Below are 72,089 nucleotides of genomic sequence, written 5' to 3' on the forward strand. Positions count from 1 at the left end.
ATTGTTTAAGCAAACACACTGACCTCTATTCTGTGTTGAATAGCTCACTTATGCCAGGTCACATCACTCCATAAGAGCTGAAATGGCTGGAATCTGGATACTCTGAAAAGTAACAGGATGGATATTAGCAGGGAAAAAAAGATTTTCCACTGCTATCAGTGCACCTACTGCTGGTTTTGTTTGCATTTGGGTTTTTAATTCATAGCTCAGCATATTCAAAATGCAGGTCTGAATGGAAACCAGAGGAGCCAGAGTCTAAAAATCTCATAGAAATATAATTGAGTCTGTTCATGCATAATGCAGAATTACAGGAAACTGTGATGGGATTCAGAAAAATATACTCCACTATGTTTTTTTCATGTTACATAACCTATTTTTAATAAAATATAGAATCAGTGAGTTTAAGAGCACTGCTGACACAAAACAGAACCCCACCATTATGGAGCAGGGAATTGCATTTTTTTCCACTCACTTTTCCCTGCCTTACAGGTTGCATTAATTAAAAACTCTGTCAGAAGTTCCTGCAGTGTGAATCCTTTGGATGCACCTGTGAAAAACAGACCTGATTAAAAATTCACACCATATCCTAACTGTCCAAATAACTTAAAATTGGCATTAATTTTGAGAGTTCAATAAATTACTCACTTGGCCAAGAATTCATAAAGTCCTCTTTCAGCTTCTGCTCTTCCACTTGAATATTTGCATACTTTTTAGATTCATGGTTTTAATAGAATTTTCCTTTTTTTTTTTTTTTTTTTTACTGTCATGGAAAATAATTTAATTGTACATGGTGTGAGACTCTCCCTGTGTGTGCACAAAAACAAACTCCATGCCTTTTAAACTGGGATCTAAATGAATCCAGAGGGGAAAAAACCTTTAGCTTGAGCCATTGCCCATTATTATTCTGCTTACAGTACACACTTGGGAAGTTTTCCTGTTCATAACTCACTGTCTGCAGAGCACTGCACCTCTCAAAGATATGCAAGTTCATTCCAGCATTTATCTGCTCTTTTCTCCTCAGGAGTTCAACTGTTTTTCCGCCTGATGGTTAGAATGAATTGGAGATTTTGAACTCATCCATCAGATTTGGAAATGATCCCTGAATTGATGAGAGTGTTTAACAGTTAATTGAACATTTCTGTTGGGAACTTTCCTCATTTCAAAGTGCAGAAATGCCTCACCCAGAGATGTGGGCAAAGAAAAGGGGATCCAAGGCATGTCTTTGCCCCACAAATATTTTCATCCTCTAGAGTGCAGCAGACTTTAAATAACAGGGGCACCACAAGTAAACAGGGATCTGAAAAGGTCTTGCACAGAACCTGAGACCTGCCATGTTCTGCTGCAGGAAATAACTCATCATTTCTCCAAAAAGATACACATAAAACATCCATTGGTGAGCCAACAAGGCTTTCCAAAGGGATCTGATGATGCCTGTAAGAATTCAGCTGGTTTTTAATCTTACTGTAATCTTTGTGCCCCACTGTCTCAGCTGACTTTGAAAATTCCCACCTGCAATCAAGGGGACAAAAATGAACCTGGAGTTTTTCTCATGCCTTGACAGTCATGACAAAAAATACTTCCAGATTTTCTGCTCCATTGTAGCACCTCAGCTAAAGAGAAATTACTGATCTCCATTCTCAAACTCCACCAGATCGCTTACTTGTAGTTCACTTTTCTCCTTTCCACTGAGCTTTGTACAATTCCTTTAGAACATGACTTGAATTTCTTCACTGTAGCCTTGGGGAAGGTGTCCCTGCCCATGGCAGGGGGCTGGAATGAGATGATCTTTAAGGTCCCTTCCCACCCAAACCATCCTGTGAGTGATCTGAGTTAAGGCAAGGCCTAAACTTGGTGTCACTGCTCTCTGTCACCCCCAGCAGAACCTTGGTGACACATCCCAAACACTGGAACACCTCCACCAAACCCCTCACAAGGACCTTGGGGAAACCAAGGCATGAGGAATGGAAATTATTTGCTCAGGTACTCAGGGAGTCAATACCATACTGAAAATTAATCCAGTTTTCCAAGTTTCTATTTCCAGGGACCTGTCAACTGGGACCTATTTCCTCCTTGCTCCTTGTGACTTTATTAAGAATGACCTTTAGAGATGATGGAGATTTTTACTGAAAGTGCTTAATCCTTTCAGGAAAATCAGAGAAGCTCACTTTTCTATAGCAAAACTCATCCAAAACTTCCTTAGGAGAAATTGTGAAGATAGGGATTTGTATAAATAATCTCATTTCAGGAAGCATTTCCATTCCTCATCCTTGGTGACACATCCCAAACGCTGGAACACCTCCACCAAACCCTTCACAAGGACTTTGAGGAAACCAAGGCATGAGGAATGGAAATTATTTGCTCAGGCACTCAGGGAGTCATACTGAGAATTGAATACCATACTGAAAATTGAATCCAGTTTTCCAGGTTTCTATTTCCAGGGACCTGTTAACTGGGACCTATTTCCTCCTTGCTCCTTGTGACTTTATTAAGAATGACCTTTAGAGATGATGGAGATTTTTACTGAAAGTGCTTAATCCTTTCAGGAAAATCAGAGAAGCTCACTTTTCTATAGCAAAACTCATCCAAAATTTCCTGAGGAGAAATTGTGAAGATAGGGATTTGTATAAATAATCTCATTTCAGGAAGCATTTCCATTCCTCATCCTTGGTGACACATCCCAAACGCTGGAACACCTCCACCAAACCCTTCACAAGGACCTTGGGGAAACTCCTCCTGCCCCTTGCAGCTCCTGGTGCTTTTCCTCTTCAGAGCTGCCTGCTCTGCTCCACTGACCAGCCTAATTCCCTCATTCCTCTGCACCAGCTCCCTTTATTTAGCAGCTTTCTTTTCCCAGCACCGAGATCATTCCTCTGTGCTGGATGGTTAATTAACTCTCCTCCCAGCTTCTCCAGGCTCCTGTGGTGTGAGAGGGCTTGGCCCTGCAGCTCTGGCTAAGTAATCACATCCCCCCAGCCCTGTCAGTGGAGGTCTGGGCTCAATTCTCCTTGGAAGATTCCAAAACAAAAACTGTTCTTTCTGAAATTCATTTCTCCCCCATTGTGGGAAACTGCTGAACATGGATTTTATACTTCCAGGGATGACAACCAATTTTTTTTTTTCTTTTTGGCATAAATTCTAATTCAGAACAAGCTTTGCTCAGCACCAGGGCTAAGAATCCATCCTGTTCCTCCTGTGCCACAACAGCACAGGCAACTGTGCAGCTCTGTGATGAGCCAAGCTGGGAAACTGCTCCAGCTGAAAAAGGATCATTTCCTTATCTTTGCTGGGTTACTTTTCAGCCAGTTGAGGTTGATGATGTGTTTTGGAAGCTGGAAATCAACAGCAGGGACAAGGGGCTGCTTTTCTACAAGGATCACCCCTGAGTCACAGAATCACAGAATCTGCTGCAGGAAATAACTTGTCATTTTCCCAAAAAGATGCACATAAAACATACATTGTTTTATGGAAGAGACAAGGTTGGAAGAGACCTTCAAGATCATTGAATCCAACCCGTTCCCTGACACCTCAACTAAACCCTGGTGCCCAGTGCCACATCCAGGCTTTGTTAAACACATGTCCTGGTAAAGGAGACATTCCTGAAGGATCAGGGCCAGCCAGGCATCCTCAGAGGGAGCCACACTCCTCACAGCCTTCATCTGCTCCCAGAGCTCAGCAACACCAATTACAGCACAACAGATCTGGTGTTTGTGAGGGTCCCCAGGACGAGGTGAGAGATGAGAATCTGACTCCATGTTCTCAGAAGGCTGATATATTATATTATATTATATTATATTATATTATATTATATTATATTATATTATATTATATTATATTATATTATATTATATTATATTATATTAATTATTATACCATACTAAAACTATACTAAAGGAAGAGAAAGGATACATCAGAAGCCTTAACAAGAATGAATAATAAAAACTCCTGACTCAGAGAGTCCAACACAGCTGGGTGTGATTGGCCATTAAGTTAAAACAATTAAAACAATTCACATTAAACCAATCAAACATTCACCTGTTGGTAAACCATCTCCAGACCACCTTCCAAAGCAGCAAACACAGGAGCAGCAATCAGATAATTATTGTTTTCATTCCTCTCTGAGGCTTCTCAGCTCCCCAGGAGAAAATCCTGGGCAGAGAGGATTTTTCAGAAAATATCATGGTGACACAGATCCACCACAGGAGAAATCTGAACCCATCCACACCCAAATCAGAGCGTGCCCATCCTCTGGAGTCCCTGCCCTGTGCAGCCATGGAGAAATGGGAATTCACATCCCAGCGCAGGGCACACACAGGGGCACCACCCTCACCGGGGGAGAAACACAGCCCCAGGGAAAGCCAGACCCGCTCCCTGTGACATGTCCCTGCTTCTGCTGAGGATGGTGTCCGAATAATTCCCATTCATTCCCAGTGACAGTGGCCCCAAAGAGGCAGGGATAGAGTGGAAGGGATTATGTTGTGGGGTACAGCGATTTTCTGTGAGTTTGAAACACAGCCGCTCTTTTGATCGTAGTGCAGCCAGCTCTGTGTGGTTACTGCGTTCTCCTTATGTGTCAGGCACTGTATAAAGCAGATAAAAGCGTTAATTTCCGCATTTTCCCCGTTTTCCATCATTTTTCCTCGCCTCGAGCCTCCGACGGGCCGGGCCCTGCTGCGCCCTCTGCTGTTCGAGGGGAGGAATTGCACGGCCTGGCCCCGCTCCTGTCCCCTGTCCCTGCCCCGTCCCCTGTCCCTGCCCCTGTCCCCTGTCCCCGCCCCTGTCCCCTGTCCCCGCTCCTGTCCCCTGTCCCTGCCCCATCCCCTGTCCCCTGCCCCATCCCCTGTCCCTGCCCCATCCCCTGTCCCCTATCCCCTGTCCCTATCCCCTGTTCCTCCCCCGTCCCCTGTCCCTATCCCCTGTCCCTGCTCCTGTCCACCCTCCTGTCACTTCTCCTATCCCCACTCCTGTCCCCTCTCCTGCCAGTGCTCCCGTCCCTGCTCCCTGCCCCTGTCCTCCCCACTCCTGTCTCCTCTCTTCCTCCTGCTCCTGTCTCTGCTCCTGTCCCCTGGCTCCCCCCTGCTCCTGTCCCCAGCCCTGTCCCTTCCATTCCCTGCTTTCTGTGCCTGTGCTCCTCCACAGAAACATTCGAGGGGCTGCTCCTCCAGGGCTTTATAAAATCACTACAAATTTCATCTCACATCAGGCATAGACGAGTCCAGAGGAGGTCACCAAGATGGTCAGAGGGAAGGAGCAGCTCTTGAGCAGGGAAAGGCTGAGAGAGCTGAGATTGCTCAGCCTGGAAAAGAGAAGGGTTTGGGGTGACCTCATTGTGGCCTTCCAGGGCCTGAATGGAGCCTGCAGGAAAGATGGAGAGAGACTTTCTAGAAGAGCATGGAGTAACAAATGGGAATGGATTTAAAGTAAAGGAAGAAAGGTTTAGAGAAGATGTTAGGAGCAAGGTCTCCCCTGTGAGGATGTGAGGCCCTGGCACAGGGTGCCCAGAGCAGCTGTGGCTGCCCCTGGATCCCTGGAAATGCCCAAGACCAGGCTGGATGGGGCTTGGAGCAACCTGGGACAGTGGAAGGTGTCCCTGCCATGGCAGGGATGGAATGAGACGACTTTTAAGGTCCCTTCCAACCCAAACCATTCTGTGATTCTCTAAGTCCCAGGTTTGACACAAGCAGCACAGAGAGCTTTACCCCAATCCAGACTCTTGGCTAAACATAAGTCATTCATAGGGAAAGGAGCTTTTTAACTCCATTGTTGTGGAAACCTCTGGGAATCCCAGCTCCAGCAGGATGAAGAGGAGCACTTTGGGAAACCTGTGCCCAGTTCAGTGTCACTGACCAATGTCCCCAGCCAGACCCTTGCTGCTCCGTGCCCACCTGGCTCCTGTCTGCCCCTGGGAACTCCTCAGGGCTGAGCTCCTCTGGCTCTCATCATTTAAATCAGAGCTGGGTCTCCTGTAGCACCAACAGCAAACACAGGGAGTGAGCCCCAAGAAGCAAGGAGCAAAGGCAGTGATACCTTGGAGTTTAGCTTTTTTTTTTTTTTTCTTTTTTTCTTTATTTTTTGCTGCTTTGGTGTGTGGGTCTGGGTTTCATGTAAGGGACAGTAAGATGTGGGTATGGGTTTCATATGAGGGGATGGTGAGGTCTCTGCACAGAGCAGGGAGACAAAACAATTCCTGCTCCAGCTGGGCACCAAGGACAAATGATCCAAATCTCAGCCCAAGAGCACAAACACCGTGGGCTGGAGAGAGAAAAACAACAAGGATGGGGCTTCATAACCTAAAGCTGTAATTGGACAATGAACTCCAATATGCAAATGGAGCAGAACTGATCAAAGTGTGGGATCTGGTGACCAAGGCCTCTTCTGCTTCCATCTTGGAGCCATCCAGACACAGCCACAGCTCTGTTACTGCCAGGGTGTGGCCTTTTGAAGGTTCTTCAGTAAATATCCTCTTTATATCTTCAATAAATCTCCTCTTTATTCCCCTAAACTCCATTTAGCCTCTGCTCCAGCTCCTTAAGGCATCAGTAGAGAGAGCAAGATGCTCAGCTGGAAGAGAAGGAAAGACAAGGAAGGAGTTTTTAATCAAGGACAGGTCAACGAGTTTCATCCCAGCTTGGAAGGAAACAGAAGCAAAAAGCCACAATTCCTCTCCATTTACAGTTTCACAAATAATGATAAATTGGTAAAGTCTAAGATGATGTTTCACTTGTGGCACTGGAATGATTGACATTCAAATATAACTAATCCCAGCCTAAAATTAATCATTTCAAGGACTATTTGCAGAAATCATAATGTTTGTATTCTTTTTTTTTTTTTGCATCTTCTTATTTAAAATACCAGTGTGTATTTTGGTCACAGGACCCTGCTTCTCTTTGAAGCTGTGAATTAATTTTCTTTAAATCTCCATAGTACAGAAACACAAGAGTCTTGTGATTCCATAAACCAGTGAACTCCTTCAAATTAACAGTATTTTTCCCCAAATTAAAATCCAGTCTTTTATATTGTATTTGATCTGGATACAATTTGTCAGTTAGTGATACCAAAATGCACATAACAAGAAAACCAGTGCCATCATTAAAATTATACTGTCATATTCAGATTGAGTGAGGTTAGATGATCTTAACCCCAACAGGATTCCTGCCAGCAGGTCTGGAGCTGTGCAGGGAGAGGACAGGAGGCAATTTCACAAAGAATGACAACCAGGTAAAATCCAAGATGATGTTTCATTTATGGCATTGGCAGACATTCAAATATATCAATCAAATATATCAAATTCAAATATAATTCAAATATATCAAATATATCAAATTCAAATATATCAATCCCAGCTTGAGGCCAGCCTAAAATTAACCCTTTCAAGGTCTGTTTATAGATATCATAAAGTTTTGGGGGGGTTCTTGGGTGTTTTATTTTTCTTTTATTTTGGAGGTTTTTTTGTTTGGTTGGGGTTTTTTTTTGGTGGGTTTTTTGGGTGTTTTTTTTTTGTTTGTTGGTTTGGTTTTTTGGGGGAGGTGGGGTTTTGCGTTTTTTTGGGGTTTTGGGGGGGGGGGTTTTGGCTTTTTTGGGGTTTTGTTGTTTGTTGGTTTTTGTGGGGTTTTTTGTTGTTGTTGTTTGGATTTTCTGGTTTGGTTGGGTTTTTTAAATTTTTTAGCTGCTGCTGGCTGGTTATGAGGCAGTGGCTGTGGGAATAAAGGACTCCTGCACACATCCAGCAGCTCCAGGCTGCAGATATTGGTCCAGCCCCTGGGGTTTCACCAGGCTGCTGAGGGTGCTGGTTACAGCACAGAACTCTTCAGACACGCTTGAAATTCATTTCCTGGCAAGACAGGAGGTGCTGAGGAGGAGGAGGAGGAGGAAGGGGCAGATTTTGGGGTGAAGCTCTGCCCTGTGGGGGCTTGGGATGATGCCAAAGCTGTGAGTGGCTTTCCAGGTGAGCCCCGCCGGGCATCCTGCACTGCCGAACATTTCCAGCTGTGGCTGTTCTGGGTTTGTGGGGCAGATCTGGGCATTGCCCGGCTGACCCCGGGGGAGGCAGCCCCGAGGCCATGGGATGTTCAGCTCTGCTGGATCTCCATAGAGGGGGCCAGGAATGCACGGGGAACAAAGCCCAGGGCTGCACAGAGCAAAGGATGAAGGGCAGCGGAGTTTGATAACCACATTAAAGCACTACCAACATCTGTTCAAGGCAAAGACAACACTATCTGCAGGAATTAACCTCCTGAACCACTTAATCATTAACCTCAGCAGAGGGAAAGTTGGACAACAAGAGCCCTATTTGTCAGGAGAGATGCAGTGAGCAATATTTTACTGGGAACAGCGTGAGAAGGGCTTGCCCAGCTTTATACATTTTAAACACAGAATATATTTGTGTGGGAAACAAGGAGACAATGGGTGTAAATAAACAGATGATCCTACCTTGAAGCCTTCATCCATTTATCCTGTTCAAAGTGGCTTGAAATGGTTTGTCCTGTGTTTCCTCCAAACAAGCAGAGATGCTTCAGTTCTCACTCAGGAATATTCCTGGCCATGGAAAGAATTACAAATGAATAGGATGTCACAATTTTAAACTTGCACCCATATCCCAAAGTTTCCTACTGCAAAACAAATCAGGGATTGTTGCTGTGCAAGAAGCAGCAGGGCTAGAGAAGTAAAGTGGTTTTGTTTAATGATTATTTGTTTCTGTAGACTGTCACCCATTCAGCTATCCTGCTGTAAACCAGCCAAATGCCTTTCCTCCACATGGGGACAGCATGTAGGGATTTTTTATTTCTTTGGGGTCTGATTTTGTTTTCCAAAGGAGGAAAGGATTCGATTCCTTCAAACTTCACGGCTCCAGATTTGTGGCAGAACTGCACTGAGGCTGGCAGTTTATTTCTCTGGAGCTCAGGTAATCATTTACCCAGGGTGTAAAGCTCTGCCACATAAGAATGCTGCTGTTTAACACCCACTTTGCAGCAGCCCCAGTGGCCACACAAGGTGTGCATAATCAGGGCCCAGATGTCTGCTTGGATATTGCCACAGTTGGAGGGGAAAGAAGGAAGAAAGAAAACCAAAAGGAGTTTGGGAAGAGGAAGGACTGAAAGGCTGCAAACAGAACCTGCTCCAGTCCAAGAGCTGTGTAATAAAAAAACTGGGTTGTGCCAGAAATGGCCCAAGGTCTCCACCCAAAAGACTACACTCCATTAAAATATATTTTCCAGCTTATTCCCTACTGTCCACATGGGGGGTTCCTGTCTGCTACTACTTAAACTTCCCTAATTAAAATAGAATTATGATGTCTGTGGTGGGGGAAAAGGGAGGGTTTCACACCAAGGGAGGAAGAAGGAAGATCTCAGCCACTTTTTTCTGGGTTATTTTTCTATTAGTCAGCAAGCTGAAGGGTTTTGGTACAAAGCCTCACATGTGTCAAAGCCAGGACCAGGGCAGCATCACACAACCAGGCCCTGAGATTCTCTCTCTCACACAGCAGCATGACCTTAAATCAGCTGAAACCACAGTGTCTACCTTGGCTTTTATTCATTTCATTACAAAACAGATTGGTAACTTGAACAAAAAGGAAAAGTAATGGTTAATTTTTCAATAAATGGTACAATATTTACACCCTTCTACAAAAATCATCATTGAATGGACATAGAAATTGGATTTTCCATTCAGATGAGGGTTCAGACTGGACAAAATGTGGATTTTACCTGGTCTGGAGGCACCATCCCTGTGTGCCCTCCTTTACCTGTGCCTGTCAGACTTGAGGCAGAGCCACAGCAGCCCAACACTAATTACACATTATTTTAGCCATGAAGTATACCCCCAACTTGCCTGACCTTAATGCTTGCAGTGTGATTAGTGGTGTGCTGACAAAAATTCGAAAAGAATCACCATAATTACCCATTTTTAAATCAGTAAAAGGTAAACAGAGTTATCTCCCCAAAGATTTAGATTTACCAACACACTGGCAAGATGCTCCTCTGGTCAAGGCATCCTGAAGAAATGTTCCTCAGACAATTCATTTCTCCAGCAGGATGATCCATCACAGTCTGCACTGCCACAAATTGATTTCTTGTGGTTCATCGTGGTAATTTCATCCTTGCTGCTGTCCCTTGCTGCTCTTCAGAGGCTGAGCTGCATCACTGCTTTTTAAACTGCTGTTTGTGGAGGAAACCAAGCTGGAGCAGCAGACAAGGCCTTCATTAAGGTGGATAATTAATTAGAACTTTGCAGCCCTCCCTTTGTACAGGGCAGGGAGCTGGGTGCCCCCTCACCTGAGCTCTCTTGCACAGACACCTGCTGCTCATAATTAAGATCCAAGGCCCAAATTTGCATATCCTGGTTTCTCTCACAGCTCCAGAGACAAAGGGCAGCCTTTGCTGCAGGGAGCAGCAGCTCCAGGGAAATGCTGCTCCTGGCCAGCTGCTCCTGCTGAAGGCACCAAGCACCAGAGTGTTTCTATTTAAAAACGATGTGTTTGGGCTGGACTTGAAGAAAAGCACGTGGTGATTTCCCCCTCGGGGGGATAATAGGCTTTTCATGAGATGACAAGTGGCAGAAGATGCCATAAACTCCAGGGCAGGCTTTGTTTGAGGCTGGCAGAGCTCAGCAGTGAACTTGAGGTGTCCCTTCCCTCCCTTCCTGCATGGGCTGGAGAGAAGGATCACATCCACTTCATTTTCTTATGAAATTGCACTGTGGAGCCTGATCCTCCTTGCCTTTACTGAGGAAAATGCTTCTTGCTGTGCCTGGAAACAGAGCCAAGGGTGTGCCCCTGGTGTGGGGAGAGCAGACACCTCCCAAACCATCAGGGACACCTCACCCTCCATCCACAATTCATGTCCTGGTCCTGGCTTTGACACATGTGAGGCTTTGTACCAAAACCCTTCAGCTTGCTGACTAATAGAAAAATAATTAATAGAAAAAAGTGGCTGAGATCTCCCTTCTTCTTCCCTTGGTGTGAAACCCACCCTTTTCCCTCCACCACAGACATTATAATTCTTTTTTAAGACCTGGAATCCACAATTCAGAGAGGTGAATATGGCACAGGAGAAAAGCACTGGGAGCCAGCTGAGAATCTCTGAAAACCCAGCCCCAAATGCCACATATTCCTCTGTGGGGCAAATGAAACAGGCAGCTCCCTCTGGTCCTTCAGAGAGAGGGTTTTCCACGTTCACACCTTTACTGCAGAGCTGGCACCAGCTGAGAGCTGCTCCTCAGCTTTTGGGGGATGCTGAGAGCCAGCCTGGATCTCCTGGTAACTGCTCAACGTGTTCCTCTCTGCATTTTTCCTCCAGGTTGCCCCAGGGCAGGACACAGCTTTTGCTGGAAGCCTTTTAGAGCCCTCACTGGGTTTAAACCAGTCCTCCAGATGATCAAATTGATTCTAAGCCTGGTTTAGTCACCTACCAAATGGAGGCTAAGCCAAAACAGCTGCCACAGGGCAGGATCTCAGTGGTGGTGGGATTTGGATCTACAGCTTGTTTCAGCTCTTTTCCAAACCCAAAATTGACATTCAAATGCTTTCACCTTGAATTCAAGAAAAGGAATAAAAACAAAGCCATGAAAGGAAACACAGTAGGGAGAATACAGGGTGGCCTCAGTACAAATATCAATTTATAATGTAAATCCACAGGGATCTGCAGGAAGGCCCAGGAGTGGTGGTGCACAGCCAGATCAACAGAGACCATGACTGGGATGCAGGTCATGATGCCCCTGCTTTGCTCCTTAGCTGAAGAGAAGAAAAATTGACTTTCATTCACATTTTACTGCTTGCTCTGTGCTTTACTCCCATTTTTAGATGAGCTGATCTAAAAGGTGAGGGCTGCTCTCTCCAAAGCCTCCTGGTTTTGCCCAGCAAACTGAGGTGGCATTCAAGACAGAGAATCTTGGGGCTGCCTCTGAGCTCCTTTCCACATGTCCCCTTTGGAAGCATCCTTCCTTTTTCCTTAACAAAAAAACCATCAGCTATATATAAAATGCATTTTTCTACTTCTTAAACTTCAAACCAGAGAACAGATCTTATATTGGATCTGGAGTGATAAGGCAGATACACCTGAGGGCTGATCCAGCTTGGAAGTTCCTCTTTTGAAGGGTGAAAGCAAATTTACAGTTTGTGTAGAGCGAAGTTACTCAGTGAGTAACAATTATCTAACAGTAAAGTTACCTAAACTCATGATTGTACCTGGAAATAATAAGCTGATGGGTAATTAACTGCTTACATTTAAGAGAAAACAGAAAACAAGCTAATTTCTGATGGAATTAACTGCTACTGAACTTCATTTAAAAAAAATTAAGACACTTCAGAACCAGACATGGAAATGGTACATAATTCATTATCTGAGACACAACTTCAGAACCCATCCCTGGGAGTACCTGTTCAGCAGCCTGTGGCAAATGAAGAAGACAAAGAAAAACATTGCACTGGGAGTCATTAATTGAATTAATTAACCTAGTGACATTGTCATAGGAAGAATTTATCTGGCAACCAGCAGGAGCAGATCTCCAATCATTTCACCATGGCTAACAGATTAACACTCACAGGAGCCCCTGGCAGCTGGCTGTGAACACTGCAAATTATCAGAAATTAATTAGCCAAATGCTGTGCACCCATGTGGATATTTTTGGGTTTAAGTAAAGATTATGAAGCCAATAGCTCATCTGATGATTTATTGAGAGGAAACATCTTTGTTTGAACAAATAGGTTGCAGCATGGCTTTCTAATGAGAAAAATAGGGGGGAAAAGGGGGGGAAACTTAGAGCAAAACCATAGTTACAAAAGCCAAACACTTGTAAACAGGAATTAAACAATCCCCTCTGAAAAAAGGTTTATACACAAATTGTTTCAGAAAGATCTATTTTTTTTGAGAACAGAAATAATTATTTTTGCATACTTACAGCATAATTAAGTTTCCTCCTTCAATATATTAAGCTGGGATTTAAATATTCAGAAGCACTTCTGCAAGATGGATTTGTTCATCCAGATGTTAATGGCTGTATCACACATGAAAAACAGAATTTTAAGGAAACTGGGAGAGCAACATAAAATTTAACCTAAATTTTTTCTTGTCAGAGTAACAAGCAACATAACCAAAGCACTTTGGAAAGACTTCTTTTGATACTACAGTGCTTCTTAGGAGTAGCCAAGGACTTGCCTAAAATAAAACCTTAATTTCCATGTGATTTAACCAAAAGTAAAACAGATTCATTCTCACAGATGGGTTTCAACTGTCACCTTCAAAAACTTGATTACTTCCACCTTACAGTGTTTTGTTTGATTTTTGTTTAGGTGGACTTGGAAAAGGATGACGTTTTTAAACATGCAAAATGTTTAAAAACTTTTAACTTTTTAAAACCTTAACCATCAGTTGGGAAGTGCAATGTACCTATATTTAAGAACCTCAATAATCCATGTTTTTTGGAAGAGTGGGGTTTACAGAATACAAACAGTAACCAATTTAGCCCAAGAATATCCAGATATTCACCCAGACACAGAGCTGCTGAGAAGGGAAAAGGAGAGCAGGGAGGAAAGAACAGGAGAACAGAAGGATTAGAGTGGAAGAGGTGTGCAAACACAGAGGGGATGTTGCTGACACTGAGTCCTGAGGCTCTGGGAAGGTGATCCCAGGTTTGAAATAATATCTTGTGAGAGACCCCAGGGGAAACAGTGCTGGCCAGGTCATCATTCCAGGCTAATGTGGTGCTCTTCCCCGGGGAGCTGCAGGCTCACAGGCTCAGGTTTCCAGTCCCCTGGGGGAGAGGAGGCTCAGAGGGCCTTGCTGAGGACAAGGCAGCCCTGGGAGCTGGGAAGGGGCAGCAGAGGTGGGTGTGGAGCTGCCCAAACTCATCCGGGGCAGGCAAGGGGAAGGGTGAGTGATGCTCTCCCTGCTCTCAGTGAGAGCAAAATCAGCCCAAAATGAAGGAGCACTGGGCCAAGGTGCCCCCACGGAGCTCCTAAATCACAGGTGTGGAAACCTGGAATTGCTCAGGCTGGGAATGAGCTCTGAAATGACCAAGTCCAACCACCAGCCCAGCAGCAGCACTGTCCTCAGGTGCCACCTCCACACGTTCTTTGGACACTTCCAGGGATGGTGACTCCACTGAACTCCCTGTTCAACCCTTTGCACAATGAAATTTTTCCTAATTTTCGACTGAAACCTCCCCTGGCACAACCTGGGGCTGTTTCCTCCTGCGTTGTCACTCACTACCAGTGAGAAGAACCTGACACTCACAGGCACCAGCTCAGCACCCTCATTTGTGCTTGGTTGAATATAAAAACTCCTCTGTGTAGAAAATTGGAGGTTCCCAATGTTACATTCATGGGAACAACACTTCCATCACAGAAACTCCTCTAAAGCAGAATCCTACCCAAAAAATTGGGATATTCTGCCAATTTTGCCTATTCCCTGGCAGGTTTACAGAAAATGTGCAGGCAGCTGAGGAGCCCTGCCTGGAAAACAGGGCACACCTAGAAACCTGGAGCTCTCAGACACCACCAGCTCTCAGTGCAGTAAAGCAGCTTTAAAAGCCTGCTATTTTCCAGTGTATTCCATGCACCAGCTCAGCACCCTCATTTGTGCTTGGTTGAATAGAAAAACTCCTCTGTGTAGGAAATTGGAGGTTCCCAATGTTACATTCATGGGAGCAACACTTCCATCACAGAAACTCCTCTAAAGCAGAATCCTACCCAAAAAATTGGGATATTCTGCCAATTTTGCCTATTCCCTGTAACCTGCCCAGCTCCCTGGCAGGTTACAGAAAATGTGCAGGCAGCTGAGGAGCCCTGCCTGGAAAACAGGGCACACCTAGAAACCTGGAGCTCTCAGTGCAGTAAAGCAGCTTTAAAAGCCTGCTATTTTCCAGTGTATTCCCATGCCTCTGCCAGGGGATGTACAGGCACTTGTTAACATGTGTACTGCTCTAATTTTAAACAGCTGCTTCTCCTCCTGTGCTTGGCAAGAGGCTTAGGGGATAAATACTGCAGAAGTAAGAGAAAAGGCAGCTTCTTGAAAGCTGATAACCTCAGTTTCTTGCTTCTTGAGAAGCCACTTTATCACAGCATGGATCTGGTTGTTGCATGGCACAAAACACCAACTCAGGGACTTGCAATTAAACTCCTAAATCCATATTCATGCAACAACAAAAAAAAAGGCAAATGCCTTCATTTTTTTTAAATGTTGATTTCTCATTGCCTGGCTGTAAAATCCTGAACTTTATACCATTATATGTACATATACATTACTCTTCTTTATTTTCCTGCATATAAGTTATTGCCTGCTTAACTGCACTGAGAAAGAATGAGAAAAGGCTCCAAGAATAAGATGGCTAAACAGAAAAACATAGAGAACTTAATTATGGGATAATTTGCTTAAGACTGGAATATTCTTCAGCTATTTTTTACTATTATATCTTGCCTTGTTTGAATTCTCAAAGACCTCTTTCAATCATTTTTCCTACAGGACTGTCATAATGTCCAAACTACATATATAAATATATTTTTAAATAAAGCCATCAATTATTTTAAAAGAAAAAAAAGAGAAAATAGCCTTGCAAAAGCAGCTGCAGCTGAACTCTTCTCTGCATAAACTTGTTGGACATTTCTAATTATCCAGCACTCCAAGGAAAGTGAAACACATCCCTACTCCAAGCAGGTGTATCAAGATTTACAAGGAGTTTTTGCTGCAATCCTTGTGTGTGGATGCTCAGGCATGGAAGAAGGCTGGGGTTCAGCCTGAGAACAACTTTGGAATCCCTGTGGAAATGTTGTGTCTCATGTCCTGAGCGTGGCACTGAGCCAGAAGTAGAGGGAACAACTCTGCTGTGAGAGGAGCCTTTCTCCTCAGGTGTGTGAAACCCAGGGGTTTGCATTTTTCAGGGGTTTTTTGGCCAGAACTGTACTTTCAAACAGATACAGAGATACACAAGTGTGTGATTTCTTTTGTGGCTCCTATCTGAAGCCTTCCTGTGTGCAATGTGTGTTTGTTCTTACATCACAAAAGCATCCTTGATGTGCCTTCAGCTCCTCACACCCAACAGAAATCATCTTCCCAAGGGCTTCCAGAGTGAAAAGGCTGCAAAACCCACTCTCTGCCCGAGTTTTACTGTGCCCACATGGGTTCTGCCTCCCCCTGCCCATTATCAAGCACAGGATGTAAAACCAAACTGGGGAAATGCAGCCACTTTAACCAGAGATTTTCAGAAAAATATGGTTTTTGTCCTGCTGCACTTTGCTGGGTGACTACAGGGTCACCACCCACCCCAAGGGCAGAAAAATCAGCACTGGCTTTACAGAAGTGAGTTTTTAACTTGGTATTAACACAGAAAACAGTGGCTCAACACCCATTATAAAAACCCGTTAAAGTCTTCATTTTTCTATAAATTACATATATATATATATAAAAAATATTTATATAAATCTATATAATACAGATATAAATATATATAATATTTTAAATAATACATTAAAATTATATAACTAATAATTTAATTTTAATTATATATAACAAATTATTAATATAATAATTTGTTATTATATTAATATAATATCATTATATTAATATATTGTATAATATAAATTATATTATATTACATTATATACAATATATTATTAATATACTGCATATAATATAAATTATAATATATTATTAATATATTAATGTGTTAATACTTTGTTATATAATAATTTAATAATTAAAATTATTATATAACAAATTAATTTAAAGTAATAATTTAAAAATTATATAAATATATAAATATACATTATATTTTTATATAATGTTTATATATAAATATTTTATTTATTTATTTAAATATAATTTTTATATTAAAATATTAAAATTATATTTCAACTATATATATTATATAGATATTATAATTGTACGATCATGTTTTATAATATATCTATATTATATAGTATTATAATTATAATATAATAATAATATAATATATTATAATTATATAATATAAAAATATATAATTATAATATAATAATAATATAATAATATAAATTAATATATAATTATAAAAACTATATTTAATTCATATTTTAAATTATTTAAAATTATATATAAGTTACATATATTATCTATGAATTTTTAAATATAAATTTTAAATATAAATAGTTTGATCTAAATTCCCATGGAACAGATAGGATTATTTGTATCATTTATCCAATTTTCCATTGAGTATCCAGGTCATACATTGCATTTTCTGTTGAGGAGTTACTGGCAATGCTCATTTGCATCTGCAGCTACTGAGGATCTATAACTGAAACAGCAGCAGGCAGTTCATGGAAAAACAACTTACTAGGGTTTTACCAAAGCATTTTTTCTGCCTAAATATGATGGTTTAGTAAAATATTAACTGGATGATGAAAAACTTGGGAGCAGGCCATATTAGGGTTATTTCCCGCTTTTATTTAAGCACATTGATGAGACAGAGCTGCTCTGAGATGTGCTTTTTGAGGAGAAACTTCTCCCAGCAGATTTTTAGGATAATTTACTGCTTATTATATTCAGGCAATATACACATGGTATTATTCCTCACAGATTTCTGCTTTCTTGAACAAAGGCTGCTCCAGATACCTACTTAGATACAACCTAACAACACAGAAATAATTGTGCTGCATTACTCTAATGCAATGTTTTACCCATAGTCATTAACACATTTCAACATTACCTGTGACCATATCATAAAGTAATATTATCTTCTTGCTTTGCATGATGATTAGATCTCAAAAAAAACCCCAAACCACACACTGTTTATCTGGACAATCTTCATTTCAGCTGTTTTACCTATTTGAAAGTAATCCATCAGTACAGAGAATGGCTATTTTCTTGGTTGTAATGATATTATTTTTAGAGTTTCATTAGCTATGTCTGGATATGTGAAATCAGGAGGTGTCTAAAAAATGAGTAGGAAATAATCCCAGGAGAATGAAACAACACATCCCCAACTAAAGACAGACAGGAGAACAAGGAAGGCATCAGCCCAAAGCTGATCAGCAAAGGTTCTCTACAACTTGCACAGTCAGACCAACCCAAAACCAACAGTGTTATGGCCAGATGTTGATGAAAAGTGTTTGTATGTCTGTGATGTTTATAGGAGACATCTTGATTAATAAACCAGACCAACAAACCCTGAAATTGTGTCACTGGGTGGATTAAATTCTGGTTAAATAATGCATTTCTACATGCTGCTAAATAGAAATTATGTTTAGCATCTGGTTCAAGTGCAGTCCCTAAGGGTCTGTTCTCTGCTGCTTCATATTTCTATCAATGACTCAGGGAAAAAGCAAACATAAAAACATCACTGATAAAGAACAGAGAGTGGGGAAATGTTAACTAAAAAAGGCTGGACCAGCAATGCAGGGTGAGTTGGATGGCTTGGTAAATTTTGCACAGATATGAGCAAATCCACGTGTCAGGAGGGCCAAAGGTAAAAATCACAAACCTGGAAATGAAGTGTGCAGGCCACAAGAGCAGGCTGAGGAAGCTGCCTGGGGGACTGGAAGCTTTGGAAAAAAATCTGTGGGGTTGTGGATGAAAATCAGTGTCCTGCACAATAAAGGAGCAAGGGGCCATGAGAGCTTGGGGCACACAAGCAGCAGAAGCTACAGGAACAGCAGGAGTTTCACCCTTACCCCCAGAACTGCTGCTACTGTTCCTAAAATCTGACATTTACAGAAAAAAATGATACCAGAGAATCCAAGGGTCGAGAGAAAAGGCACATGAATGAGTAAAAAGCATTTTTAATGATATTCTACTGATATACTGACCTTGCAGCAGCAGTTCACAGGGGAGTGCACTGCTTAGGCCATTCAGGAAATGAAGTTTGATGCCCACAATTGTCCCCAGTGCTTTTCAAATCCATGGCATCCACTGAAGAGTGGGCCCCAAGTCTGGAAGAACAAAAAATGCTCATACTCAAGATAACTGCACAAAAACCCCACTATTAGAACAATCTGTGTGCAATCTATTGATCATGAACTTCAGTTTGTCCCTTACAGCCACAAGCTGGCAAAAAATCCCAAAATAACAGAATAATTTGGGTTGGCAAAGACCTTCAAGATCATCAAGCCCAACCTGTGACCAGCCACCACCTTTGTCACCCAGCCCAGGGCACTGAGTGCCACATCCAGGGGTTCCTTGGACACCTCCAGGGATTCATGGACACCTTGGACACATCCAGGGGTTCCTTGGACACCTCCAGGGATTCATGGACACATTCAGGGGTTCCTTGGACACCTCCAGGGATGGGGACCCCAAACTTCCATGGGCAGCCTGTCCCAAAGTTTAACAGCACTTTCTGTGAGGAAATTCCTCCTGGTGCCCAAGAAATGCTACAAAAATCCTAAGGAAAAGACTGAGAGAACATCTTCACCTCTACAAGAGCTGCACAAAAGGCTCAGAGCAGTTGTTCCCAGTGGGAAGGGGGATCCTGGAGCCAGGGAATCTGCCAGCCTTGTGCCATTGATCAGCTGCACTCAGCAAGGACAGCAGCAAACACTGCACTGCCATCACTGCCCATCGAGGCTGCACTGGTGTAGAAGAGAGCAGAAAACTCTTTACAGAGAAAAGGAGAAGATTTAGAAATCTCTTTGCTGAAAAGAAGTTGCATTCCGTTGATAAAGTCCAATCCAGTTTTTTATAGCTGTGGAATTTATTGGGTTCTGCTGGGAGGACAGGATTGAAAACCACCCACTAAAAGGCTTTACTTGCATGTATTTTGCTATTCTGGCATGAGAGAACAGCAGAAGTTATCCCATCTCAGGTAAAACCTGCTGCAGCCTTATGAGATTTGAAAGGAGACACTGAGAGTGACCAACAGTTCATCCCTCCACTGGATCATTCCTTTATTTGCTTGCATTCCTCAGGCAGGACTGAGGTGCTGTTGCCTCCTCTGCAAGTGCAACCTGAGAGGAAAAAGACCCTGCATGATAAATTCCCACCTGCATCAAACACTCTTATCTGCTTCCCATTCCTTGTGCCCTCTCCCACTCACCTGGAACTGAACACTTCCCTTCTGCTTTATCTTATCTTGGAAACAAGGAAATGCCACGAGTTACATGTCAATATGACCTCTGTGAACTAGGAAAAAGCTGTCTAATGTGATGCCTTGTGGCTCCATTAAACCAGCTAAAGATGCAGCTTGAATTCTAGCAGTGCTGGGAAAAGAAAATATGCTTTAGGCTGTGAGTTTAAAAAATGTAAGGGAGATTTAGGATAAAGAGATCCTTCAGAAGATGAGCTTACATAGAAGTTGCCCACAATTTGCTTTAAACTCTTTTTTTTCCCATTAATTGAATATTTTCACTCTGTATTTATTTCAGGGATTAAATTGAAAACGTTAGCATTTTAGGCAATCTAAAGCTTAACTGGGGAAACTGGAGTGACCTCTAAGAAAATGGTCAGGAATTTTCTTTCCATAGTTTAGCAATCAGTGAAGCAATAAACAAGATGAAACATTTGTGTTCTTGAGATTTTCTTTGCTTTGTCAATGTAAAAATTCTTTCCCTCATGGGGACTGAGTTTTCCTTTCACCTCTCCTCTTCTAGTGCCATATCAGACTATGCTTTTTGACCAGGAGAAGTTGAGATGCATTACTATTTTAATGCACATTAATGCATTAATAAATACTCTTTTAGGCCAGAGCACACAGTCCCATTCTGGGCTCCCCACACTGAGCACATTCAGGTCTGTGCTGCAGCAGCAGAGCAGGAGCTCACTCTCCCCAGGGACAGCAGAAATGGTTCTGCAGCCCCTGGATTGTGCAGAATAAAATTATGAAAGGGTTACCTGGAGACTTCTGCTCTCCTGCAGATGGTTCTTACCTGGGAGTGGCACCAGCACCAGAACAGGGCTGAGCCTCCAGATGAACTTTCTGATTTAGACCCCTGTCCACCACAAGGGACAGGCATTTCCTGAGCTGTGGAGGTAGAAAAAGTCGCTTCTCATTAGAACCTTAAACTAAGCAAAGTCAAACAGGCCTTCAAAACCTCTGAAGATCTTTGGAGAATGGAGGAAGACAATGTTCCTGCCTGAATCTTCTCTTACTGATGTTCAGATTTATCTGAAGACAGATGACATTAAATATCTGCCAAGCACATAAATACATTTTCACTGGCCAAATGACCACAGACACCTTTTGCACACCCACAGCCTCTGCAGCATTATTTTGGGGGGGGATGTCATCTCACTAAATAGATCAGCTGCTGTGAAATTTTGGATTGTAAAGCAGGGCACCCGGTGTGCAGGAAAAAATGATGAGGAAGACTCCACTGATATAGGAAGGTTCATTAATTACTTTATTACACTATATTATTCTATACTATATTACACTACATCTAAACTGAAACTGCACAAGCACTCAACTCACTGAACAAATCTTGTGTCTGTCTGCTGACCCACAGTCTGCACACACACTTGGCCCTGCCAGGCCAAGGAAACAAAACCCCATCACTGGGGGTAAACAATCTCCATGTTGCATTCTGCTTTGGCACAACACAGCAGCAGCAAATGAGATAAGAATTGTTCTGATCATTCTTTTCTCTGCTTCTCTCAGGTTCAGAGAATTTGAATCCCACACTTTTGTATGGGCACCTGTATAAAGGTCTCACCCATCAGAGAGGTTGTTTGCCTTCCCTATGAAGGAAAAGCTGCAGTGAGTGCTTCCAGGGATGTGTTTGTCCCTGACAGTGTGGCAGGGCTGGGGTTGAGGAGAACAGGCTGATTTCTGGCTGTACATCCTGCAGCAAGGTTTGACAGAAAGTTACCCCTGATTACCTTCAACTGCAGCTGCCTTTGATTTCATCCTGGCTCATACAGGAAAATAACTAGCAAAAAGTGCAGAATGTAACAGAGGAATTTCCAGATTACGTGGAAATGGTTTGTATTTCTTAACTCCCACCCCGCAGGTGAGGTCAAGGAGCCTCTTCCCTGTGGGCCTGTCTGAGTGCAGAGAGGACCTGCAGCCACATCTGGAGATACTTGATCCTGCATGAAAAGAATTGGTGAATTTGATGAATGCCTTGTTGAGATGAAGCCCTCAGGTGTGGCAACAAGATGCATTGGCAGATATCCCAGAGAAATGCAGATCCTGCTCCATCAGATGACATTAAACTGGATTTCTATTTCACCAGCTCCATTTTCAGTCCGAGGGAAAAGTGACACATTTACAGCTCTGAATGCAGAGGGACAGCACTCACAAATGCCCCTCCTCACCCTCCCAGTGTGAGGTGACCTTTCCAGGAGTGGAAGACAGTCCTGTTTCCACAGCCAGCATCCTGCAGCTGCCAGCAAGGGAAAGAAACTTCTCCAGGGAAGAGAGGTGGAGTGGAAATCACCAGCTGGCAAATGAACTCACGGTGGAACAGTAAGAAAATGCAATGGACTGAAAAGAGCCAACCAAGAAAATGCAGTGGACTAAAAAGAACCAGCCAAGAGACACTCTGGGAGCAAAGGCTGCTCTGTGACATTGCACCCACTTGGGACAATTCTCTGAACAATAAAAGGGGATAAACCACAGTGAGCCAGTTGGAAGAGAAAAGTTGAACTTCTGACCAAGCCTTATCTGTGAGCAGACAAAGGGAGCCAGGTGAAGGAGATCCCTGGTTTAGAGCCAGGACCAGGGAGAGGAGGAGCACAAGGCCCCAGGGTTCCTCTACCTGCAGGTGAACACAGCAGGAAGGGCACAGAAGCAACGAATTTGACACAAATCAAAGAAAAGGATGCTCAACTCAGATTCTCAATCAAATGTTTCACTCCCTGCACTTTCACCAACAGTTTCAAAGACAGGATGTCTTGAGCCAGTTTTATTAAAAAATTTGATGTGAAAGACTGCATCCAGTGCAAAACACTGTGGGCAAGAAGGAATGAGCACATTAAAAGTCTTTCTGTACTTCCTCACTGTTTAAAATTAAATTTAACTACTTTAACACTACAGATAGCTCTGATTAATCTTATTTTTGTCCTCTGAAACAAAACACATGGATTACATTTTTTAAAACTTTATTCTGTAAAGCATCCTTGTTCTGGGAAAATAGCTAAATGTTTTTGTAACATCAGTGTAAACAAAGCAAGACTAATTATTCTCTAACAAAACTTTTCATATATTTCAAAAATCTTTTGAAATGGAAGAATACCCATCAGCCTCTATTTTAACAGGAAATTTTAGGGGAATATGAAAGGCATTTAGCTGCTGTGCAGAATAAGTAATTTGAAAAGCATTTACTCTGGAAGAAAATGCAGGTATTCCTTCTTGCTTCTCCCCCACACCACACAGGCACAGAAGAAAATGTTTTGGGAAAATTACTTTAATATTGCTATTCTTCTTGTAATAGAGGCCTTGTTAGCAAGGCAGGACTCAGAGCAGGGTGGCACTTTTCTGGGGCTGGGAGCTGAGGGCAGATTGATGTTTAACTTTGCAGAGTGCTTTGTAAACTGGGAGAGGGGAAAATGGGAACCAAAACAAGGAAAGGACATTGCTGGGCATCACAGGGAAAGGTGCTGGGCTCTGATGGGAGCAGCCAGGAGCAAGGGGTGCTGCAGGAGCTTGGCAATCCAGGGCCAGGCTGGCGGAAAATGAGGCACAAAATTCCCTGAGCTGCAGTGGGAAGAGGGAAAGGAGATTGTGGGGTAGCACAGCCAGCACAGCAGGGTTTGGCATGGCCAGGGAGGGAGGGCAGGAGAGGAACCAAGGGCTTGTCCAGCTGGGAGAGGAGTAAAGTGGCATCTACAAGGAATTCTGCAAGGGTTTTTTATTTGAGGGTGTTGTAACTCGTCATTTCCACTGGGATTTTTTAGGTTTGTCTGGGATCTACAACCCCACTTGCCTATATTTGTATATTCCCTCATTATACTCACTTCTAGGGTAGTTCTTGCTTTGAATTTAAGGCATTCAAATATATATAACCTGGGACATGTTGCTGAGATTATCCCATGGATAAGTGGCATGATTGTGCCACCAGAATGGAAACTGAGCCGAGCTGACAGGCACATCACTCTATAAGTCATGAATTTTAATGGATTTTAATGAATCTAGAGTCTGTGGCTGGTCTTAAAAGTGCTCAGTAAAACTCCACCAATGCTTTCTTGACTTATAAATTATTGGCATTTGTTTCACCAAGGAAGGACACTGAAACTGCAGCTTTTTGATCAAGATTTCATCTTGTTCTGTTACTGCTTTCTGCCTGTGCAATTAATTCAAGTAAATTTTGTAGGATTATATTAATGTATAGGAGAAACAACCCTTCCTCTGTTTCAGTTTAAGAAGATCCTTTCTGGCTCACCCAGTGCAAAATTAAAGTCACAGGGAAAGGGATGAAAGATCAGGCACTTTGAGCTTGTTATTGTTCAAAAGAAGATCTCTGAAGCAAATAGAATGTGAAGTTCCAGTAAATGATAAATTTGGTCTTTGGCTGATGTCATTCAGCCTTTTCTCCTTGCTGCTTAGTCAGGAGATTCTCACCACAGAATTTAAGTGTCTCCCCTCACATTTTCTGGATGTGGTTATTGCTGGGAGGGTATTCACAGGGACCAGCTCCAACCAGAGCCCAGAGATGTCAGGAAACCACACAGCACAATCTGTGAATTCCTAATAGGTTAAGCTTGATCACATCTGAGAGCAAAATCTGCCTTGATTCCCTACTCAGAAATAATGAATTAAGACAATACTTGCCTATACCCAGAGTGCTGAGTCCAGATCTGAATGAAATTAACTGTTTTTAAAATCACTGAGTTCTCATTACAATCAGCAGGAGGATCTGGCTTCTCTGAGCACCAGGAAGACTGAGCATTTATTCCTTTATCAGATGCAGACTTAGAACCCTGATTTGAAGTGATCATATTTTGTGATACAGCTCACTGATAGAGGAATCCAACCACACTAAAGGTGTTAAACACTCCTTGACTTTAAAAAGGTGCAGAAAAACCTTTTTATCCTGTTCTAGTTCTTCTGTTGCTCTCATCACAATATCAGACAGGAAGGCAATGAGGATCCTGATTTCCTGTACCTGTGCAGATGGAAAACCTTGTAACAATCTGGAAATTCCCTGCACAAATTCATGCCTTCATTTTGTCCTGCTTTTGGGACTCCTTTTGCCTATGGACGATGATATCCCATATCAAAATATTCATTTCTTTTACAACATTTGCTAAAATGCAATGTTTACACCAGCTGAGTGATGAGGCAGCTGCTTTTTGACACACAGAATCATAAGAGCAGCTCATAAACCCCAGAGTTTTTCACATTTGCTGTGTCCTTCAAGCTGCAGAGATGAGGACAAACCAGCTCATTGCCCCTGTGGTGAATCTGGATCCACAATTAGACCTACACAGACAAAAAATGTGTCCCCTCTGACAGGCCACTTATTTTCACTGGAAACTTCTTAACCTGTTGTGATTCACACGGTGAGCATATTCTTGTGTGCACCCAGCAGAGAAAATCCTGAGTCATAAACAGGATTTCTGAGAGCTAAAGTAATCATCATCAACATGTGGCAATAAAGCCACATAAAAGCATCCTGATAACTGGGCCTAGAGCAAGACATCAGCATCTTACTGAATATTAATCACCAGGAAATGTGTGCTCATCTCTGCCTTAAACCTTTCCTCGTTTAAAGCAATTAATCATCCCACTCTGCCCGTGTCAAGCATTGCTTCACTTTCTTATTTTTGTCACTTCTGAAAGAAACTCTTGTGCCTGAGGATGTGTCCTAAACCCAAACTGGTGTTCAGAAGTGAATCCCACTTCCACTAGAAAGGGCAGAGCTGTGATATCAGGCATATCACACAAAGGCATCTTCCAGATCAATCAAATGCTTCCACAAAAGGGAATATGTAACTTTAAAAATAAAAAAAAAAAAAGAGAAATCCACGAATCGAGGGAAAATATTTTTGTGAACATTCACAAAGCTCGCTTGCATTTACATTTTACTTGTACTGAATCACTAAAAGGATTAGGAGGGCAGTCAATCACCGAGGAGGAAAAGCAAAGTTTATGCAGAGACTATTTTTAGATTTGCAAGCCCCATCACGAGGAAGCTCCCAGCCCTGGGCACAGCCAGGAAAGCACCAGGGCTTTGCAAACGAGCCACGATCCAGATATATATATTTTTTTTTTTTTTTCCAGGATGGCTATTTCTGCCCAGCTTTGTGGGGAAAATCAATATCTTGTTTTCAGATGTGTAAATGCAGTGGTCTCTCCAAAGTGCCCCGGTCAGTTTACCACACGTTCAGCAGCTGCTTCTTTCCAGGCTATCCCACGATTCCCAGCCTATGAGGATTGACAAGGCAATGATAAACTAATGTGCCCCCTCAGCTCTGTGCTCAGCCCATTGTTCCAGCAGCTGAGACCCTCTGCTTCTATTTGCTTTCTCCCACATACATTATTCAACAGCCCAGGAAAAGGCCAAGAACCTCTTTCATTCAGGAATTCTGTATTAAAATAATCAATTTTGAACTGAAGCGGGGAAGGGAGGCTTGCTACAGGCCAGGCCTGTTAAATAAGCCACCAGCCCCTGCCATTTGCATGGGAATCATGCTATCATCAGGCAATATATTATTATATTTCTTATCCATAGAAAGAAGAAGAAACCTCAGAATACTTTTCTCTCTTTCTCTGCAAGAGCACTAATTATAGCAGCACCTTCCTCATGGCCTATTTTGGCTCTATTTCCATTTATGAGGTCTGTATAATAGGCTACAAAGGTCATAATTTGATTTAGAAATTCTTAAGGAGGGAAGGAGATTCATAGTTCCACAACAGACAGAGAAGCTGAATATTAAAATGAACTTATAACACTTTCTTTTAATGTTCTAACAGAGGGTTGAAGGCCCATTGTTCTATGAAATGTTTTCCTGGCATTAAAATATATTTAGCTGTGCCAGAAGATGCCAAACTCTGTAAAGTCATCAACCACAAGACTTTCAAGTGCAGCATTTCTCCTAGCAGAAAGGAAACACAGGGATAAAGGCAGGACAAGTCATCATTGTTCCATGTCATGTTGTTTGTTTGTTTTTTTTTTCCTATGGCACATTTAGGGAAAATAAGAGCAGCACCTTCAGAGAAAGGCAAACACACACGTTTGAGTTACAGCCACAGAGACAAACCAGACTCATGATGGCAACAACCATGATTGTATAGGCCCTCATATTAACTATAACAAGAACCTCATGCAAGAAAGATTGGGAGTGGGAGCCACACACCTGTTTCAAAGACCACATGATTTGAAAATATATAAATTTTGCTTCAAGATAGACCTCCATTAGGGGAAACAGCCAAGAAACAATATATGTGCCTAATACACTATAAAAGGAACAAGTTCTGGGGCAGAAAAATATTGACCTTGGAAACAGAGGAAAAAGTCTTCCAATTTATATGCAAGAATTAGACAAGCACTTATCATTCTACCCAAAGAACATCAAGAAATATTACTTTTGCAGTTTGCAACAACAGTAAAAGGACTTCTACAGCCAAAGAGCAGCAACCTCCTGCAAAAACCCCTCAAGAGAGGCCCTGCTTCCTATGGCACTGCTTTGCTCTGCTTGTCAGGGCAGCTCTGCTCACTCACCTCTTCCTCCTGCACTGCTGAGATCCCAGTTTCATGTCTCCTCTCACCTTTCTGGAGCTGTGCACTTTATTGCCAGCTCCAGAATTTCCTCTCAGCGCCATCCTGCAGGTCAATAACGTGAGAGAAACATTGATGTCAACAGATAAGAAAGCATGAAAAGCCCAGGCCCATGGCTGGGGGAGTCAATGGGGGGCCTCTTTCTGCCTGCAATGGTATTGATCATTGATCACTGATCCCTGCTGTGATCATGTTTTCCCTCCCATTCCATCCCAGCTATCATGATAGCTCCTCGTTCTGAATGTTCCACCCACTCTTTGACATTTCTGCTAACCAAGGATTGTCACTGCTGCTTAAAAATGATTGATGCTTAGACTTTAGTGAGTAAAAAACTTTGGTGAGTAAATTTTATATCTACTTTACCAGTGGCATCATCAGCTTGGTAAGCACAGGGGTGGTGAGGAACTAATTGGAGCTGGTGGTGAACAAGCTGGGCTCAACTTCATTAAAGGAGAAAAGCTGCACTAAAAGCCCCCAAAAGTTTCTGACTCGTGTCTTGGCTATGAAATCAAACAATATATAAAAGTTTAAATGCTGTTTTCAAAAGTCTCAACTTGCATCTCATTGGGGGATAGAAAATAAAGGTATTTGGTATTTTCCCCATTCTGATATCAGACAGGATTTTCTACCAGTCTGTTCTGATGCTGGCACCAAGTTTACACATTTGGAGGGTGCTATTCTGACAGGAAAATCCAACTAATGATTGATTCTGGAAACACACATCCTAAAGTGAAAAAGGCTAAATGTACTGGGATTTGTGCTCATGAGTCACTTCCACGGCTCAAAATGCTCAGTGAGTGAATAAAACATTCCAGAAAGTGCCATGTACAGCATGAGGCATCCAGCCCCAGTGAGCTGATGATTTTTGGCCAGCTGATGAGCAGGGCCACAGAACTATTCAGAGTTTGGTTTCATAACCCTGCAAGAGATGTGCATGAGACTCACCTAGAGATGAGCCAGTAAAGCATTTCATTGTGTCCACATTTTCCATGGGCTGAGCATACCAAGCCCTGCCATTTCCACTGTGCAAAACAAATCAATCCCTGGTGTTGGCACCAGCAGTTCTGAGGGTGGGAAATCATCGATGTGACAGTGGGAATAAGAGAGGAGAATTTAAATCTCACACCTTTGCACAAACCATTCACTTGGTAGAGCTGAGAGCAGCTGGGAAAGACAGAGAAGAACTAATTTATGACAAGATAAAGAATATTTCAGCCCCTTCTCCTGTCTGGCCATGGTTTCAATGAGAAGGAAATTTGGAAGCAGCAGCAGCAGCAAGACTTGTGGAAAACTGACCCAAACTGTGCAGGTCAAGAGCTTCAATTCTGGGAATTTCACACTTTTGTTACAAAGCTCTGCTTCTGGATATAGTGACCCATTACCATGACATCTCTAAAATTAATTCAGATTATCTAAAATATAGAAACAAAACCCATAACATTTCTAATTTAAACAGCAAAGCTGGTCCCAAGATGCACAAGCAGTTTCTAATAAAAGCAAGCAAGCAATTCTTCCATATGGAGGCTAGAAAGCCTCCAAATTAAAACCAACCAGGGCAATAATACAATTGGGGTAGAAAAAATGAGATTTTCTTGTACAACTCAGTGTTTAAAAGAGTGAGATATCTCACGATGTGCCAAAATCTTGTGGCCACTGTAAACCAACCTCTATCTTGCATTCTCTTCTAATGAACTGATTCAAAATGCACATTGATACAAAAAAGAATGGAGTTCAAGAATCTATACAGGCAAACTACAGAGCTCTTTTCTGTGCTTATGTTTACCTTTTATAAGTGTCTCACTAAGCTAAATGCTTTAGCAACTGTGGGCAGCTTCAGTTGCCCATTATTAGATCTTTGAAGTAATTCTTCTCCAGCATTCAGCACGTGAATTTATCCTGCAATTTGCACTCAATGCCTGCAGTAAGCCCAACTTGTACAAAGACAAAATGCTGTCAACATTTATCTGCTGCTTTACACATGCCTGGAGCAGAGCAAAGGGAAAGTGGCAAGCATTTCTATTCCTGGACTCAAAACAAGCTGCATTCACTTAGGCAGGATAAAAGGCAGAGTACAGAGATGAAAAAGTAAAGGGGCAGGGAAAGAGTAAGGAAAAAATAAGAGACCAAAAAAAGAAAACAAACTTAGAGGGGATAAAAACACTATTCAAAAGAGAAAGAAGGAGAAAATCAAATACGTGATCAAAGAGAGAAAGAAACTGAATTTGTAAAAATAAACTCAGACTTGTGACAGGCTGCCAGGAGCAAGCAGAGCTCCCATGACTGCTCAGAGGGACCAGGAGCTGATCTCTGGCAGCCTGGGTGACAACCACCAGCAGTGACACCAGTGCTCAGGCAGGAACTCAGCACACCCACACCAGTCTGGGCTCCATCCTCAGCATCCAGGCAGGGTAAGGAAGGGTTGGCTGCAAATGGGCAGGAACAACCTTACACAGAGAAAGGAATGCCATAGTCCAACCTCTGACAACTCACCAAAGTGCAGAGAAAATGTCCTGGTATCTCTACAGGATCATGAAAAATGTTATTCTGGTACAGTTAGGAGGGAGAAGCTCACTGAATGAGTCATTCAAAGATAAGCCATATGCATCCTGTGCAATTATGGCTGCTTCAAAGCACTTTTTTCCTTAGAAATTGATGTCTATACTAAATATCCTAATGGGGACATACAGGTTCCTTTTGTTTTTCTGAAAAAAATTGTCAAAACATGCTATTTCTCTAAAGTAAAAGCAAATGGCTATTTTTAGAAAATCTCATCATTTCAAATTCCAAGATTATAACTTTTTGTTATGTGCAGTGCCAAAGGATTTGGACTCTCAGTATTTTTGCACTGGCAGGAAATCCATTTTTATTGCTATCCTATTCCCTCCTTCCTTCCACAGATTTTGAAGAAAGAGAGGAAGAGCAGTAAGAGAGTGCTGTGAGTGCTGTGCACTGTGCTTGCAGATGAGCTGAATGGTGAATTACACCTCCCAGGCCAGTCCTGGGCAGTGCCAGACCCCACTGGAGCCATCCAGCAGCACCAGGAGTGGATGGTGCCCAGCACTTTGGTGGGCAGACCCTTGGCAGGAGCCTTGAGCTGTGCTGTGACAGCCAGAGCTGCTCCAGGGAAGGGCTGAGCATCCTCAGTGCTGGTTCCTCCTGCTGGGGAATGGAGAGCACTTGGCAGGATGCAGCCTCAGAGCTGCCTGGCACATTATCCCCTTTTGTGGGGTGAGTTATTGGGGAAGAGCAATTTCTTTTTTAATTGCAATTACAGCAATTTCTGTCAGCCAGAGAGAAGTTCGATAAAAGGATCCGTGTTTGATAAGAGGATCCATGTTTACCCCTGAAAGAATTTTCTACCAAGGTCATGAAGAAGAATGAAGAAGAAGGTAAAGAAGAATAACCTGCCTCTGCTCTAAAACTTCCATCTTGTTGCATATGTATTACTATATTCTAAAAGCCCAAACTCTATGTTTTCTACTTTGTGATATTGCACACTTCTAACCAACTACACACTTGTAATCTTAGTGCTATCAATCAATTGTGGAAGCCTTTTCCACAGCCTCAGGTCAAATGCAGTGCTCTCCTGGGAGTCAGAGGCTGTCTGTAGAGAAAGTCTGAAATTCTCAGCATCCAGAACTCCAACAGTTGACAAAGAAACCAAGAAAAAAGGAAGGATAAATAAGAGAAACCTGCAACTGCCTGTTCCAATGAGCACTTTGTTTGTTTCTAGTCACCAATAAGTGTAAACTGATGAGTTTTGTTAAAATGTATAAAAAGCATGCATGCTGTACAAAAACCAGTTTGAAACCTGCAAATGGAGATTTGCTTTGCATTGTCTCTGTCTCAACTAGCACCAGTTATTTCAAAGCAGATCCTGTGGGCAGCACCCCCAGAGCACAGAGGGAAAGCAGGGCAGTGCTGCTGTCCCTGAGATCCCCCCATGGGCACAGTTTGAGCCCCCATTAGCATCAGGGGGAGGAGGGGATGGAGCCTGGACGTGTTTTCTGTGCTAATCTGGGAGCTGGCCCAAATCCCAGCACTTGGGTCACTTGTACACAGGGTTCTCATTGTGAGCTGGGGGAAAATGGCAGCCTCGCAGTTGGGCTTTGAAACTATGCATTTTTTAAAACTTGTGTATGCATAAGCCTCTTATTTAATGAATGACTCCCTTTGTATTTACATGTTCCACCATCCACAGGACAAATAGGGTTTAGTGGTTTGAGAATGAAAACTTCTCGTCCTCAAGGGAGGGGGGGGGGAATAAAATAGCTGCAGCTATTTTATGGAAGTGGTAAAAAATCAATTAGCCTCTGAGTTGTAGATCATACCTGATCTCCAAGGCCTTCTGTGGACATAAACATATTCTTTCTTAAGTAACATATTCTTCCTTAAGGTACATATTCTATATACAATACATAATATTGAAAATATTACATATTTTCAATCAGAAAAAAAAAAATTCTGCTATAAATCTAACGGAAACACATTGGTTTTAATGCAGCTGAATTCAGATCAAAAAGTGGCCAGAAAAGTTATTTTAGGCTGCTCCAGATTACTATCCTAAATTAGAAGGGTCTTACCAGACCTGAAGGCTTCTTAATCTTACACTTTTTTTTTTCAGTCTTCCCTTTAAATTCAGCTGATAAATGGAATATGTGAAATTATAAATAAATATAAGATATATGGCAGAAATAATTTCAAAGGATTTAGCAGCTAAGATAGGAATGCACAGAAAGCAGCATTTTAAGTTGTCTTGATTTCCAAAAGGAAATAGTTATAAATTAGTTCTAGGGCACTCTGATTCATTTATAAGAGTGGTTCAAGAAACTCTTCAATATTAATTAGTAGCCTGTGAATTCAGCCTATGCAATTATGATGAGACAGTTCTTTGGGTATGAAAGAGCCAACTTATCATATTTTTGAATTCACCATCTCTAAGCTTGAATATTTTTGTATTTCCATATTTCTCAAGTAGCACTTAATTTAATCTTATCCCCATTTCTTTCAATAAACCATTGTTGCCTCTCTTAAGCAGCACAGCTTCCTCCTCTAACTCATCTCCCCGTGAAATTGGTTTAATGAAGCAGAAAGGTATGAAGCATTAACAACACTGGAATTCATGTGGTAGCACTTCATTTTTCAGAGGCACTCACATTTCCTACCTAATTTATAAAATCAGCACACAAATGATTTTTATCACAGCCATTACATCAGTATAAATTACTGCCTTTTCTATAACACGGCAGTTAGTCAAACTGTTGAAATTATATCTATTAGTCATAGAGAGGAGGAGGGAGAAAGAAAAACTTGTAGGAAAGATTTAGTGTAAAATAAGGACTGATAGCAGCCTTATTGAAGCACTAATATTAATTTACCAAATGAGCCCAAAGTGTGGCTATTTTGCAAAGGAAAATTAAAAATACACAAAGTGAAGCAAATGGGTCAATTTGTAAAAGGAGCCAAAAAGGAAGCTGGGCAAACAAGCCAGGCTGTGTCAGAGGCACTCGGAGATGCAATTAGGGAGAAGTTCCTCACATCCAGGAAGGCAGCACATGCCTCACCTTCCTTGCCCCACATTCCTCCCAAGCTTTCCCACCCACCCCCTTGCTCTGGCACTGGTGCTGTGCTTTTGGGCATGGCAGTTCCTCCAAAATCATCCTCATCCTCCTCGCTTCTTCCACTCTCACCTACTCCTGTCCTGGCTCTTCCTTTCCAGACCAGTGGCAATCAGCCCCTACCACCCAATTTTTGCTCCCAGCAGAACTGTAATAATTCCTGTTGGGAAAATCTTTGTGTCCTCTCCTTCCCCAGGGAGTATAACCTGCTTTTCCAGGACCTCCATCCCAATTTCCAAAATTCAGCCTGTCAGAAAACAACTGTACAATCTGCAGAGGCTTCACACACTTGAAAAGACTTCAATTTGCCCTGCTCTGTAAACAACACCTGTCTCCACCAGAGCTGATGCTGGGATCTCAGGTGGGTCCTGGGTTTCCCTTCCTGTTTGCTGTTCCTTCCAGAGCTGCTCTGTAAATTCACTGTCACCTGCCCTGCCAGACCTCTGCCTGTGTGGAGCTGACACCTGAGAGGGGCACTGCAAAATCTCACCAGGAAATTCTCTTTTCTCTCTCACATTCAGGAAGATGCTCTTCAGGATTGCACCAAAATGTCACATTTTTGCACAAGGCGTGATTTGCAGTGACATTTGTAAATTTGTCTTTATTTTGTTTTGACCCAGGGGAAATCAAATATTATGCAAAAATCTATTTTCACTGAGCCAAGGATTTCCAATTCCTGAAGTTCATAGGGTGCTTCAGGGAGAAATTTGGTCCAGACACCACATTCCTCAATGGGATTGATACCAAATCATGAAAGATCTGGAGAGACATTTTGTGGTATTGGCCAATTGTCTATAAACAAACCGACCAAGCAGGTTGGGAATGGCTTTTCTGGATTTGAAGAAGTCAAACAAATGGTATCCAAGCCTATTCTTGCTCTCCCTTTTCCAATTATTTCCCCTTGATGTGCTCATTGCCTTGGATCAGATGGTCAGCCTGGGAGGCAGGGGCCACACCCTGTGGTTTGTGCTCTGCCAGCAGCCAGCACCGGGGCCACAGGGCTGCAGGGACCCTGCTTGGTGCCACTGCCATTAGGGGCAAGAAGGATTAAACCCAGTTTAACAAAAAATCCCAAATCTGACCTGAGATTGGTAGTGCAGCAGCAAAAAACCTGCAAGGGGCACAGGGGTGCAGCTGCCTGTCCTTGGTGTGTTTTCCTTTGTGTTTTGATCTCCTTCTGCTTATGGTTTTTATTAATTAGCTTTTCCCTCTCTGTAGTATCAGGGTGCTCTTGCCTGGCTCTCTGTCTGTCTCCAGCCCCTGAGTACTGGTGTAGCAGTGTCTGCTGATGGCACCTTGTGGCTAAGCCAGAGAAGTGCTTGGGAATAGCAACCAGCATGAAGGAAGCCAGGAAAATATCAAGGAAAGGAGAGGAAATCCCTCCTGCCACAGTGAGGGCTGCAAAAAATGGTGCAGCTCTGCAGACCCTTCCTTGCCAAGGAGGGCACAACCTCTGCCTGCTGCCCCCAGCCCCTCAGAGAGCCCTGGGATGCAAACAGGAGTCCTGGCCCTAAACCTCCTCCCAGCAGCAGGCAGGAGAAGGGGACAGGGTGGAAAATCCATCTAAAAGGCAAATCCCTGTGTGAGGGGCAGGAAGGAGCCAGGTTTGACCTGCTACCAGAGTCCCTGAGAGCATGGCCAGCTTTGCTGGGCTATCCAGAACCCTGAGAGCATGGCCAGCTTTGCTGGGTACCCAGAGTCCCTGAGAGCATGGCCAGCTTTGCTGGGTACCCAGAGAGCCCTGAGAGCATGGCCAGCTTTGCTGGGTACCCACAGAGCCCCTGAGAGCATGGCCAGCTTTGCTGGGTTACCACAGCCCCTGAGAGCATGGCCAGCTTTGCTGGGCTACCCAGAGAGTCCCTGAGAGCATGGCCAGCTTTGCTGGGTACCCAGAGCCCCTGAGAGCATGGCCAGCTTTGCTGGGCTACCCAGAGAGTCCCTGAGAGCATGGCCAGCTTTGCTGGGTTACCACAGCCCCTGAGAGCATGGCCAGCTTTGCTGGGTTACCACCCAGAGCCCCTGAGAGCATGGCCAGCTTTGCTGGGCTGGTACCCAGAGTCCCTGAGAGCATGGCCAGCTTTGCTGGGCTGGTACCCAGAGTCCCTGAGAGCATGGCCAGCTTTGCTGGGTACCCACAGAGTTCCTGAGAGCATGGCCAGCTTTGCTGGGTTACCACCCAGAGTCCCTGAGAGCATGGCCAGCTTTGCTGGGTGCCCACAGAGCCCTGAGAGCATGGCCAGCTTTGCTGGGTACCCAGAGTCCCTGAGAGCATGGCCAGCTTTGCTGGGTACCCAGAGTCCCTGAGAGCATGGCCAGCTTTGCTGGGTCACCCAGAGAGTCCCTGAGAGCATGGCCAGCTTTGCTGGGTACCCACAGAGTCCCTGAGAGCTTTGCTGGGCTACCCACAGAGTCCCTGAGAGCATGGCCAGCTTTGCTGGGCTATCCAGAGTCCCTAAGAGCATGGCCAGCTTTGCTGGGTACCCACAGAGCCCTGAGAGCATGGCCAGCTTTGCTGGGTTACCACAGCCCCTGAGAGCATGGCCAGCTTTGCTGGGCTATCCAGAACCCCTGAGAGCATGGCCAGCTTTGCTGGGTACCCAGAGTCCCTGAGAGCATGGCCAGCTTTGCTGGGTACCCACAGAGTCCCTGAGAGCATGGCCAGCTTTGCAGGGTGCTGTCCTTGCCCTCAGAGCAGAAGGTCAGCCTGAGCCCAGGGGTCAGTTTGTGGTCAGGAAAAGCTCTGACCTGCAGAGCAGCTCCCTCTCTGCAGCCCTTCCCAGAGGCACTCCAGGCCCTGCAGTGCTGATGGTGCTGGGGACACCCCAATGGCTGCTGCCCCTGGCCCTGGAGATGGGCTGGAGTCTCTCTCTCTCTGGGGCTCAGCCTCCCCTACCAGCCCAGGTGGGGGTGGCTGTTGTATTTGTGTGGTGCCCCAATGAAGGGAGGAATGATGCATCTGACTCCATGCTCTCAGAAGGCTAATTTATTATTTTATGATACTATATTGTATTAAAGAATACTATACTAAACTGTACTAAAGAATACAGAAAGGATACTTACAGAAGGCTAAAAAATAATGAAAACTCGTGACTCTTTCCAGAGCCCCAACACAGCTTGGCCCTGATTGCCCAAAGAATCAAAACAACTCCCAGCAGAATGCAATGGAACAATCACCTGTGGGTAAACAACCTCCAAACACATTCCACATGTGAGCACAACACAGGAGAAGCAAATGAGATAAGAATTGTTTCCCTTTTCTCTGAGGTTTCTCAGCTTCCCAGGAGAAAAATCCTGGACAAAGGGATTTTTCAGAGAATGTGAATGCCACAGGTGGCAGGTCCTGAGCAGCCCCAGCTTTGCCAGGCACCTGCTGGTTTGCAGCTGTGGCCAGGCCCTGGTGTGGTGACACCACGGGGAGGTGGCTGGGTCACCTCCTTGCCCAGGGCAGCCACCAGGGAGGCACAGCCAGAGCTCAGCATGGAGCTCTGTGGGCACTGATGGAATCGTGTCCCACAGCCAGAATTCCCTGACAGGGTTCCCACAGTGCTGGGATTAAGAGGCAGCAAAGGGCACAGACCCAAACTGCAGATAAAGGACATTTGGCACCCAGCAGCATCACGTGGGATGGGTCCTGGGCAGGGAGCAACAAACACACACAGGGGGGCCTAAGCCAGCCAAAGTCTCCTGAGAAATTCTGGGATCACATGAAGAAGGCAGGATTTTGTCCCAAACATAAAGCAGTTTTAAAAGAGGGCTGCCTCTCATTTAATTTAAGTTTTCTCAACTTTGGTTCGGTCCAGTCATTTATCTCCAAGTACCTATCCTGCATGGATTTCTAGGTCTCACTCTGGTTTGTATGATCTTAAATATGCCATTATCACAATTCCCAAAAGTTTTGAAGTTCTTTTAAGAGCTGGCTCCAAGTTTCTGCCCCCAACAATGTTCAGTATCAGTAAGAAGCACACTTGGATAGAACAGGAGTCCAAGATCACCCAGGAGATCAGATCTGCATTCCAGAGACAGGAGCACATAATGATGAGATGTAAGTACAAGTTCTCACTCTAGAGGGAAACCTCTCTGATGGAAAACCAGGGAGGTTCTTTGCAAGTGTGAAGGACTGGAAACAAATCCTGCTCCAGCTGGATATATGAAATCACAAAAGAATCAGAGAAAAAGGAAGAGATTTATCTTTATAGATCCTCAGCAGACTAACATCTGCAGACCTAATCAAGTGTCATGTCACAGAAACAGCTCCACAAGCTCTACCTGAACAGCCAGGGCAGAAGAAATTACCCTCAATGTCCTTCCAGGGGTAGGTGCATCCTCATTAAAAGGCAGATGAGTCTCTCAATGAGCAATCAGTGTTTCCCAGCAGCAATATAAAATCAAGAGAGAAGCTCTCTGTGGCACATCTCACCTGCAGCCCTATCAGGACACTGTGCCCATTTTTCATGGTCAGTACTCAGTAATGCTCACAGCTCTGTGCACACAGGTTTTGCATACAACCTCACAAAGCTTTCCTGTGAGGAACATTTTGTGCTTCCCAGTCCAGCAGAGACAGAAGAATCCTCTTTTACTGATTAAAAACAAATAATAGCTCAAGGAAAAAAAAAACAAACATGCTGTGATATGAAAAATGAAGTGACAGACTAAGACAGAAGGTTCAGCAGTAGCAGAAAATTCAGGAGGTTTTAGAAAACCTTTTTTCTCCCAATAAAAGCACCTTCTTCCATAAAATCACTCTTGCAACTTTCATGTCGCTTTTTGTCCTAACTCTACTTAATCCTAGAGGAAAATTAACAGCCACAGATAAAGAGTAAAAGCCTCACATTCAGGACAACCCTTACCTGGAAAAGAAAGATGAGTGATACATTCAGTGAAGCCCACAAAAGCCTTCACTATTCCACATTACCTGGAAGATGATCAGATACCACTGTGATAAGCAGCCCTACAAAAACGTGGGTAAGGTTGATGGCTGAAATTGGAATAATTTCTTTTTTTTTTTTTTCCCAAAGGAGATGTTTTACTGCTTTTTTGAAACAGTAAAGCTCCAGGCTTGTCTTTACCTTTCTGTGTAAATAACTTCCTTTCCCTGGGGTGTTCATCATGGGTTTGACCTTAAAATGCATGGCAGTGTTCTTAGCAATATTCAATCAATGGCAGGATTAAAGGTGAAATCAGTTACACAGAGGAAGCCTACTGCTGTTTCACCAGTGTGGTGGCTCTAATCTCCCTCTGAGAGACTAAAGATCATAACTGATTTACTTCTCCTCCCTGGGGAACAATTTTCTGTAGCCTGGAGCAATCAGGAAACAGACTGAATTGGCTTTAATACCCATCTGCCCTTGGGGGGGAGACTGGGAAAAGCTACCAGGTTGTTTCTTCTTCATACTTGTAATTAAATAAACTATGACAAATTTGACAGGCAGAATTTCTAGTAGTACCAGTTGTCTCCAAACTTCCTACTCCGTGTGTAATTGATATATAGCAGCTATTCCCAAGCAGTGCTGAGACTATTTCAACATTAAAATCAGTGATCTTCACTCCATTCCATGATTTAACCTATTGGCAACACACCTCTAATTTTCACACCTGTCAAGACTGTGGGACATGTTTAAGCACAAGGAAACAGGGCTTACTTTGATTTTTTGGTTTGTTTTTTTTTACCTTAACTGTGATCTTTCTATTAGTTCCAGAATGCCAGGCACATAAATGAGGTGGTATCGATATAAGAGAGAAACAAATCTTACAAGTGGTACCAGAGAGGGAAAATCTGGGAGAATGAAAGCATTTTCATATAGATTGATAACAAGGTACATGCAATAAACTTTTGTTAGTAATCCTTTTCAAAACAGTGCCAGAGGCAAATGAGATGAAAAACTATTTCCCTGAAAAACTTAGTGCAAATCAAAACATTTTTAGCATTGAATAATAATAATAATAATAATAATAATAATAATAATAATAATAATAATAATAATAATAATAATAATGTCATTGTAATAATAATGATGATAGTATAATAATGATGAAATTAATAATAATAATAATAATAATAATAATAATAATAATAATAATAATAATAATAGCAGCAACAACAACATTTCATTAAAAGATCCAAGGTTTTTACTTGTATAGAAAGCAGAGTTGATATCAGGGCTGGTGCAAGTACAGTCATTTCAAATATGCTGATATCTGCCTTTCTCATCTGTATTCCCCAGCATGAGACAGGTTTAAATACCCCACAGGGAAGGGAACTCCTGATTTTTCAGTTTACAGGGTTAACACTACAGACACATTTTTTCACCTAAGCTCAGCTGAGACAATTTAAAGCCACAGGCAATTCCTTTTGTTTCATAATTATTTAACTAATTTTAAGCTTGTTCACCAGTTACTACAGGAAAGCTTAGGAATTTTAGAAATGCATTGGTGTCTGTGCCCAGAGCTGACATCCTGGCACAGGATCCCAGAATGGTTTGGGCTGGAAGAGACCTTAAATCTCATCCTATTCCCTCCTCTACCATGGCAGGGACACCTCCCACCATCCCAGGTTGCTCCAAGCCCTGTCCAGCCTGGCCTGGGACACTCCAGGGATGGGGAGGAGCACTCAGGGCTGCAGGAAATTCTGCTGCACCTGCAGAGAGCTCCCAAAGCCCAGCAGAGCAGAGCATGGCAATGCAAACACAGGCATGGAGATACAGCAGGGGCTTGGGAAAACTCACCTTGATGGTTTTGGCCAGCCTGAGATAACTCAGCCCCCACAACCTGGTCATGACACCCTGCAGGAATAACCCCACAGCAGCTGAGCCATGCTTGCCCAAACCAGCGCTCCTGGAGAGTTTCAATCTTAATTTTAATCTTTCCTTGGGCTGCTGCTGAGAAGCTGAATGATCTTTATCAATGTCAGAGGGCCCTAAAGAATTGCCACCACCCCTATTGGCCCTGCTGCACCCAGGGTGCTGTCCCAGGGAAGGCTGAGAGGATCAATTCTCTAAAGCAGCTTTACAGGAATGGAGCAGCCACCTGTCACAACAAACACAGCCAGGTCTGCTCACTGGCCTGAAGTTAGAATTGCTCTCTGTGAGGATACACAGACTGCTGCTCCTAAATAGATTTTTTTTTTAATTTAATTCATTTAAAATTAATTAATCAACTCCAAATTGATTAATTAATTTAAAAACCAGGCAAAATGCAATTACAGACTCTCAACAGCAACTTACACAACTACCTGAGATTTTCTGCTGCAGGACAGGGCAGATGCTGCAAAAGAACCTTTTGTACTCCCCTGGTGCCTGAGAAGCTGTGCAGACATCTGAGGGGCACCACTCCTGAGCCTGTAATTAATTCCCAGGGCTGTTCTGCTGAGTCCTTCCCAGCAAGGAAATAAAGGAGCTTAAATAAAACAAACAGCAAACAGGAATTGAATGAGAAGCTGAACACAGAAAGCCAAGCATCTGAAGGATTTTTACTTGGCCAAATTATTAGCAGGGAGAATTGGTGAATGCATTTCAGTTCTCTGTACTTAGTTTTAATACTGTTCTTCAAAAGCAAATTATGATGTAGAATATGGCAAGCATTTAACTTGGGTATTGTTTCTTATTATTTGGTTAAAAGAACATAAATATTTAGCTACAAGCACCTAAGACAAGTGATACATTTTTTTAAGAACTCAACATTTACCTGTGTGGGATTAAAGTGATACAAACAGCCAAGAGTGACTGCTAAAAATCTGCTTCAGGCTGAGATTGCTGATAAAGTAAATTATTACACTGCAGACAAAATCTATTTTGTCAGTTTTGTACTGAAATGTGAAGAATTCAAACATACCCCAAGACTTACAGTTAGTTTTTAAAAAAAACGAGTGTTAATATATTAAAAAAGTGGAATTTTTCAAAACCTTCCCATTCCCCCTATTTCTCCCCTGCACCTGCTTTTTATTGCAATAGCCACAGGCTGTAATAAGACAGCAGTGTGACTTCAAGCACTGACACAAAGGAAGCTCTGTCTGAGCCAGTTACTCATCCCCATGACATGATAGCTCCCATTTCCTCCTCAGTGCTGCTTTCCCAGAGCAGTGACAGAAACCACATTGCAGAACTGTCAAGATCCTAAAACCTGATTGCTAAATGTCAATTACCTTCATTAGGTTTCCTTAAAAAAAAAAAAAAAAAAAAAAAGGCAAAAAAGAGTGAGAGATGTGAACCAAAGATTTACCTGCTCTGCTCCAACTTGGTAAACTGGAACTCAAGCGTATCTTGTCTGCCCACAGATCCATAGATCTGCTCTAAAAACAAAGCTGAGTCTCTTCACTAGGAAATCAAACACTTAAAATGAACCTTCCTGTTCTTTTAAACAATGGTTTGAAAGCCGTATTTGCCTTCAAAGAATTATCCATAGGAGCAGATCCAAAGATACCTAAAGGTATTCCAAAATTTCCCAAGGAAGAAACAGCAACACCATCAGAGGGAGAAAATTCAACTTTAAACTCAGCCAGCAGAAGCAGCAGACAGTGATGAGGCTGTTGGGTCTCTGAAGCTCACAGGAACAGGGGATGTTCAGCATTTAGGAAGACCAAACACAAGTTTTTATCTTAGAATCAGAAATTCAGCTGGCAGCCCAAGGTGGCTGTGCCATGGGATAAATAATTGTGGCATTTATTTCAAATAAGAAATTCAGCTGGAACACTTATTACAATTACACAGCACAGAGAGTACAAATTTTCTTGTCTTTCACATCAATTTGCCTCTCCTGACCCTCTATTTCTTCCTCTTCTTTTAATTAATCACCTTGAATTTGTGTCCCCCTTGTCCATCTGTGCAACAATGCTATGAATGAGCCAGAACTTTTTACTCTTGCAAAAAGAGAAGGAACATTTATAATTTTTATTTAGCTCTGTTATGTGGCTCATCATTGAACACAACAAATCATTTTCTACAAAAATGATTTTTCATTTCTGGCTCTTCAACTGAGAATTTTCCAATTATTTTCCCTTCAATTACATTTAAAATATTATTTTTAAGAGGCTGTGCAGCCACTTTATTACCCACACAGCTCCAGCTGTGTGGCAGAAAAACAGCTGGAGATTTCTGTACCCACTGCCAGCCTGCCCCAGAGCACAGAAATCCACCTGAGTGGATGTGGTTTGATGGGAAAAATACCTGCAAATGCTTTGGCACCAGGTCAAAACTTCTCCCATCCTCACAGATCCCCCAGGAATGACACCTGGATATTGCAATACACCAAATACAGCTCAGATGGAGAAATCTGCAGCTGATGTGATCAGGGATGTTGCTGAGGAGCTGCTTTGGTGCTCCAAACCTCCACCCTAGGGAGCAGGAGGGTGAGAAATCCTGACCCTGGCATCCAGCAATGACCTGGCATTGAGGGTTGTGTGGATCAATAATTATCTCATATAATCATTATAGCATTATCTCACCTGAGCCACTGAGGTTATTCAGTGTAACAAAGATTTTTGTAGGGTTTGAATAAAGGAAAAATCATACAGAAGAGGAGAATCAATAAAATTTATTGTTTAAAACTCCTTTTCCTTCTGCAAAAAAAAAAAAAGCTGTCAAAAATAATGCCACAGTAACTTTTAAACAGATATTCATGGAGTTGAATCTCAGGATTCATAGCTTTTCCATGGAGAGAACAAGCCTCTAAACTGCAGCCCTGTACTGTGAGGGAAAAAAAAAAAAAAGTTTAATTTTGCCATCCTTAAAATCTTGAAAGCATCATTCAGTCCCTGCAATGGTGTGTCTCTATTTAAATGGACAAGGTTAGAAAAACTCAGATATTTTCCCCAGTTCCCCCCACCTCCAGCAGATGAAACAGGGAGATAAGAAAGTTGTGATGTTCTTTTGACCTTCTGCCAAAGGTAAGGACCACCTGTCGACCTGAATTTCCCTTGCAAATCTGCTGGAGCTGCACTACTGAAACTGCACTGCTGGTGCCTGCTTTATCTCTGATTAGCCATCATTTGGGACAACTGTTCAACTGATGGAGCAAATGCCTGCCCTGAGCTGGCATTTCCTACCTCCCCAGCACTCCTCTGCAATAATATCTCACTGCTAAAACAGTTGTATTTTCCTCTCTCATCCCATGGCAGAAATGGAGGGAAAAGCTGTACAGAGATTTATTGTGGTGCTGCTGGGGGAGGATATTGAACACTCTGATGAGCCAGGATTAGGATGCCCTCAAAGAGGAGTTTGTGGCTCAGCACACACCAGCAATGCTCACACCGGGTGTTTCTCTCCAAAAGGCACAGTGCTGCCCAGAAATATCATTTTAGTGGCAGGATTTTCCCAAAGAGCTGCCAAACCCAGCCCTAACCTGTGCTGTCTGTATGAAATACCCCTGGCATTCCCCTCTTTTCCCTGGTGGTGCTGCCACCGTGCTCCAAGATCCCATCCCTGGGCTCAGGTTACTGCAGGGATTACAGCAATTCCTCATCATCCTCTCTCTCCTTGTCTTTATTCCCTTCTTTCAGCTGAAAATGGACCTGATTTTTTATTTACTGCCCGAGTAAATGTTATTTATTTCTTGCCCAAGCCTCGCTGTGTGAGTGTTACACAGGTCTGGCTCCTCTGCTGCCCCACTAAGGTCAGATTTTCCTTTCTGCCATAAATTCCTTCACTTCCCTGCCCACCTCTTTGCTGGGAAAGCATTGGAAGTCTGGGGTGCTTTGGGTAAATTATCTGGTCCTGTTTTGTCAATTTAGACATTTGGCCAGTCTGGGAAACTGCAGAAAAAGTGGAATGAGCTGGGGCAGAGAGCTGGCAAGGGCTGATCCAAAGAGTCAAAAACCTGGACACAGCATTGCTTCCCTTTCCTCCCTGAGAGACCTAAAACTATGGGCAAAATGCCATAAAATAGCCAAATATCATTTAATAAAATTGGCTTCTATCAGTGCCTGTGTTTAATAGAGACATTAATTAAGCAAAGGTTTCTCCTGCTGGTTCTCATCCATTATTAGAAATATTCTCACCATATTAGAAATATGCAAGAGATTATTTTGTTTGCTACATTCATGTTTTTCAAATCTGCCTGAGACTTCCATTCATTTAGGTTAAAATAGAAGATTTTCTTCTTAAAACATGATATATCGCACAAACCAGCTATGGAAAAGCTTTTTTGGGAGGGGAAAAAAAAGCATTTCTGGTGGTTTGAAATCACCTGATCTATATTTTGTTTAGTATGGTGTTGTCAGTCAGAAACTTCCAACTTTTTTGATGAAAAAACTAAACCTGCTCAAACCAGGAGTTTGTTCTCTGCCAGACCCCAGCCCCAGTGTTTGCAAATACACATTTGACTGACAAGCCAATGAACAACATCCTCTTTCAAAAAAAATATTTCCTTGCACATTTAAAGAAGAAAGAAGTGTAGTTTATACATTCCTGATTTATGAACTAAACAGTAGCTAGGAGATATTTAAATAAAATCTCCATGGAAACTTGTATTTCACAAGATAAACCTTTGAAGGAAAGGGGCAATGACGGCTTAAGAGAAAATAATTTTAACAATATAACATCCTGTAAATTCTGTGAGACAAAATGAATGCAAAATTTCACTTAGAAAGCTGAAGCAACGAGCTGCTCTCTGCAAATATTTTGCCAGAAATGAAATACTTTTGAAATAAACTGAACCAGCAGCAGTTTGTGGTGGGGCAGAAAACCCCAACCCAACCTGCAATAACCATATGAAAATTTGCTTTCTGCAGAAGAAGTTTTTAGAATGCCACCTTGATTTTAGAAAATCCTCTTTCAGAGCTCTGATGAACGCATCTGAGGTACCCAAGGACAAAAGCTGAATTTTGGGGCACTGAATGGCAGGAGCTGAACTGGGCCCTTGACTGTCAAACTCCCCACTTTCAATGTTTTCAGAAACAATAATAATGATGGCAATGTTGGCTGCTGCTTCCTTCCCTTTGGGGAAATTCACTCTGCCCCCAGAATTTTATCCTTGCTGTGTTCCCACCAGCAGTATCCAGTGCTCTGCAAGCTGCCCTCAGCCAGCTGGTCACAGTTTTTTTGGACAAATCCCAAAGCTCCTAGCACAGAGTAAAAAGTTCACACTGCAGGAACTTCATTCCTGGTTTCCAGCACAGGACAGAGGAGTGTGAATGAAAAATAAACAGGGGAGAATTCATGGTACTCAAAGAGGGGACACAGCTCTTCAGGACACCCTCGATGCAAAAATGGGTAGGGAAAAATCCTAATTAATGGCAAGCCTTAAGAATCCTAATTAATGGCAAGCCTTAATCCACAGTTCCAATTGTGTCATCAAATCACAGTCTGGACATAAATGAGACCCACACACCAATTCAGGAATAAAGTATTTGCTTCTACCAAAATGAAAGCCTGAGAACATTATTACAGCCTAAAGCATAACAAGAATCATTATATGGATGTTAAAAATTAAATCTGGCTTTTCAGTTCAGGGAAATTTCCTGAATTACCCAAAATCCCAGATAAAAATAAAGCTCATGCTCACAATGCACACACAAATTCCTGGAGCCCTACAAATCACCAGTGTCAGGTGTTTGAGGAAGCTGCTGATAATTATTCAAAGAGAATTATATCACAAATTATGGAGCAAATATAATATATCCCAAATTATCAAAAATTATAATCTATCACAAACTATATCACAAATATAATGGAGCAGCTCTTCACAGTTGCCAAAATTGTTACAGCAGCACAGGGAGAGGATGATGTGGCTTTCAAACCTTTTCCTGGAAAGAGGAAAGTGCAGTTCTTTGACCCATGCCTGCATAACCTTGTTTCTTTTCTAGATGACTTTAATTGGTCAATCTGAAACACAATATTAAGGAAGAAATTATATGTGAAAGTGCCAGAGAATTCCCCAAAACTTAGTGACTGTTCTACATCAGACATGGTCCACAAATGGTGAAATACAGTGAAATCATGTAAGGTAAATTGATTCCCTCTGAGGCTGCAGAGATTGATCATATTTTCCACCAGATTTCTGAAAGAAAGAGAGGAGAGTCACTCTCTACCACATTTCCCTCTGATTTCAATTGTAAAAACTTACTTAGCTCTGTTCTCACAGCTCATCACAGATGATGGTGAATTTCTCTCATCTTTTTCTTCTCCAAAGAGCAAAAAGCCACTGAGCTGTGGGCCACAGTTAAAAACTGACACCAGCATGAGACTGAAGGGCTTCAAACATGGTATCTGTGAATGGCACCTGATATCTTAATTATTGTAGCCCTTTACCATAAACTAGAAACTACCAATGCAATTCTCTAATCGATATCTTATCCTCTTTGGTAATTTTAGATCATTAGGAAATATCCTCTTCCATTTCATCCAACAAAATTCAAACCAGTAATGCTAGGAACCAATTTTTTTTTTCTAGAAGATGACACCAAGCAGCAAAATTCACTGCTGTGGTTATGTTACTTTTCCTTCTGCAAGAACTCCTAGAACAATTTGGTATTAAATTTCTTTTTTCCTCCTAAGACTGGTAATAATAATGTTTGAACTAGGAACTCATTCCCAAATAAAAACTGGATTCAGACCAGTTGAAAGTCAGGCTTTGGTCTCAGATGATATCTTGTTTAGTCACATGGGATTTTGGATATTTTTTTTATTTCTTTGTCACAGTCTGCAGGTTTGAATGTTGCTTTACAGGATGATTTTTTTCCAAAGGGGCTGGTTAGAGCATTTTGATTTATGGATCATTCCCAGACTTAGATTCAGCCCTTAAACTTTGGGCTTCTTGAGATCTCCTTGGGTGCTTTTATTGCCCTATTCCAGTTGCACTAAAATACTTTAGAAACACCTACAAACTGAAACAAAAGCACCATTTTTTCTTTAATACTAGCAATACCTGGGGCAGATTTTAAATTTTTTTCACCGTGTCTGTATGTATATGAGCAAAAGACAGAGCCCAAGAAGAAATGCTCAAGAAAATCCATTTACACATGGACAGGTATTGTATTTGCAGGGACCCCTGTGGCAGGGAGGAATGATGAATCTGACTCCATGTTCTCAGAAGGCTGATTTATTATTTTATATTAAAGAATACTATACTATACTAAAGAATACAGAAAGGATACTTACTGAATGCTAAAAAGATAATAATGAAAACTCGTGGCTCTCTCCAGAGTCCTGACACAGCTTGGCCCTGATTGGCCAAAGAGTGAAAACAACTCCCAGCAGAATCCAATGGAACAATCACCTGTGGGTAAACAATCTCCAAACACATTCCACATGTGAGCACAACACAGGAGAAGCAAATAAGATAAGAATTGTTTTCCTTTTCTCTGAGGCTTCTCAGCTTCCCAGGAGAATAATCCTGGGTGAAGGGATTTTTTCAGAGAATGTGAATGGCACAGACAGGAGCCCAACCTGCCTTGCTCCCAGAGCCCTGAAATTCCCACAGAGGATTCCCAATCAGTATTTATCATCATTTATCCCATTTTATCAGCAGAGCTGTCCTGGGGGAACGACCAAGCCAAGGGCTTGGAGAGGTGAGGCAGAGACCTTGAACTGAGCTCTGAGCTCAGAGCAGGAGGCCAGGCTGATGTGCTGATGGTTGGTAACAGGGGAGCTGATTGCTGCCTTTGTGCTGGAGGTCTGGGGCTGTGTGGCCTTGCTGAATGCTCAGGAGCTCAGGAATGCACAGCTCACCCTGGCATTCCAGAGGGAATGGGCACCTCTGGGAGCAGGGGGAAATTCACTGGCCTGGCTGGGGGCACCTGCAGCAGCCAGAGGTTCAAACAGAGCACAGTGCCCTGCCCCAGTCCCACCTGTGACAGATGAGGGATGCCATGGCTGACTTTGACAATTAAAAGGCAAATATCATGTATAATACATGTTAAGAGAAGTTTTATAGGTTTATAGTTATGCTGTACCCTCCTTGTGTCATTATTATGGGGTGGCCTGGGTTTGGGACATTTGGGAGACATTTGGGACATTACTATGGCAGCACCTGAGCTCCAATCAAGGTTTAAAGAAGCAATCTCCACCACTGGACAGGGAGGAGGAGTTGATGGAGAGAACTTTGGGAGGGCCTAAAGGGTTAAAAGGCAAAACCTCCACTGTGTGGATGAGCTCATGATGGGAAAAATCCTCTGCTCCCAGTGGTGCCATAATATTTTCTCTATTCAGTCTTCTGTTGTATTTTTCATAAGGCTTTAATAAACCTTTTAAATTTTTGGAAGTGAGTATCATTTCTCACACACCTTCCCCACCTTAACCTCACATTTACCTCCCTAAAGTCTTCAGCTGAGCTTACTCCAGCCTCAGCCCTGCCAAACTGGATTTAGCATAGGGGCAGCCAAGGAATCCTGCTGCTAATGGGTGACACAGGGGAGGCAGTAAATTCATGGAGCTCTGAGCTGCTGGCTCTTTGTCTTTATTTGTTTCACCAATTCTCCCACTCTCTTCACACTTGAGAGAAATGTGATTGTGCAGAAGACAGCCAAAGATGGCTGAGCCAATCTGAGACCTGCTGGTTCTATATCCCAAAATCCCTGCTCCTGTTCTCTCTCACAGCCAGCCCCCATGGTCTGTGCTCGTTATTATGCTCATGCTCAGAGCACAGTTAATTCAGTCACCCCCTGCCTTTTGGTGCATCACTTTTGTACCCAAGGCAGCCCCCTTGGGACAGTAAGTGCCAGGACTGCAGAGCTGCAGGCACAGAATAAAAATCAACATCCAGGGCCTGTGCCCTCAGAAAAGGCTCAACTCTGAGCATCAGCCAGAGCTGGGAAGGGCTCGCCCTGTCAGCCTAAGAAAGGAGGCCTGACCCACTTCAGGAGCTTCCCTTAGGCTCAGCAGCTCTGGGAAATAGGACAGGGATCAATAACAGCCAGTGAGTCCATTAGGATCAGCCCATCCCAAAGAGCTCTTTCCAGGGCTGGCAGTAGCCTGGGGCTTGGCTGAGGGAACGTGGCACCACCCCAGCTCCTGCCTGGCCTGCTCAGAAAAGGCAGCTCTTGGCACCCAGCTCTGCACAGCACCAGTTCTCAGCCCGTGCTCCTGGGACCTTGCAGTGCTTTGGGATCAGTGTCCTACAGCAAAACAGCCCAGAAATACTGAAAGGTTGGCACAGGACTCTGGCTCTTCTGTCCTTTTTAGCAAAAGAATTTCATAAGGGGCTCCTGGAGTAGAGGAGACAACTTTTTCTTTTTGGAAAAGAACTGGTTTGAGTTCAGCACCTGAGGATTCCAGGTATGATCTGCTCAATTAGGATTTTGAAAACTCTCTTATGGGAAACCTACAAATAGTTTAGAAAGGAGCCTGTAGGGTCATCACCTGCCCAAACACCAAATTCTCCCAGGTGATGCATTACTCCACAATTTCACCTGATGGGACTCTCAGGAGCTTCTCGGGTGACTTGGGGTGTGATGTGACCAGACAGCACCAGTCAGTCTTTCCCCTACACCTCCTCAGCAGTTTTGGGGAGCCACTCAGCTCCTGGGTTTGTTAAATGTGTGCTCACACTCGTTGGGGGGCTGGGTGTGCACTGCATTGCCTGCACTGCTACTTCCAGGTTAATAAAATAATAATTCATGAATAAATACACGTTTATTTTCCCATGGACAGTGACCTTTTCCACGGGCAGTGAGTTTAAAGAATGCAGGTAATGCAGAATCTGTTCTGCTAATGAGTTATTTCATTGATCTTCACTATTAAAGAAGTGCAGTGCTCATGAGCATTTCTCACTTCAAGACTTAGGTATGATCCACCCCAAAGCAGTGGGCAGATGGGGAAATATCACAGAGAATAAGGTTTTTGGTTTGTTTTAGAGGGAGATAGAAATAGAATGGAATCTATAACAGAGAAATAGAATCTATAACACTGTATTTGTAAGCCTTTCACCTAATAAAAAAATTAAATTAAGCACACACATTTTTAATGCTAACCATTAAGGCAAGCAAAATAATTGCACCAGTGCTACCCAAACTCCTACAAATTCCATGTGACCAGTTTTCTTCTTGCTCAGAATGCTGAAACACAGCAGGACAACGGCAGCAAAGAAAGGCAGGCACACATGTGCTGCCTTCTAGAAAACTGCTCCCAGGGAAATCCGCAGAGTTAGAGATTCTTGCAAAGTCAGAGTTCAGAACAAAGTAGGAAGACTGTGCTCATCCCAACAACAATTTGTATTTGTGCAAATCATAAGCCAGGGGTGAGGTGGGGGGGAAGAGAAATAGGTTAATCTGTTGTAAACTGATTTTGACCCTGAAGGTGATCACAGGTACACAGCATTACGGCACTTTAAACTGTTTTATGCAAAGCTTAAAAAAGACCCAGCAACAAACAAAGCTTTTTTTGTGTTTGCTAAACAAAGCATGAAAGAATAGTGACAAAAGTAGGAGGAGCCGAGTTTGTCGGGACAAAGGCAGGAGGAGGAGCCGGGATGCAATGGAAATGCAGTTCAGTGCTCCTGGATTGATATGCTCATCCTTTAAAGCCCCAGGGCTGGGAGATCACAGGGCCTGAAAGTCCATCAAAGAGCACTTCTCTGCATTGATCCAGGCTGGAGCGGAAGGCTGGTGGGGGTCTGCTCCTCTCTCTAAGGCTGCCTCCGAAGATAATCAGCTTTTCTTCTTGGAAATTGGGGGATCCCAACCATCAATAAAGTGTTATTTCAAGTAAAACATCAGTCTAAACCTGTGGAGGCCTGAGCGTGTGCGGGTCGCTTTTGTGGTGTTGTGTTGCTGGGTTGTTTTTTATAAAAGAGAAAAAAAAAATAAAAATAAAACCCCGAGTATGTAACATCACAGGAAGGAAAATATTTTACCTTGGAAGTATGATCTTAATGCCTGGGCTGTTCTTTCCAACTTGTCAACAGCAGAATCTCCTGTAGAGGTCTCTTAAGCAGCCTCACAAATTTTCCTGGCTAGGTCTGGATGCTCAAGCAGCACAGCAGCACCTGACCTGCAAAGAAAATTTTTTAAAAGTTTAAAAATCATGATATCCTTTATTTAAGTTTGATGTAGAGCAGGCAGGCAGTCAGGGGCCAGCCCAGCTGCTCGGGTTAGAACACTCCAGGTCTGAGGAAAGGACAATTGGGAGCCTGGGGAACCCTGACCACGGGGACAGGCTCAGGACACCTTATCTGGAGCTTCCAGGGGCTCAGGGATGAGGCTGGGAGCCCCTGATCCCCCTCTCACAGCTCTGGCTCTGGTTTGTTCAAATTAGAGATTGAACATTCACGTTTTAAAGGGCAGAACATGCAAAAAGCAGGAGTGGGAGGGAGATCAGGCAATCCAGCACTCCCTGATGTAACCAGAGCCTGGAAGTCATTCATCAGCCATTGGTTTGACACTGGGAACCGTTGGGATATTTCATTTATTCAAGGGGAGAGGTGCTGAGCAAACAGAGGATGATACAAACTTTTTCATCCTAGCACCTGTAATGTGACCTGATAAAATTTAGGAATATTTCAATACCATTAAACAGCTGTGTTTGAGTAACATAAATCAGGTGGCTGAACACATCTCAGTGCCCTGGAGACCCTGATAATTACAAAATAATCTGTGATATCCTGGTGCTTGAAACTATTTCAGGTGACCACAACCATGGCAGAGAAATGTGATGAGAATTTCCCCTGAGCTCTGTCTTTGGGTACAACAGAGGAGAAGGAGCAGCAACTCAGCTGCTCACAAATGGTTCATTTCACCATTTTTGGGATGAGAAAGGGTGGCAAAGGAAGTGCTTTATTCCAAAACACTTGGCTCTGGTGTAGGGGTGGTGTCATTGGGATTAGCAGCCACCAATCTCAGGGCTTTGGCAATCAGGCACATACAAGGTACTGAGCATCTTCCAACCAAATTCTGTGTGAGCTAACAAATCCCTGCTATGCTAGAGTTCCAAAAAATGAATAGTACAGATCAGAGCAATCTCCTGCCCTCAAAATACAGCTGTTGATCATTTGCTTTCATTTAGCTCCCCTCCTTCCCCACAAAAAATCACACTACTGAGAATTAACAGTTTCTCTTTCTGTTATATATACACACAGCCTGGCTCTTAGGTGATGTTAAGAATATTATTTGTTGAGGATTTACTTCTCCTGCACAGCTAAAGAGTAGATTAGTCAACATTATTAATTATTTTTATGACCTCAATATCTACAGCCCTCAGAAAGTTTACAGATCTAATCAGTGTGTGTAGAGTAGAAAACAGCTTCTGCCTCAAGAGACTGGCAATTTGTGCTGTCATTTGCAGAGGGAATTTTAAAAGTAGAATTTTGCCATACAAATTATACTGATTTTTGTGGTGAGGACACAATCATTTACACAGCAGTGGCAAACTATAGTGGAAAATTAAAAAAAAATATATCTATTCTTTCTGTGGTGAAAACATATCCAGGCAGAAAATCATGCTCTACATGACAATTTTATGGAAAAGGCTCCTGCTCATCAGCCTGCCCCCGAGCATCTCTGCAACACCATCTGCCAAAGGTCAGCACCCCTCAGCCCCAGCAGCACCACTCACACGTTTGCCTCCAAAGATGCTCCAGCCAGAACAAACCAGGATCCCTGGAAGGGTTTAAACACTCCCAGCTTGGTTAACCTGAAGCTAACCTGGGGTTACTCCTGAGAGCAGCTCTGCTGGTGAGCCAGGGCAGTGGTGTGTTGTATTTGTGGGGTGCCCCAACAAAGGAGGGAATGATGCATGTGAATGATGCATCCATGTTCTCAGAAGGCTAATTTATTATTTTATGATACTATATTATATTAAAGAATACTACACTATACTAAAGAATACAGAAAGGATACTTACAGAAGGCTTAAAAGATAATAATGAAAACTCCTGACTCTCTCCAGAGTCCCAACACAGCTTGGCCCTGATTGGCCAAAGAGTGAAAACAACTCACAGCAGAAACCAATGGAACAATCACCTGTGGGTAAACAATCTCCACACACATTCCACATGAGCAAAACACGGGAGAAGCAAATCAAATAATTATTGTTTCCCTTTTCTCTGAGGCTTCTCAGCTTCCCAGGAGAAAAATCCTGGCTGAAGGAGTTTTTCCAGAAAACATGAATGCCACAGTGGTGATCTCTGCAAAGTTCTAAATGCCTGGGAGCAGCTTGTACTGGAGACACTGAACCCTGAGAAAAGCCAGAGAGATGTGGGTGTAAACCTCAGATACCTGCAGGTGAGGCTGTGGGAAACCAAGGCAGGCAAACATCAGCCATTCCCATTGTTTCCCTCCATTTTCTTGTGGCAGTTGTGGAGCCATCAGGGCAGGACAGGTGAGCACAGAGATGGTTCTGCAGCTGTGGGGAGGGCATTGCACACCCAAGGCCCTGTCAAAGACAGCAGCAGAGCTTGGGGACAAGCTGAGCTTGCAGGGGGTGAGAAAAGGCAGGGGGACAACTGCTTACAGGGGAGAATGTCCAGGAATCTGGAAAAGGCTCTGATAAAATAATGGTTAAAAAACTGAGACAAGAATTTTGACTTCCCAACAACCAGTGCAGAAAATTAAAGCAAGGCTTGCTACAGGGTAAAAGCACGAACAGAAACTGATCTCCAAGGCTCTGAAACAGAAAGAAATGCTGAAGAAAGTGCAAAAACAAAAAGCCAATGAGTACTCTGAAGGGCTTGCAATATCCAAGGCAGCGAGCTCAGTTTGGCAGAGAGCTCGGTGTGAATTAATGTGCTCATATCAAAAGTGCTCACAGGTGTCAGGAGGCAGCAATAAACAGATATTTGATAGATTTGAGAGATATTTGATAGAAACAAACTTCCTCAATGGGACAAACCAAACCAAGGCACAGGAAAAGTGGTGCCAATTGAAACAGCATTTCCTTGGCCAGTTATCAGCAGTGGGGATTTATTTGGAGCAGCAGCATGGCAGGCAGCACACACTCCTTTTGTTTAGCACAGCTCTGAGTTGTGATTGCTGCAGGAATTCCCTGCTTGTCATAGGCTGCAAAGGGAACCTGCTGCATCTGTAATCAGAAAAAAAAACCCTCAGCAGAGGCCATCCCTCCCAGGAGCATATTTGGTTCCTTTGCCCTGTTTACAGAACAAAACCAGGGCTTGTTTGTGTTTAGCTCTTCTGACAAACAGTCCTCTGTAAGTCTTGCAGCAATGATCTGAAAAGAGGATGAGAAACCACATCTGGGAGGCTTCTTGCAGCAATTTTCCAATTTTCTGACTCACTGTGACAGTAAATGGGGGCTCTGTGGCTCGTTCCATCACTGGGGAGAGCAGGAGCTCACTCACCACTTCTCAAATCAGGCCTGGCAGGCTCAGACTTCAACAAAAAATTGACTGCACTGAGCTCTCCATCAGGTGCTGCCATCCTGCCCCACATTTTCTGTGAGGGAGCAGTTCCCAGCCGTGGGCAGCACACAAAGATACCAAGAATACACAGTATCCAAAGGGAAGGAAAAAATGAAGGGATTTCCCCATTTCAATGCAAGTAAAAGTGAAAGCACCACGTATTTTTCTTAAAAAAAGTGTATTTTGGCAGTCAAATCAAAGCTGCCACAAGGAGACAGAAAGGGGTGCACTGCTGAACTTTTATTCCTTCAAATGACATTGCAGGGTTTAGTTATAACCAAGGACAGGCCCAAACTTTGGAAGTTTAACCTCTGGCTGAGCAGGCAGCCAGCATCCCCTCTCCTCTGCAGCACTTTAGATATTCATGAAGTGCAGTGTGAAGTACTTTTCATTTTTGCCATGCTTGGTAAATTAGCCAGCAGGCAGGGAGCAGACAATAATAGCAGATTCCTCTTCGATTGCTGGGTTTGATTTGCTGCATCTCTGGGTGTTTTGATCATTTGCACTGGAGATAAGTCCCACACAATTTGGGGGCTGGCAAAGTGGGATTTAATAAGTCTCCTGTAAAACACAGCGTGTATGCAAACAGCCCAGAGGATTAGACCCCGCTTGCTTAGTTTAGAACTTGGTGCAGCCAACCTGAATAATCAAATGGAGGAACAAAAGTTGTGAATCCCCTCAATGCTCTGCTTCATTAGGATCTCCTTACAAAAAAAGAAAATGGGGCTCATCTGATCAGCCAGATTTTATGGCATCTGATTAGACCACCATTTTCTCAGCAGGTCCCCTTTCTTTAAACTGTTGACTATGGATGGCCTGCTGAATAGGATGAACTTTGGACCGCTAAATTGCAGCATTATGGTTATTTAGTGTAATTTATGAAAAAGAGAGAAGTCATGATCACCTACTTCATATTGCTAATGATATCTCCATTTATCAGAGCAGCTATGAGTTTGGATCATCATTTTTGCCTCACAGTCACAGAACACTGGCCAATTAGATAAAAAAAAATTTGTGAATGTGGGCTGTATGAATACTAAATTAAGATTTAATAATCCTTACATAATCATTTATTACTGTTGACTCTTTGCTGCTTTGCATTAAGTTCCACATAATCTCAGCGGGTTTGCTTCAAAGTTTTCTATTCATTCTGTATTTCCTATTTGCATTTTACAGTGAGTAATCTAAGAAGAAAAATAAAGGGAAAAAAAATCTGAACTTGATTTTTTTTGCTCTGCAATGTTTCATCTAAACAGCAATTAAACCCACAACAAATTACAAAGATGCTGTGAGAATTAAATGACAGTGATTTGAAAGTGCCCTTAGCCTGGATGAAAAGAGATTTCCAATTACAGAAATTATCACTTTGTCTTTTTTTTTCCCCCCCCAACAAACAAAACAGCCAAACACTTTCCTTAGAGGCAAATTTCTAAATTGCTGATTATTACAGGTAATGATCTATTCACTGTGTCAGCTTCCCAGCCTTCCTTAGGAGCTGGAGTTATGCAAGGTAACAATGAGAGCCATCAGGGAGGGGAGCAACAGCAGCACTGGGCGATGCTGCTGGGCAGAAGCCAATTCCTCAGGCACACGAGGACTGAACATCTGTCCTGCCTCACACCCACACAAACCCCTGGGTGATCTTCTCACCTGCAGCCCACTGGCAGATATTGCTGGATTTCCAGCTGTGCAAGAGCTGAGCAGCTCTGTCCTGCTGGCTGACCCCTGCCAGGGGCTTGTGTGGTCACTGGCATCCAGCCCCATGGCCCAGCTGGGCACAAGCCCTACAAACAGCCAGCCCTCAGCCCAGCCAGGTCCTCAGACTGCAAGAAGTTTGGGTAGAACAAGCTCAGGCAGGGTGCACAGCCCCATGGGCAGAGCAGAGGGAGTGCCAGGCTCAGAGCTGGGCATCTGTGAGAGCATCACAGCTCAGCCTGGAACAGCTCTGCCAGAGCCCAGCTCTGAGCCCAGCCCCAGGAAAAACATTTTTTTTTGCCACTGGTTAATAAATGGCCATGGGAAGGTTGTTCTGGAAGGCCTAGGAGCTAAATGCACAGTAATTGTTCCAGCACCACTTCTGGGCTGACAGTGCAACACTTCTGGTTTGAGTCCACTTTGGAACTGTGAATCTGCTCATGCAATTCTTCAAAAATAAGGATCTACTTTTGTCAGCTTTTGTTGTATTTTTTGAGATCCCTGTCAAAGGAAGGAATGATGAATCTGACTCCATATTCTTAGAAGGCTAATTTATTACTTTAAGATACTATATTATATTAAAGAATACTAAACTATACTAATGAATAGAGAAAGAAGGCTAGAAGGATACTAACAAAAACTTGTGACTCCTTCCAGAGCCTCGACACAGCTCAGCTGTGATTGGCCATTAAGTAAAAACAATTCACATGAAACCAATGAAACAATCACCTGTTGGATAAACAATCTCCAAATACATTCCAAAGCAGCAAAACACAGGAGAAGCAAATGAGATAATATTGTTTTCCTTTTTCTCTGAGGCTTCTCAGCTTCCCAGGAGAAGAATCCTGGGCAAGGGGATTTTTCCAGAAAATATGACAGTGACAAGCTTCAACCTGCATGGCTCTGCTCTGCAGAATTTCAGTTATCCCAATTCAGATTCAGTATCCTCCACCAGGTGAAGTTTTTACCTGGATACTCCCCAAGAGCCAGCAGGAGCTCTTTGCTCTCTAGAATATTTTCTTAGCATGCTGACCATTTCAGCAAGAGACCAGTGGGGTTTTCCTGTGGGTCAGAGCTCATACTTGCTGTCACTTGAAATCACTGTAGGCTGATAAATGCTTGAAATTTTTGGATTTTGGTTATTAGAATCAAACAGTAGCAAATACTGGGTAAGATGAAAAGAAAAGGAAGCAGCAAGTGAGGCAGTGTCTCTCTACCCTACCCCACAACACAACCCCTCAGAGATGATTTATGGCAGTGAACAAAGACCTTGAACATCTGAGAACCTCTACTTATTTTCTATCCACAATTGCAACTTCTGAGCCATCCAATGGAGGCTCACTGCAGCATTACTCCCAGGAAAAAATCTCCTCTCAGATTTGTTACACTTTGGCTCCATGAAGCCATTAGTTGTTAACCAACTGTAAAATTATCAGCACAGCTCCAGCTACACAAAATAGTCTTGGGTTTAACACTCAAGACAGACCTTAACTCCTCCTCCTCCTCCTTTCAGTAGGTAAACAGACAGAAATCAAGGAAACTCTGGGGCAAGGTGAGCAGGCAGCACACAGACCTTCACATCTTCTGCACATGGCAGGAAACAGGGCTCTGAAAAAGCTCCCCAAGCCTCCTGGCTTTCCATTATTTGTGTGTTGTTGGTAAACATCAGCATTGCCCTGGGTACAGCATAGAGAAAATGAGGAGGAATATTTCTAAAAGGCTTCTGTTGAACCTTCTCTTGGGGTTAGCGGAAGAAACCTTCCCTCTCTGTAATTACCTGCTTGTGCTGCACTGTTGGAGCCCTCAACAAGCCCAGCAACCTCTCCAAGGGATCTCTGCACAGGCAAGATGCTCCTGGTGGTACTGCACAGCACAGATCTGAGGTGGAAAAGCAAGGCTGGGGCTGATTCATTCTCTGGGTGTGCTGGTTTTGGCTGGGCTAGAGTTAATTTTCCTCAGAGCAGCTGGGTTTGGTTTTGTGCTGATAACCCAGGGGTGTTTGAGCTCTCCCTGAGCAGGGATTGCACCCAGCCAGGGCCTGTCCTGCTCCTCACCCTCAGCAGTGAGGAGCTGGGGGGCACAGCCAGGGACACCCCAGACCTTATGGCATCACCCTCAGCACACAAAGCTGGGGGAGAAGGAGGAAGGGGGAACATTCTGGGTTTGTCTTCCCAAGTAATCGATGGAGCCCTGCCTTCCTGGAGCACCTGCCTGCCATGGGAGGCAGTGCATGAATTCCTTGTTTTGCTTTGCTTGCATACACGACTTTTGCTTTAGTTATTAAATTGTCTTTGTCTCAACCCCTGAGTTGTTTCACCATCACCTTTCCAACCCTGTCCCCATCCCACCAGGGACAGAGACTGGCCAGTGGGGCTGGGTTGTCAGCTGGGGTTAAATCACACCACCAGGGTTGGGGTTTTTAGGAGCCAGGTTAAATGAGAGTGTGATTGCTCCTGGGTGACTTCTGCTGCTGTAGGAATCCCATCTGTGCAAACCCAGGGCACCACAGGGAATATTTCTGTGTCTGCTCTGGGGTGCCCTGACCCCCAGGGCAGCACTGACTCTGACCCTCACTCATGGAGAAAGTTTCCCAGACTTCAAGATAGACTGGAACCCACAAAGTGTGAAATAGATTATAGAGAGTAGTGCAGGTGTGTCACTTAGTGAGAAATTGAGGTTTTGGGATTTTTAATGTGTTGTGGATGGAAGCAAGATGGAGGGCACAGGGTGCTGTCCTGGGTTTCTTCTTCATGCTTCTTCTTCCTTCTTCTTCATGGGTTTGGGTGGCATTTTGTAATTGGGCAGAAAAGTCCCACTGGGGGCTCTTTGGGATCAGTTATTGGGTTAAAAGGGGAAATAATCCAGGTGTCAGTCCTTAATTGGAGAGTTTAGTCTTAAAAGACCTTGTAACAAGAGATTGTTGGCCATTTTGTGCCTTGCTGCTGAACTCACAGCAGTGAGACTGTTTTACTGATAAGAAACAATAAACACCTGAGTCCCAACATGAACTACTGTCTCCAGTGCCCTCAATCCAGACCCAGAGAAACCCACACCACCAAAGAAATAAATGTAAACAGCACCTTTGGGCAATTCTCACCTTCACACACACAGTATTTCCCACAGAACACAGAAAAAGGAGTTCAAGTACTTCAAGGTGATCCTTGCTCCTGAAATAGATTTTGAGAATATCATTTTTATGCTATTGGTAAATAAGTGATTGTCTTCTAAAAAAAAACAGCTTTTCAAAAATGGCTCAGATACGTTTCAGTGAGACTTCTTGTTGCCCCTGTGGAAAAATGCAATGTGTATTCTAACAATTATTACACCTTGATTCTGTGCATCAACTCTGTTTCTAAATGTCTGAACTGACAGCATGTCTGGTCACATGAGTCCACTTGACAAATTTGGCTAACGGTAATGCTTTAGGACAAAAATTATGAAAAAAATGACAAATTAGCAATGGCACCTAATCAATAAATGACACAATATGGAATCCATGAAGCTGATAATGCAACCTCACAATTCTCTCATTTCATAAAATAAATTACCAGAAGTAAACATGTGCTGGATGATGTCTCATTTCCAGTCAGATTTCCCCCAACCAATAATAAATTTATCTGTAATTCTATAGATTATATTCCCAAAATTATCAGCAACACACAAATTTCAGAACCTGGCTACTTTTAACCCTAAACCAGCCATGAAGAAGTGGTTTCCTCAGAGCTGTTGCCTTGAGACACCCTTTGACACAACACAGTGTGCTTCAGAAAAAGTTCCCAGCTGGAATATCACCACTACACTGAGGAAAAACCAGGAAACAGGGCGACAAATCAGTTTGCCTTTGCTAGAGGAACCTCATCACTTCCCTCTTCATCTAGAGAAATACCACCTCAGCACTGTCACTCTTGGAAGCACTCTCAAAATATTTCAAGATTTTACCATTTTCCAGATAAATTTTCTTTTGTTGCAGCCCAAGTGTTATTTTACTTTAACATAACACAGTAATAGGGTCTGAAATTATTTACCTTTATTTTTACAAGTAGCCTTGGTGACTTATCTAACACCTGCAGGCTGGCATTTCCCATGATGTGGTTTGCACAAAAATAAACCCCAATTCTTAAAAAAAAAAAAAAACCCTGAAGAAAATCTGGCTTTGTGATTGTGAAATTATCACAGAGCAAGCTGAATTCATCAAAGCAGAGAAATTACATCCAGGCACCCCCTATTCTGCAATTTTCTGGTAATTCAGAGCAAATCCAGATACAAGGAGCTCAAATCAGCCCTGCCCATCACACACTGAGGGAAAGGTGCTTTGTCCATTTTCTTGTCTGGAGAGGTGCTGAACCAACCCCAGCAGGGTGGCAGCAACCGGAGGGCTCCAAAATAAATCCCTTAAATAGCTTTAAAAAGCAGTTTGCAAAACTCAGGCAGCCCAGTGGAAATGTCCAGCTCAGCAGATCAGAGGCACAGATAAAGCAGATTTTAAAGGTACAAACCTGGTTGGAGGAGATGTCCCTGCTCATGGATGGTTTTATTGTCTCTTCCAACACAGCCATTCTGTGACTCCCTGGAAATGGAACTAAGAGCTCATGTAACTCACACCATTCATCATTTCCAATAAATCAGGGGAAGTTGTCTCTGATTTGTCTCCTCCCAAGCCGTTCTCCTCCTTTGGAGATTGCAGCCACCACCTCCAACCTTTGGGAGAAGAAAGAAGGAACAAAGTTTTCAGCTCTCACAGCAACTCAGAGCTGCCCATCACTGTATTTCCTTGTGGGAATCAGCCCAACCTTTTGCATGGAAGTTCACCCAGATGGAGGAAAAACTGTGACATGAGCAGAGTCCTGTATTGCAAACAGACATTGGTGCTGGTTTTGGTGAAGAATTTAACTCTGCTGTTCTGAATACAGCAGCAATGAATAGAAGTCTGGTTTTTCAATGGGGTTTAAAAGGGGAGAGGAAGCCTTATATTTGAGAAATATATTTTTGAAATTTGAGAAATACATATCTGAAAATAGCGTATTTTACTGTGGGAAAAAGACTTGACAAAATAAATAAATAGAATTTACTTCTTCAAAAGCTATTTAAACACTGAGAGACCTTGAAAACAGAAGAGCCTGCTAAAAACTAAGTATTTAATATCCTCTAAAAGTAAAAAAATATTATGTCAACCCACATAGCCAAGAGAGACCTGTTTGCAGTAAGGACTGTGCTTGGCCCCAGTACTGAAAACCTTCCTGCATATTCCTGTCTCTAGTGCACTCATATCCCAATGCAACAGAAAAAGGAAAGGCACAGAAATATATTTTTAAAAAATAAAAATAAGGTGAATGAAAAATACTGTGCTTGTCTGGAAAAAACTGGCCAACACAACACTGATACAGTATTATTTAAATCCTTTTTTTTCTCTTACAAGTGCTCCTGAAGCCGAGTATCACAAATTCCCCAGCCACACCTACAGGCAGCATTTCACTGCTTTAAATCTCTGCTACACCAAAACACTTCACGCCACATTCCTTGCTCACAACCACTCTCCTCTTCGCACTGGCAACTTGCAAGAGTTAATCCAGCTGAAAAAAACAATATTCTGGAAGAAAAATCTCAGTCAGCAGCACCAGAGTCTTAATCCAGGTGAACAAAAGAGCTTCAGGCCTGGTCCATAACAGCAGCAGCACCTTTGGCTGCAGATTGAGCAGGAAGCTGTACCCCAAGGTCTCTGGACACTGCCATGGCACGAGCATTAAGCCTATAAAATAGCATATATAATTAACAAAATGCCAGCCAAGCACTTGGCAGGAAGACCTCATTCCTTCATGCTTGGGCTCATACTGCCCAACGTGTGCAATGATCTCCAAGTTAAGGAGCTGTGTTTTGGGTCAATTTACACACATCTCTGCACAGGAAATAATAATAATAATAAAAATAAAATAATAAAAATTAATAATAATAAAAATTATTATTAATAATAATAATATAACAAAATTAATAAAAATAAAAACAATAAAAATAAAATAATAAAAATCAATAAAATAAAATAATAAAAATTAATAATAATAAAATAATAAAAATATTATTAATAATAATAGTTATTGTTATTATTTCATTTTACTACTACCTGAAAGAAAAACAAAATTAACGACATAAATGAGTGCATTGCAAAAATGCCAATTCAGTATGTGCCGATCCAAATGCAAAGGAAAATCTTTGTCCTTGGCAGAGATAGGTAAAAACTGTGCCCAAAGTCACCATGAGAAGTGAGGTGACTTTGTGTTACAAATACTTCAGTGCTAAATACTCTGCAGAATATTTCAGTTTTGTCCATATGCTCTTCCAGCAATCCAAATTGTTACTCTCCAGTTACATGTTTGTGTATGAGTGGGAGAAAACAGATTTTAGACGTGATCCAAGATCCTTTGAGGCTGGAAACTCTCAAAGCATTCTTTGCCAAGCCTCTGGAGCAGGTACCTCCTGCCCAGCATCCAAACAATGGGAGGTGCAGAACATACCCCTGATCTGCATTCATTGCAGTGAAACGTGTCTCCATCACCTCCTGTCGCCTTAATGAAGGGTTAATTTAAACATCTAATTGGGAGCGAACAGTCCTGGCGATATGAAGTGGTCTGACTGGAAGTCAGCCCGCACGGACACAAAAGAGCTGCTAAAAGCGATGGGCTGAGCCCTCACCTCCTGATGGTGAGCGGTGATTTAGAGCTCTGCTAAAATAAGGCCACCTACACCCTGTTTGCCACCCATAAACACTTATTTTGAAAGGCCAGCGCTGTCACAGAACGCCAAAGATAAGAAATTAAGGCAAAAATTTGGGGGAGTGTGGGGAGGGAAGACAAATGTTATTTGAATCAGATATAACTGATCCTCTAGAAACGGATTAAAGTACTTGTGAGAAGTCCTAAACATACAGCTGGAAATCAGGCAGGACAACCACACTGATCAAAAAGCTGACCCCGCATTTTAACAGGTTAAAATTTTCAGTTGAACTAAACACAAGCTCTTTTCCATCCTTAGTATTATTTGCACACAGTGAATCCTTTGCTCACCTATCTAGTGCCCTGCTACAATCAGAATTACAGCCTTTGCTTCTAGACAGCCTCATCGCCCTCTTCCACATCACTTTTAGAAATTTTGCACCTTATTTTTGACTGCTTGCATCAATCTTACAGCTTGACCAGTGTTGGCAATCCGATCATTTTTGATAGATTCTGTTCTGCTTTTCTCGTGCCCGTGCAAAATTTCATTTTTAAACTGTGGCACATCAGGAGGCATCACAATGATGAGACAATGCTCCCCACTCCAAGGAAGCAAACAGCACTTTGCAAAAGTCTAGGCTGCCATGAGAGGTTTTCTGATGCATTTCAGGGCAAAAATAACCCTGATCAGCACTCATCGAACCCTCAGCATCCCTATTTTCTGTACACCCAGTCTGTGTTACTCATCCTGGGTACGGGGTGAATACGGAGGCCTCTTTTGCAGAGGGGAAAGTTGTTGGAGGGTTGCCTGGATGCTGTCTGCTTATCACCGGGGCAGATGAAAGCCATCAGCCCGTGCTCCACCCAGGCTGGAAGGAGCGGAGGAATGCGGTCCCCTCCCTCCCAGCCGGGATGGGCTGGAGCTGCTTTCAGGGCGGCTTCACAGCTCGGGGTACCAGCACCCCGCGCTGCTGATGGCCCCATAGCATCGATAGCATCAGTGCCAGCACTGCCCGAGATGGCTTTAGGGCTCACTGATGGGCTGCTCACACCTGGAGGGCACAGCTTTGACACCTGGCCCGGGCTGCTGGAGCGGGACAGCGCCTTGGAGGCTCCGCTTTCACCCCTGGGCTCGGCTCCCGCTGGGATTGTTCAATCAGGGTGGGTCCTAAACGTGCAATTCATAAGGAATCATCCTCAAAACCTGAGTTTTCCTAGCCACGTTTCTGCGTGCAGAAATTAATCATTCTGCTTGTTCATTAATAACCCCTGGAGCTCTCCAGTGGGCTCTGAGTGGGAAATGGGTACCCCAGCCGTGAGCTGAGCCCTTGAGCCTCATTTTTCTGGCAAGTGAAGTCTTTTTCCTTCTGCAATGCCCCTCCAGCAGCACGGACACCCTCCAGAGCTGCTGGGATTGGTCAATCAGGGTGCTCTCTAAATGTGCAATTAATACGGAATCATCCTCAAAACCTGAGATTTCCTTGCCACGTTTCTGCGTTGCAGAAATTAATTATTCTGCTTGTTCATTAATAGTCCGTGGAGCTCTCCAGTGCGACCCTCGAGGGTGGGAAATGGGTACCCCAGCCATGAGCTGAGCCCCTGAGCCTCATTTTTCTGGCAAGGTAATTCAGTGCCCTCCAGCACTACAGGCACCCTCCCGAGCTGCTGGGATTGGTCAATCAGGGTGGGTCCTAAACGTGCAATTCATAAGGAATCATCCTCAAAACCTGGGTTTTCCTAGCCTAGCCCGCGTGGCAGAAATTAATCATTCTGCTTGTTCATTAATAGCCCCTGGAGCTCTCCAGTGGGCTCTGAGTGGGAAATGGGTACCCCAGCCGTGAGCTGAGTCCTTGTTCCTCATTTTTCTGGCCAATGAAATCCTTTTCCTTCTGCAATGCCCCTCCAGCAGCACGGACACCCTCCAGAGCTGCTGGGATTGGTCAATCAGGGTGCTCTCTAAATGTGCAATTAATACGAAATCATCCTCAAAAGCTGAATTTTTCTAGCCATGTTTCTGCGTGGCAGAAATTAATCATTCTACTTGTTCATTAATAGCCCGTGGAGTTCTCCAGTGCGAGCCTCGGGGGTGGGAAATGGGTACCCCAACAATGATATGAGCCCCTGAGCCTCGTTCTTCTGGCAAGTTAAATGACTCCTTTGCCCTCGGCAGGTCGGGTGGAGGCTGGGAGCGGTGCCCTGCAGCCATGGATCCCCCGGGAATCCCTTCCCCTAAACAGCCATCAGCGAGCCCCGGCCCCATTCAGCCGCATCCTGCCCCAAATCCCTCCGAGCGGGCACATTCAGGTCCTGATTTGCACTTGTGCATATCAGGGTGAGAGTTTAGCACCTTCCTGCTCGGCCATCACCGGCACCGGAGCCTGAAAAATCCCCTGCTCCTGCTGCCCCGGGGCTGCCCCGCACGGGGGACAAGGCACCTGCCCTGCTGCTCCTCACTGTCCTCGGGAATTTCCAAAAATACCTTCAGCTCCTCCTTAAAATTGGAAAAATTGGAATTACCAAACGAACTGTCTCCTTGAACAGTGCTCCACAAGACCTAGAGCTGAAGAGCACAAAGGTTGTGTGTGGGCATTCTCAGTTCGGTGGAAGAGAGAACAGAGAGAATTCCTGAGCCTGGGAATCTTAAAGAATTCAAACAATTATGATATCTCTTTCTGTAACCATTGTTTATAGCTATGGTTCTTCACAGCCTGGTATTCATAGCCACCAAGAGCACGAGATATTTTTACTTTGACAGCAATCGAGGATCACCTGAGTGGGTCACATTATAAAAGACACTCTACTTTCATTAAACACAGCTTTCTGATCCACCTGAAGACTCGAGTCTTTCTTTCCATCCCTTACTCAACAGTGTCACTTGTGTCCTGTGGCACTCAAAATGACAATTTTGTGTTCTTGTGACTTTACAACAGGCAGGAATTAAACCAGATCTGCACTCAACTCTTTTTTTTTTTTCAGCACAAACGTTCACATGCTCTGCTGTTTCGAGTTCTAAATATTGACACTGCGCTGTTCATTCAGGGCCTGGAAAAGGCGCTGTGTGAATCCCCATGCACAATTCCCACTGGATTCAGCCCTGGAAGCTGCGGAGATGGGAATCCCCGGGCTGGGAGCACTAAAGCAGCGCTAATGATGGGTTATGCTAATGAGCCAAGCTGTGAATTGCAGCAGCTCGGGAGCGCAGCTCCGCTGCAGTTCGGCTTTAGGCAACAGGTAATCTGGGCCAGAGGGGCAGGAAAAGCAGCCAAGCTGCCCAGGAGGGGTTCCCAAAGCACTCCTGCCCTGGGTGAGCTGCCAGTGAGGGTTATGATTTAAATCCATTGCTTGGCATCACAAAGAATTTATCAAGTATTTATAAATGTTTAAATTTTTTAAGTATTTATAGCACAAAGTATTTATAAATTTAATTATAAATTACTAATAATAACTATTAATAATTTATAATTAAATTACTAATTATTATAATAATTATTAATTAATATATAGTATATTATATATAGTACATTATATATAGTATAGTATATATAGTATAGTATATATAGTATATTATATATAGTATATTATATATAGTATATTATATATAGTATATTATATATAGTATATTATATATAGTATATTAATTAATATATATTATATACAGTATATAATAATTGTTCATAATTAATTATTAATTATTATAACAATTAATAATAATTATTAATAATTTATTAAATTATTATTAATTTAATAAATTAATTGCAATTATTCGTCGCTTAAACTGTCACAACGTAATAACGCCTTCATAATTTTCATTAAAATACCTGACTTTCACTTTCTGGACATATGTCATTGTTTAGAGGACATAAAAATGTTGAAAAAATACAAACTAATTTTAATGATTTTTCGAAGCCAAGCAGGGTTAATTTATCGTACGACATAACAAACGATGCTGCTCCAGTTCAGCCTTAGGGCTCAAGGTAAAGACTTCTTAGGATGAACTTTTAAATTACATAAATCAGCTCTGGGGTGCCTCAGTCAGTTGCTCAGTTCTCAAGGAAAAACAAAACGAAACAAAACCAAAAAAAATTAGAAAGAGAAAGCAATTGAATAACTATCATCTGTGGGGGGGAAAAAAAAAACAAAAACAAAAAACAAAAACAAACAAAAAAAAAGAACAAAAAATAAAAGGAAAGGAAAAAACCCCACCCAAAAGGATAGTCTGTCACAGAATATGAATAAAATTAAATTTATCAGAAGTTGTTCAGTAAAGCCCTAAGCTAAGTCACCTTCTGTGCATGAAGCCACCCTCTCTTTGTGCAGTCGGGCTGTGAATTTCTGTGAATTTCTGTGAATTTCTGTGAATTTCTGTGAATTTCTGTGAATTTCTGTGAATTTCTGTGAATTTCTGTCTGCATAATCTGTAATGCTCTGCGAAATCCCCCATTTCTCATCACCGGGATCTCTGCTCGTTGCCCAGGTGTGCTGTAGGACCGAGGGGACCCTGGGCACCGGCTGGGACAGGGATGATGGAAGCCTGCCCGGCACTTTGGGGTCATTCCCGGCACTTTGGGGTCATTCCCGGCACTTTGGGGTCATTCCCGGCTGGAATGCGAGTGGGCAAGCAGAGGCAGTTAAGATCTGAATGCAGGTGATGATCTGATGGGGATGCCACCCCCTGCCCCGCATTCTGCCACCCCCCGCTCCATGCAGCGATAACCTCAGCCTTGTGCCTTTGCTGGGAGTTGCCGTTTTACCTCAAAAAATGCAGAAAATTCACCCAAAGGGGTGAAATACAGCTGTATTTCATGAGTTCTGTTCTGAGCCATCCTCACAGTGCAGCTGAGCTTTCCTATGCCATGAACCAGGGTGTCCAGAGCTATTATAGGAGTGAGAAATTGAAAAGAAATAATAAAAAGCGCTGTGGTCTCAATTTTCTCCCACAACAAAAAGCAAAGCTCTTTCTTGCCCCTCTTCATTGCCCCACCACATAGCTCTCATTGCTCACTGGGACACTGGCAAGGCTTCTTTAACTGAATAAATGGCAAAAAAAACACTTTTTACCCCTTCCATATATCAGTCAACAACTGGTATAGCACAGCTTTACTGCTCTGGGAAAAAAAAAAAATCAGTTTAAGATTTTTTTTCAATTTCAATTTTAAATACCAGCATATTTTATGGCACCCTTTCCCCCTTCTTTCCTGAAAAGAAACCTGCTGCTGTAATTCTCACATGTAAGAGGTGCTTTTGGTGGTTTTGCAGAGTTATCCCGGGTGACACTGCAGCTCTAATCCTGCCACACCGGCAGCCCTTGGAGGTGAAACCTACAGTAAATTTTGATTTCAGCCACACCTTTGTAGAACTAGTTTTTCCATGCCAAAATATATAACAGAGATCAAAATCTTCACCATTAGTGCCAGAAGCAACAAGTGATAACCTCTGGGTAGGCTTCCAGCTGTCACCCAGGTACAGCTGCCTTACAAAACACCGTGAATGTGAAAATATGCAGAAAGTTTTGAGGGAACACTGATAGAATTTAATTCTCATTGCCTTTCCTTGTCTTCAGTATACCTTACTATACATAAAACACATAAATTGCCTTTTCTGTTTAATGACAAGTACGAAAAACTTGGTAGAGGTTTTATTTTTAGTGAAATTAAGCCGAATAGACTTTAATTCCCATTATCTTTCCTTGTCTTCAGTATACTTTACTACACATAAATTGCCTTTTCTGTTTAATGACAAGTACGAAAAACTCGGTAGAGGTTTTATTTTTAGTGAAATTAAGCCAAATATCGCATTTCAATTCCACCACACGGGCTCTAGGACAAATCTAAAGGACACAAAAACTCTGCTCTCCCCCAATGTCTATCAGAGCAGCAGCTGACCTTCCCCTGGCAACCTTCTCCAGGCAAATCCCCTCTCCCCAGCGCGGCAGGGCCGGGATAGGGAGATAAGCACCCAATCCTGCATTCCTCCCACACCCACAGCCCCAGCCAGAGGGCGGATAAAGAGCAGGCAGCTGGGGGAACGGCTGAAACTCCCCAAATAGTGCTGCTAACTGATTCAATCAGCTTCTAAAAAAGTTTAAGACTTTTCCAGGATGGAGGTTGAGGAGGTGCTTGGCTGTTTGTCTCTCTGCGCTCCTTTCTGGTGCGGAAATATCTGATTTACTCCAAAGCAGGCGCAGAGAGCAAATTCCGTGCCCCGTGCTCACAAAGGCCCGGTTCAGTATATTTTAAAGTCGCTTTGCTGACTCTCAGCTTCAACAGCGATGCCAGCAAGCAGGCAGCCATTAATATGATATTTTATCTCGCTGTGTAGGCAAGGAAAAATGGGTTTGAAACTGTGAGCTGTTCGCTCAGAGTGCACAACAGAACGGCACAGAATTTAACCAGGAGGGTTTTGGGAGGATGCTGTAGGGAAGGGTCACAGAATGAAAAGGCTGAATAAATCCCATGGCCAATTACATGGTCACTGAATCATGAAAAGGCCAGGCTCCTGGAATTTTGCAGCTGCTAGTAGATTCAACGGGTGCATCAAACCAGCAGCAAACTCAGCTACAAGTTACCCCACCACAGAATGGATTTGAAACAAAATTAAATCAGAAATTTTTGAGGGAGCACTGATAGACTTTAATTCCCATTATGGTTCCTTGTCTTCAGTATACTTTACTACAAAACTCATAATTTGCCTTCTCTGTTTAATGAAAAGTATAAAAAACTTTGTAGAGGTTTTATTTTTAGTGAAATTAAGCCAAATATGTATGTGTGGTTATTTACTGGGGGCAGGAAAAGCATCTTTAAATTAAGTTTGACTCTCCCTGGATAAGCTGTGACAGCCTGCACTGGGAAAAATGGAAAACAAGTCCATGCCTGTTTACTGTCCCTCTGCCAGAGTGACAAAGCCAGATGAGGCAGGAGGATTGCCAGCCCTCTAGCAGAAGCAGCCCAGAGTATGTGAAACCACGATTTCTTTAAGCCAGGATGCAGTGACCCAGGAGCTGGCACAGAAACTCTTCCCTTCCTAAAGCCAGGAACCCTCAGCAGAGATGTAAGGGGAAAACTGGGAGGAATTCCCTCCAGGGCTGCTGGAGCTCCACCATCAGCACAAGGAAATGCTGCAGACAGGGCCCATTTGGAAAATTCCATTCCAAAGAGTGGGCAGAGCATCACTCTGTGGTGAGGGGTCACCCCTGGCTCTGCCCCTGGACATTTCCCTTATGTAACTGGGCTGCACTGATTCCTTTGCAAAGTGTTTGGAGATCTCACAGAGGGAAAAAAAACCCCACCCAAAATTAAGAATCATCATCAAACTACCAATTCTCTCCTAGCATAGCACTCCCAGGCTTCCAAGACATTGAGGAACACACCAGATCAGGGATGTTTCAGTCAGAGAAAATAAACTCTTTTACAAATGAACATGAAGGACAGCCAGGAAACACTGATCTCCCCTTCTTCCAGCACAGGATTCTCCTCTGCAGCTCACAGATGTTTTATCCAGTCCTGCTTAAACATCTGAAAACTCCTGGAGAGAACATTGTACACCTGCCTTTTATTTCACTGGCATTAAATCCTCCCTTTTTTCCTGGTTGTGTCACAAGCCATCACTCAGCAGAACAAGTTTTTCTTTTTGCATCCCTAAGGTATTATGCAGACTTCTGACTCCCTTCAGTGGTCATTCCACACTCCTCCACACACCCACCTTTGTACCCACCTCTTTAAAAGTTTCTTGAGAATGTCTTTTAGACCTCTTAAGTGATTTTTGAAACTGAGGTCTCAATTTTCTCCACCTGCTCCCTGTGGGTGACAAGCTGCTCCAGACACACACCTGGGTAAACTGCATCAATGTCCTGCTCACCTTCCCTTGCCCTGATTAATTTCCCTTCATTAAAAAGCACAGATCCCTCCTGTACATCTGCACAGCCAGGACACTTGGGAGATTTTATTTTTTAAGAGCAAATGACAGATGATTCATGGATTGTGAAATCTGCCACCTTCTCTACCTGCCAGCAAGGACAGAAACCCAGAGGTCCCAACGATCTCAGATGTGCCTGGGCATTTCTAGATGGTCTAAATTTTCATGATAAAACCACTTTTCCTGCCTGCTGGCTCTAAAGTGACCCCAGCTAGTTCTGCAATACCCAGTCACCGGAACCCTCAGCACCAGGGAGTTTTCTCTTCTCTTTCCCTCTTACCTCAGGAGCCTCTGAGTGTTGAGGGCACTTAAGGGCACTGAAATGGAAATGCTGTCAAACGTTTAACAGCTGATCCTACAAATACTCCAGCCTGAAGATGACTTCACTGGGCCAGGGAAGGAGAACTTGCTCAGACAGGTGTCTCAGGTAAAAATGTATTATTTTAGGATTAGTCAAATTTTACCTGAAAGCTGTTACTAAATTCCCTCTTCAGACTCAGTTGAACACTGAATATGAGCAATGCTATTAAATAGTGAGACCATGGCAGCATCAATTGTGGGATCACATGCAGACCTGATGGTATAAAATTATTTTCTCTATTACTTGATCCAACAATTATTAAATTAGTTTTTATGCCCTCTATTCAGGAAAAGTTATTGCAGGGATACAAGGGAATGTAGCAGGAATTCATGGACTGCACCTGGATATTTTTAAATACTTCTGTACTTTCAGGTCAGGGGGCACCATTATGATCCTTTTCCCTAAACCAAGGCACAGCCAAGATTATTAAATTTTACCCAGCAGTTCCTGGAGAGGAGAGAATTATTCTTTCCTACTGCATAAGTGAACTCTACTGAGCCCAACAGCTTTGTTATTCATACTCCAAGGCAAGCAGCACCTACCACAATTTGAGTGATGAGATAAATAATAATGCAGCCAACCAGAATGGGAGACAAACTAGAAAAATCCTCATCGAAATTCAGCAGATCTGGGCTAGCTCTCTCTCAAAGCTCCCCCATCCATCCTCCCCTTCACACAGAGATTTTAGGGACAAATGCCAGTAGATCTCTATTGTTCCTGCTCATTCATTAGCTACAACTGCTTTTTCTCTTGTGCTCACACTTCAAGGTAAGGATAAGATTCTGGCCACATTGTGCATGTTGAAAAAGTAACAATGAGACACAGAAAATGGAGATTATTTTAAATACAAAATAACATTACATTGTTTCCTTCACAGTTTTAAGTAATCCCCAGAAGTGAAACATA

General features: G+C 43.0%; 1 long non-coding RNA gene across 5 annotated transcripts; it reads right to left on the reverse strand.

The window, feature by feature from the left end:
- Positions 1-3,718: 3,718 nt before the first annotated feature.
- Positions 3,719-47,558, reverse strand: LOC139597393 (uncharacterized). 5 transcript variants are annotated; one of them, XR_011681590.1, is made up of 5 exons: positions 18,770-19,366; positions 12,892-12,987; positions 8,428-8,532; positions 5,196-6,558; positions 3,719-4,577 (listed from the first exon to the last, which is right to left on the reverse strand). It is a non-coding gene; the product is annotated as an uncharacterized lncRNA (long non-coding RNA). The 5 variants fall into 5 exon arrangements; XR_011681588.1 differs by lacking the exon at positions 3,719-4,577 and adding an exon at positions 40,466-47,558 and having other exon boundaries at positions 5,033-6,558; positions 18,770-18,892; XR_011681591.1 differs by lacking the exon at positions 3,719-4,577 and adding an exon at positions 20,825-22,174 and having other exon boundaries at positions 5,033-6,558; positions 18,770-18,892.
- Positions 47,559-72,089: the final 24,531 nt, after the last annotated feature.

Source organism: Agelaius tricolor, unplaced genomic scaffold, assembly GCF_023055355.1.
Source record: "Agelaius tricolor isolate 1412-34295 unplaced genomic scaffold, bAgeTri1.0.p SCAF_17, whole genome shotgun sequence".
NCBI lineage: Eukaryota > Metazoa > Chordata > Aves > Passeriformes > Icteridae > Agelaius > Agelaius tricolor.